The sequence below is a fragment of the Eurosta solidaginis genome, chromosome 3, assembly GCF_040869045.1.
Source record: "Eurosta solidaginis isolate ZX-2024a chromosome 3, ASM4086904v1, whole genome shotgun sequence".
NCBI classification, from domain to species: Eukaryota; Metazoa; Arthropoda; class Insecta; order Diptera; family Tephritidae; genus Eurosta; species Eurosta solidaginis.
In genome coordinates this window covers 135,173,367-135,245,455 of record NC_090321.1, presented here as the reverse complement: position 1 = coordinate 135,245,455, position 72,089 = coordinate 135,173,367, and the positions used below count along the sequence as shown (strand labels likewise).

General features: G+C 37.4%; 1 long non-coding RNA gene and 1 pseudogene across 1 annotated transcript; one reads left to right on the top strand and one right to left on the bottom strand.

Annotated features, from left to right (window-relative positions):
• Positions 1–29,000: 29,000 nt before the first annotated feature.
• Positions 29,001–37,430, bottom strand: LOC137246000 (integrator complex subunit 7-like; annotated as a pseudogene).
• Positions 37,431–53,756: 16,326 nt separating this feature from the next.
• LOC137246651 (uncharacterized) lies at positions 53,757–54,648 on the top strand. Its single transcript, XR_010951626.1, has 3 exons — positions 53,757–53,982; positions 54,040–54,352; positions 54,406–54,648. It is a non-coding gene; the product is annotated as an uncharacterized lncRNA (long non-coding RNA).
• The last annotated feature ends 17,441 nt before the right edge of the window (positions 54,649–72,089 follow it).

Genomic DNA, 72,089 nt, shown 5'->3' with positions numbered 1-72,089 from the left:
AAATCATTTCATGGTCAGAGATACCCTCCATAGGAATTTGGTCAACATGGTTTACAAACTTAATATTGTTAACGCATATAAGATCTAGCATGCTAGGTTTACTATTTGGCGCAAAGCGTGTCGCGAACTGGTTAACAATGTTCAAGTCATAAGCCTGAAAATTACCAAGAATGCTTCTACTAAGGGAATCGTTAATAAGAAGATCAACATTAAGATCTCCGCAGATGACAACATGTTGGTATTTAACTGTAAATTCAGAAATTTTCTTAAATAAATCTTCCAAATCGTTAGTCTTACTCGGGTTATAAACACACGCTACGAAGCAGTTTGTTCGTGAGTCACCTATTTCAATGAAAATATATTCAACCACGCTTGCGTCATCTGAACAATAAACTATCTTTGGGTTTAAAACCTCTCTGCAATAAATTGCAACTCCACCACCACGAATATTGCCTTTTCTGTCATTTCGCAGTAATACATATTCATTAATCGCGAATGACCGATCATCAACACTGCATCTAAACCAAGTCTCAGTGATGCAAATTAAATCAATATTTTTCTCAGCAAATACATAAGAAAGATAATGTAATTTTTCAACCGTAAGACTACGAGTATTTAGGTGACATAAATTAAATGCATGTTCTTTTGAAATTTATCCATAATCAAAATAAACAAGCTGTTAAAATCATCCAGCTTGTTTATTTTGATGCTGCAAAAATCAATTAGAAATATTGAGAACATAAAGAGTAAAAATAGGGAAATAAACACTATAAAAAAGAAGTAATAAAAATTGAGAATAAACAAAAAATCAATAATGAGTAAGTCATGTTTATCATATGTTTATAGTTGAGTACTTTTCTTCATGTGCTGACTGCTGCAATTTTATCAGCGCTCTCTCTGTCATTAATTTTCTGCGCTTCGCTTTGTTGAATAGCGCGGATTGAGAAAACAGCAGTGATTCGCTTCTGTTTTTTCAGTTTCAGTGCATACTGTAATATCTCGCGGTTATTCTTCGTTAGGCACTCATGGACAAATATTTTGCCATTTCCACTATACTCAATATCACTGAGTGTCAATGGCCTTTTGTTTGTTTTACAAAAATTCGCAATTGCTCATAAAAGCAAAGAGCGTTCGGTAGGCGAATTGAGCTTTATTATTATGGGTGAGTTGCCATTTTTGCTCTTTTGAATTCGAAAAACATCACGTATTGTTGGCGCGCTTATTTGAACCGTGCGACATATCCTCTGAAATACTCCAGACAAATCCTCATTTGGCGTTTGGGGGACCCCACTTAAAAATAAATCAGACAGCACCGCATTATTTTGGCATTCACTGAGCTGGCTTTTTAAAGAAATTACATCTGACCTAAGCTGTCTACATTCACTTTCAGCCAACTCAACCCTTTTTTCCATTTTGCTATAATTGATTTTTAAATTTGCTATCTCCGCTACCAACTCACCAACTCTCTGCAAAACTCGCTCCTCTGACTCTGACGATGCTCTCTTTTCACAGAATCATTTTTGCCTCTAGGCGCGAAATCTCACTCGAAATTGGCGGTGGACTCTCAATTGTTGAAGATTTAGCAAACGTTGGAGTGAGAAGTGGGGAAGATGCTGCCGCTGTTTGCCGAGTAGTTTTAGTCTTTGGTCTTTGAGCCATATTGTGAATTTATATTAAATTTATTTACGTATTTCAAAAGCAAGCAAAATATGACAAAAACGGATTCCACAAACTGGTTGCAAATGGTTTAACTAAGAACTTCCGCGTAATTTAAATAATTAAAATGACGTATATTTGTTTCTAAATGCATTTTATTGCAGCGAAGTAAGAACACGTCTACTCTCTTAGCATTTCACGATCAATTAATCTGCTCTCCGCCAGTCATGCTGCCAGTCTAAATCGTAGTGCAAAGTTGTATGCCGCCAGTCGGTTTGAAATGTTATTCTACTTCTTCTATGCGCATCCAGCTGCGTCCAAGTAATATGTTTTTAAAAAATATTTGTTAATGCCCCTCATCCAAATAAAATATTCGCCTGTGCTATTCATCCAATATTCGACAGTGCTCCTCAGTAGTGCGTTAAAAATATTTTGCTAGGACTTTTTTCAAACGTTAGTCCTCTTTGGCACTAAAGTATGGCCATTAACTTTTGACTAAAAACTTGGCAGGATCTCTGGTCAGCTAGATCTAGCGAATTTTGCTTTTAGGGAAATGTTCAGCTAATTGAAGATCAGGCTGGCAGGATCGCCATGTAAAACCTTGAAATAATGATGGTGAACGCTGATGAGTAGCGTTAGAATAGTATTGAGTTTATTGAAGCAATGCATTTCTTTTTATACAAAATTTCTTAATTTACACATACGTAATTACACTAATACTTACAAACTAAAGGTATCTACGTTCCCAATACACACATTCTGTGTCAGCATATTACTTTGGCATAATTTTAGATATTTTTCATTATGTACATATAAATATTTTGGCAGACACATTGACAAACTGTTACTGACGTTCAGTCACGTTAATGAGTTGGTCAATGTGCCAGTCAAATATAAACCGATATGGGTCTTGCTGTCGGCATTTGTATGTGATGTTGAAATCCCGCTGTGTTCGGTTGAACATAGTTTATGTGGGTCGATGTTGTAATTTGAATGCAATTTGAATGTGTGCGGTCGATGTTTATATACATGCTGATGCTTTGAAGTCCTTATTAAGTATAAAATCGAATGCCCTGGGGGAGGATGGAATCTCTCTAAGATTTATTAAGATCGTAATGGAGTTTGCGTTAGGTCCGCTTACATACATCATACATTTCTGCTTCACCTCCTCATGTTTTCCCTCGATGTGGAAGAAAGCAATTATACTTCCTATGGCAAAAAGACTAATGCTACGTGTGCCGGTGATTATAGGCCTATCAGCATATTGCCTAAATTTTCGAAAGTATGTGAAAATTTAATGGCAGCACAAATTTCCTGCTTTATCCAGCAAATAAATTACTCAGTCCATTATAATGTGGCTTCAGACCAAAGCACAGCTGCCCTGCAGTAGTGGTTAAAGTATTGGATGTTATAAGAACTAGTTTTGATGCTGGTGACCTAATACTTCTTTATTTACTGGATTTCTCCAAAGCATTTGATTCTGTGAATCATAAGCTGCTATGTACGAAGCTAAAGTATTACTTCAGATTTGAGGAAAACTCAGTCAAGCTTATTGCCAATTATCTTAAGGATAGGACGCAGAAAGTTAAGTCACTAAATTCTTTGTCGCAGTTTAAACCTGTGTATGCTGGCGCACCACAAGGGTCAGTCATTGGTCCACTACTATTTAGTCTCTTTTTTAATGATATGTTTCATGTGTGCCAGTATGTCAATATTCATGCATATGCCGATGACATGCAATTGTATTTGTCAAGTCGTATTGGTCTTGTTGAAGATTTATGTCTCAAAATTAATAACGATCTGTCTGCAATCTCTGGGCTAGTGAAAATTCGTTGAGTTTGAATGCATCTAAGTCTCATGTTTTGCCTATATGTCATAGTGTAGTATATAATATTGACATTCCTGCGTTGTATATTGTTCACAGAGTAAAAAGTCTAGGTTTTATTGTGAACTGTAAACTTATTCGTACTGATCTTATCAACAGGGTGGCTACCAATGTTTATACCATATTACGGAAGTTAAGAGTCTCGGCCCCATTCACAGCCGTTGAAACCAGGCGAAAACTTGTGCTGCAGTCAATTATGCCACTTATAACTTACGCGGAGGCAGTATATGCTAAAATGGACTCAGTGTCATACAAAAAGGTTGCTGTAGCGTTTAACAATGCTACGAGATACGTTTACGGGATTGGTAGATATGATCACATATCTGCTTGGCGAAAGAAAATTCTTGGGTGCAGCCTTGAAATTTATCTAGCTGCCAAGAATTGTATCTTTATATACAAATTATTATTGTGGAAGACACCAAATTATTTGTTCGAAAAGTTGAGACCAGTGAGATCACTGAGACATCAGAGTCTGGTCGTACCATCGCATAATTACTTAACCTCATCTAGACTATTTTTCATTAGTTGGTATTCAATCCCAGATAATGTGAAAGCTGGACTAAATAGATTCAGCTACAAGTCTTGTTACGAAGAATCACAATGTTGTTAGTTTAGTGCTCAAAGTTAATTTATTAATTATAATTCAATTATCAAATACAAAATATGATATTGTAACTCAACATTAAAACCTGCAGATTCAGTCGAAAACAGGTTGACAAAGCGATCGAAACCGTTGTTCACCGTAGATATGTTTAAGGACTTCCGTGTTTTCATAAATATGTACTGGCCACACTTGTAGACATTCTTAACATTCCGCCCACCTCGTCATATTACTGACGAAATCTAACGACCGCCCACCGTGTGGTTCTCATTGTCCTTCAAGTGGAAGTACCACTAGCTTCGATATGGCTCGCTTGAGGGTGGAGGTCGATGTGCGAACCGTAACCACTCGGACAATGCCATCAGCTTCTGGATGCGTTTCTAAAACCCGATTGCTGGAGAGCGCTCATCATATACTAAAACCAATTCACCCGGTGAAAGATTTGAATTTGTTTGACACCATTTACGTCGAGTTTGTAATTCGCATAGATATTCACAGCTCCATTGAGCCCAGAAGTGGTGATACATTTGCTGCATCTGCTTCCATCTTTCAAGTCGGTTTGGATTGATATCTAGTAAGTTTGGTTCTGGAGCCGCTGTCAGCGGACCGCCCACCAAAAAGTGCCCAGGGTTGAGCGCCGCAAAATCTTCTGGATCATCAGTCAATGCAGATATTGGTCTCGAATTAAGTACAGCTTCAACTTGCTTAAGCACGGTATAAAATTCCTCGAATGTGAGTTTCGCCGTCCCCATAACTCGTTTCAAATGATGATTCGTGCTTCTGATGCCCGCCTCCCATATTCCGCTGAAGTTCGGAGAGCCAGGCGGGATGAAATTCCACGACACCCCACGTGTTGCAGCATAGGGCGCTGCTGCGTCAAATTGTTGTTGGAAAGCGGTCAGATCTACTCGCAACTCCGAATTGGCCCCAACAAAATTTGTTGCACAGTCACTGTATATATCTGCACTATAGCCCCTCTGAACGAAGAGTCTTCGAACTGCTGCGAGGAACATAGCGGTGCTCAGATCGCTGACCAATTCCAGATGAATAGCCTGCGTGCTGAAACTTACGAACACGGCGATATATCCCTTGTAGCTTTTGTGGCCTCTACCCTTTGTGGTGCAAATTTGATAAGGTCCGTCATAGTCTATGCCACAGTGACTAAAAGCCCTTGAAACATTACAACGTTGAGAGGGAAGGCACACCATGATTTGATTGGTTGGCAGGCCTTTGAAACGATAACATCTTATGCAACGGTGTATGTAACTCTTAATAACTGATCGTGCATCAATCATCCAATAGCGTCTTCTTAAAAAATTGAGCGAGGCTTGAACGCCACCGTGCAGAGTGTGGTCATGCGCTTGTTTAATTAATAACGTACACAAGGGGCCTTTTTTGGTACCAGGCATGGGTATCGTTCATGGAAGGGCGCATCTGCATCCTTTAACCGCCCGTTTAAACGTAAAATGCCGTTGTTGTCTAACATTGGTTTCAGTTTTAACAGTTTGCTTTTTAAGCTAATTGGTTTGTTATCGCGAAGACAAGAAATCTCATGGGCAAAATGTATATTTTGTACATATCTTATCCAAAATTCCAATGCAGCTGCTCTTTCTGCGGCTGTGCACCAAGGTGTTTTGGCGTGTGGCAGCTTCAGTTGTGCCGCAATGAATCGCTTAGACCAGCTCGTTACTGCCAACAGCGTGTTTATATTTGAGTACCTTTTAAGTAAGGTTTCAGCGAGTGTCGACGTTGGGATAGTGGGAACTGTCACCAGTGATACGAATTTCTCGTTTGGCAGATGGGGCGAAATTTTACTGCGGATTGCTTATCCATGGGGGTCCATTCCACCATAATAACAAATTAGCGATCTCAAAAGGGACAACACCACGGGGAGCAATGTCCGATGGATTAGTTGCAGTATGTACATAATTCCAAGAGTTTATATGCGTGAGTTCTTGGATCTGGGTTACACGATTGCTGACATAAAGTTTATGTTTGCCCGGACTTGACCGAATCCAGCTGAGTGTAGTTTTAGAGTCGGACCAGCAGTATGCCTGAATTGTTGGCATTGTAATTGTTGACAGAACTTTAGCAGATAATTTTTCCGCGAGAAGAGCACCATTCAACTCCAAACACGGGATGGTTATCTTTTTCAATGGTGCGATTTTAGTTTTGGCAGTTAGTATTGATACTTTTATGTTGTTGTCTGAGTCTTCTAGTCGAAGGTATACTACTGCAGCATAGGCGACAGTTGATGCGTCTGAGAATACATGTAGTTGGTAACTACTTATGCTAGGTGAGGCTCCGACCCATCTGGGCACTTTCAACTGCTCGATTTCGGGAACTTCTTCTCTAAAATGACGCCATTCTTGTTGAAGCGGGTCAGGAATTGGGTGGTCCCAGTCACATCCCGTTAACCATAGTTGCTGCCAAATAGTCTTTCCTTTAACTACGACTGGTGCTAAAAGCCCAGGTGGATCGTAGATTTTAGCTACATCTGACAGTTGCTGCCTTTTCGTAATGCTTCCTGATACGGGCGTTAGTTTCGCCTTATAGCTGATACTATCTGTGTCTATTAACCAGTATATCCCTAGGGCTTTAGTTGCGTGATCAAGGTTTAAATTACAGCAATGGTCTGAATCGTCCTCAAGAGAATAGAGTCGTCGCCTAAATTCAGCTGAGTTTGACCACCATTTACGAAGATTGAAACCTCCACGTTGTAGTAACTTCTGTAGCTGTTGTTTTATTTCAATAGCGTCCACCGTATAAGCCCCATGTAGACAGTCATCCATGTAAAACGACTCCTTTAGAACTCTTGATGCTGCCGGAAAGTCTGATTCTTCATCAGCCGCAAGAGTGTGCAATAATTTGATGGTGAGATATGAGGAACAGTTTAACCCATAGGTGACCGTGAGCAACCGAAATATAGTGGGTTTCCCTTGATCGTCACTCCCCAGCAAATACAGTTTCTAACGTTAGAGAAATATTGTAATTTTACATTAGAATTCTAATGTAGTTCTCTAATGCATTTCGATTCGAAACCTAGGTTAGAATTCGACTGTAAAACGATTCGAATAACACTAGAAATGCTGAGCTCAATATTTAAGTTCGGTTTTAATTTATTATAATAGAAAAAGCCTTTGAAATATGTTCCTTCTTAATACACAAGTTTATAAACAAATACAAGTATTTGATATAACGAAGCAATGAAAATTTCGCTGATTTTAAATACTTGAACTTAATTGCGCATCAGTTCAAAATTCTCATTAGAAACCCATTAGAAATTGACGTTAGAATTCGATTAGAATTCTAACCATTTCCTCGATATCGAGAACGAAGTCCCCTTTTTTCGAGAATGCTATAATTCGCGACAGTTTCGCAAATCGTCCTCTAACCTTCTACCTTAGAGAAATACATTAGAATTCGATTCGTCTTCTAATCGTTTTCTAACCTAAATGTTTGTTGGTTCCAGATGATTCTCTGCATAGCAGCGTCAGCTCTGCTCACTAAAATCTGTCGGTAACATTTTTCATTCAGCCACCACAGCGGTTTTTTGTTTGTCTTCATTAATCCTACTTCTATTCTGGTTCGTGCCAATTGATATTCACAACACTGCGACATCTGTTGCAGAATGGCTGTGAAAATTGGACTTGTTTGTTGGCAATGCTGCCATTGTGGTGGCTGAATGGTTATAGCAGCGGAGCCTAAACGTTGCCGATGAAGGAATTTAGCAGTTCCCGAAATGGATCTATACAACGGGCTTTGGCAGTTGTCTAAAATTTTTTCTTTCTTCTATTCTAATTTAAAAATTTTTTCAATTAAGAAAAAATTTATCATAACAATAATAATGATAAAAAATTATTGTTAGGTCTTGAGCTCGATTCGAACCCGCGATCTTAAAATCAGTAGGCCGATATAACAACAAAAATTGTTAATACATCCCAGAGCACGGGGAAAAAAGTGTCAATAAAATATGACACTATGGCAGCATTGCCAACAAACAAGTCCAATTTTCACAGCCATTCTGCAACAGATGTCGCAGTGTTGTGAATATCAATTGGCACGAACCAGAATAGAAGTAGGATTAATGAAGACAAACAAAAAACCGCTGTGGTGGCTGAATGGTTATAGCAGCGGAGCCTAAACGTTGCCGATGAAGGAATTTAGCAGTTCCCGAAATGGATCTATACAACGAGCTTTGGCAGTTGTCTAAAATTTTTTCTTTCTTCTATTCTAATTTAAAAATTTTTTCAATTAAGAAAAAATTTATCATAACAATAATAATGATAAAAAATTATTGTTAGGCCTTCAGCTCGATTCGAACCCGCGATCTTAAAATCAGTAGGCCGATATAACAACAAAAATTGTTAATACATCCCAGAGCACGGGGAAAAAAGTGTCAATAAAATATGACACTATGGCAGCATTGCCAACAAACAAGTCCAATTTTCACAGCCATTCTGCAACAGATGTCGCAGTGTTGTGAATATCAATTGGCACGAACCAGAATAGAAGTAGGATTAATGAAGACAAACAAAAAACCGCTGTGGTGGCTGAATGGTTATAGCAGCGGAGCCTAAACGTTGCCGATGAAGGAATTTAGCAGTTCCCGAAATGGATCTATACAACGAGCTTTGGCAGTTGTCTAAAATGTTTTCTTTCTTCTATTCTAATTTAAAAATTTTTTCAATTAAGAAAAAATTTATCATAACAATAATAAGGATAAAAAATTATTGTTAGGCCTTGAGCTCGATTCGAACCCGCGATCTTAAAATCAGTAGGCCGATATAACAACAAAAATTGGTAACATTTTTCAATATCGGCAATAAACGCGATTCGATGCATTCGCCATTTTAAGATGATAGAGTTCAAATCCGTGTGGAGCTTGGGCCCGACTTGAAGACAATCATTCAAAGAAACGCATGCATTGTATTTCCTTGAAGCGTTGAACACTGTGCGCAACTTAGTGGTGGACCTGGAGTCCTTATATACACCATGATGAGGTAGATAGCACACTCGCTGCATATTGTTACTGGCTGGAACTGGTTCCATACGCCCAAGGTTAAGATACTCTGCCATGAATGCTGAGTACAGTTCATTCATTTTTTGGTCGGTTTTCAGCCAAGCCTACTGGTGGGCAAATAACTTAAGGGCGTCTGATTTAGAATCGGAGAGTAATGTTAAGTCACAAGATTCCTTGAAAGGATATTGAACTTGATACCTCCCAGAGGGTTTCCGACGCACGGTACGCTCAAACAACTTCTCGCAGAAGATCTCGTCTTGCGTCATATTACACCTGTTTTCAACGCCGTCAATGTTATTGAATTTCCACAATTGCTGAACCAAGTGATTTAACTCGATCGAGGTGGTTGCACAAAATGTGGTATTTAGTTGTAAGGTAGAAGCATTAGCCAAGTGTCCGTAGATGACCCACCCTAAATGTGTGCTTTGTGCAGTAGAGAAGCTGTTGGCTGAACGCTTAATCTCGCCATGCAAGAGAAGACCGTAGAGATCCGCCCCGACAATTATATCAAAGGAACCCGGCTCGTAGAACTTTGGATCTGCTAGTGGCAGATCAAGAAAATCAGAGAACGGTGTCGGATCAACGCGTTTCAATGGCAACAGGTGACCCAATCGTGAAAGAACTAAAGCTGAACAATGGAAATTGAAATCAGGCTCAGTTTGTGAATGCACAGTGAACTGGACTACGCCCTTAGATTTACTTACACTACACCCGCCTATACTAGTTATGGGTGCGTGGAGACGAGTTCTGCTAAGATGCAGTTGCTGTGCAGCAAACTCGCTAATAAACGACGATTGTGATCCATTGCCCAGAAGGGCACGCAGTAGGATGTCATGGCCTGAGGTAGAGCGCGCTCGAACGACGGCAGTGGCAAGCAGGCTTGACGTGAGGCCATCTTGGGTTTGAGCCGAACTCCAGATCGCACGTGATGGGCTGTAATAGTGCTTGAGGGTTGCAATATACTATCATGCAAAAGGTTCTGGCAAGTGTAACTTGATGTTCACTCATTTACTGTATGACCAGCTTTGAGACAATTTTTGCAATGTTTTGCATTATATTTATTTATTTAAAATTATAGTCGACTCAAAAACAGAGCGGTCGACTGCTAAAAATTTAAAGTATAATATATATATAGTATAAAAAATAAATAAATGTAAGGCGCGATAACCTCCGAAGAGATCTAAGTCCGAGCTTCTCTTCCAATTTGCGTCGTGCTCCTATTGATTTTCCCTACAAATCGGCCGGACGGGACCTACATGTTTTATGCTGACTCCGAACGGCATCTGCAAGGCAGGTGAGTTTTCACTGAGAGCTTTTCATGGCAGAAATACACCCGGAGCGCTTGCTAAACACTGCCGAGGGGCGACCCCGCTTAGAAAAATTTTCTTCTAATTGAAAAACCTTATTTCTAAAATTTTGATGTTGCTTGGCCCGGGGTGTGAACCCAGGGCATACGGTGTGGTAGGCGGAGCACGCTACCATCACACCACGGTGGCCGGTATATATAAGATTAATATAAGTGTCCCCACTGGCGGATCATAGTGAGGAGCTCAGAAGGGAGCTTACGCGAGGTGTTCAGAAAGCAGCTTGGTGCCCATAAGGGGGCTGACGCGACGTGCTCATAAAGGAGCCCGATGCCCAGTAGGGGAACGCGGCAACCGGTTGAAGTACTGATGTATCCAATCCATCCTTATACGATCGTGCCTGTTTTCTACGGAAAAAATAATAATTCCAGCTTTTTTAAAAAATAAATTAGCTTGTATCTCTTAGTTTAGATAGGTGAGTATTGCATTACGTATAGTGGCAAAAGTACATTCAAGACTGATACAGCTATACAAGTCATTGTAGTGCGAGCACCAGGTAAGCAGAGGATTATTTTTAGCAAAGTTTCGACGACAAAGGGGTAAATAAAAAGGAACGTAGTGTCTGGAAACCCTAGGAGGAACTGCAACAGACAATCGGCTGAGAAGGTCAGCAGAATCAATTTATCCAATAATGAGCTTATGGATAAACAATACCCCCAGTAATATTCTCCGGTTTTCCAGAGTGGGTAGCCTAATAAGAAGAAGTATATTTCTGTATGGTGGAAGGTGGAGACTTGCGTCCCAGTTAATACCACGTAATGCGAATATCAAAAACAGGGGACCAAGCGCATGAGCAATACGCGAGTATTGGACGGACCAGCGATGTGTAAAGAATCTTAGTGAGATACGGATCATCGAACTCTTTAGCCCATCTTTAACGAACCCAAACCAATTACACTATATATACACTCCAAAGGGGTAACATCTATTACAAACGGTTTCAAGACTGGTTTCACTCAGTGAAACGTCATATGCTTACATTTAGAGCAATTTAAAGATAGTAAAATTGTTGTGCACGAACCATGGAACGAGTCTAATTCGGCTTGAAGATAATCCAAGGAACTCAAATCGGTAGGACAGTAAGTGTAGCAAAGTTTTACATCATTCGCATACATTATAATATGGGAATGTAATATTATCTGTCGTTTATGAATAGGGTAAAGAACAAAAGGCCTAGATGACTTCCCTGAGGTACCCCGGAGGAAACTCCAACCATTCCGAGAGATTACACTTGAAAAGAACTTTTTGGGTCCGGTTAGAAAGATAGTTTTTCAGCCACATTAATAGGTGAAACGGAAAGCCCAGTAAATCAAGCTTATGAATAAGTAACTCATGGTTGACGGTATCGAATGCCTTGCTTCTAGTCCTTGACTGCGTTTTCCCAGAAAGGTTGTTAACGCACCATACTCTGGTATTTCGCTAGGAGGCCCAAAACTCATTTCCCAAACCTTTAAAATCACTGGATCAAGTTTTTCAGTTACAAGAAATACTAGCCAATCATCCCATTGTGTTGTTGGACATCCGAACTGTTCTAACGCGCGTACGGTTTCAGTGACCGTGTCCAACAGTTTTCGCATTGTTGTGTCAGATTCGGATGACACGGCTGGCAGCTTGACAATGTTGCGTAAGTACGATTTAACTATTCGGCGTTTATTATCGTATCTCTGTAGGAGCAGATCCCATGCGGTCTTAAAGTTAGAATCCATCACGCTGAGACTACAGAGCATAGCGTCCGGCTCACCCTGCAGGCTGCTCTTTAAGTCATGAGCATTACTTGCATTTATTGCATATTGGAGAGCGATATATCGTTAATTATACATGTGATGAACAGATCTTTAAAGCTAAGCCACTTTTGAAATGAGCCATCAAATTTTGGTAGCTCGATTTTAGGAAGGGTTGTTCGCGGCGAACTAGGGATGGTACGAATCAGTGTAGACTGACTTAAGCTATCAGTTGTGGTTTCTGAAAGTTCATCAATGCCATCATTAAGTTCACACATCGCATCGCAATATGCTAGTAGCAAAATGTTCCTCTGACAGTGCGTTAGCCACCGCTCTCCAATTAGACTCAGTTACCTGCATTGTTCCAAGCTCATCGGGTATAGTCTGGTATCATGTCCGGTATTCGGCCAGCAAACTCCGCCTTGCACTGAGATATCTTTAGTTTTTTTAGTTTTCGCCACTTTGTGTGTGTTTGCCCCAAAGTTTTGATTGAACTTTGATAGCGATTCCTCTTTTATAAGCGCCATATTTATTCACGCTTACGTCTTACTAAGGTGACCACGAAGAATGTTACGTACTTGCAATTGAGGTTAAACACGTAGTTGCAATTTGTGTATACACTTTATTGATTTTTCTAATATGCACGGAGGAGGTTCCCCGCAAGGGATGCCAAGAAGAATCCAAATTTGTTAGTTTAGTGCTCAATATTAATTTATTAATTATAATTCAATTATCAAATACAAAATATGATATTGTAACTCAGTATTAAAACCTGCAGATCCAGTCGGTTTGGCGGTTGAGATGAGAGAGAGAAAAAAACGAAAACAGGTTGACAAAGCGAACGAAACAGCTTTTCACCGTAGATATATTTCAGGGCTTCCGTGTTTTCATAAATATGTACTGACCACACTTGCAAAAATTCTTAACAAGGCTTTAATACTCAAGTACTTCAAAGCTGTATAAAAACAATGCAAAAACATTGTAAGGGTGTTTAAGATCCCTGCTTCTCTTTTCTTTCCCCTTTTCTCACTTTGATTTTGACTATCTTTTCTTTAGTTAATTCCTTATTCAAAATATGTTACTTAGATTTAATTCAGGATATACATAATTGTACTGTTTTATGTTTAATAACTGAGTTGAAGTACTTCTAAAAGACTATATGTTGTCTTACTCTCTACTACGTTGTTGGTAAATACATAAATATAAATATGGCTTAGTTGTCGGGATGTTTCAACAATAAATTCCATGCTGGGTGATGTACATTTACAGGCAGGACCAATGGGTCACATCGAACTAACTAAGGAGAGTTTAGAAACGTCACTAACATAAACTAGGTCCAAGCATATACCAAACTTATTCAAAACACTGTTTACTTGAAAAATCCCCATATCTGCAAGGTCGTTTAAAAACTCGTTGAAAATGTCTCCAGATGAACAGGGAACCAACAAACTGTCAACTGTTTATATAAGAAAATTTGAAATCGCCAACACTATGACTAAGTCAGATGCATTAGCTGGAAAAACAATTTGCAAAATTTAATGCTATTTTCGGAAAAATGTTGCACATTTAAATAAAATATGAACATGTCATTTGGTATTTGCATTTAAACTTCAGGGTTTACTACAAAAAAACAAGTGAAACGTCCGAACAGGTTCAATTCGATTTTTGAGCAGGAAAAAGCATCGCTGCTAGTGACGTAACTATACTATCTGGGGCCCGTGGCAAATTCTTTTGATGGGACCCCATCAATAAAAATCGTTACGATGTACTCAGTTTAATTTAATAAACTTCGAGATTTTCAGCGTACTCACGTTGTATATCTCCCACTAATGGCCAAAGGCCTTCTCTCTTAGGCAAGAGAGAATGGTTTGTAGCAGGCATGCTTAACGAACGAAACGATATCATTTCGTTACGATAATCAACGCTAATAAACGAAACGAAGTCACTTCGTTTCGTTTATTAACGTTAAGAACGTCAAATTAAACGTTGATTATCGTAACGAAATGATATCGTTTCGTTCGTTAAGCATGCCTGGTTTGTAGCCCCTAGCCCAATGCGTAGTCCTGAATGCATTTACAATGAAATAAAAATAATAATTTAATTTCAATTAGATATTTATTATGAAAAATGATATTTTCGAGATTTCTGTTCCGCAAAAATATCTATAAAATCATCAAAGTTTCAAGATCGGGCTATTGAATTTTCAATAGACAGAATAGCCAAGTTTCATAACCTGTTCTACCTCATAGAGTTTCTTAAGAAGGTTTTTATCAATTTTAGTTTTGAAAATGATCGTTCAGCTGTAGCCACAGGAATTGTAAAAAAATAACAGTAATGCAGTGCATACTTCAGGAAAGCTGCAAGACATAAAATTATTTTTTATTAGCCGTGTTTTTTTTAACACGTAAACGTCTATACGCTTATACTTTATATGGACTGCTAAGCGTCAAACTTTAAATACACCTCTGAAGTTGCTGCGCATAAAATGTGTACTACTAAATTTCAATACGCATTATACTAAGATGTAACTGAAATATGTGTTTTTGTTTCACCCTCTACACTAATTCTATGTATTCTATGTGTGTCCACAATTGATCGCAATTGATTTAGCTAAACGTTATACACAGGCATACAACAGAGGGTTGCGTCTCCGCTTCTCGGTACACCCTGTTGCTGTAGCTAGTTGTTTAACCACTGCCGCTAGATGGGTCTCCTAAGCATTATCTAAGCGAGGATAGGCGTTTTTTTTCACGCGCAAACGTAAACGTATACGCGTATATAAAAAAACACGGTTATTATTAATAAATCAGCAAGGTCTCTCTGTCTTTTTTCATACATCTCAACAAATTTTTTTAATAGATCAGTGTAATTTAAAACTTTTAAAGTGGAAGGCTGCAAAATACTGGAATTTTAAACAATTTCATTCATTGAAATGAAACGCGATTTCAGTTGGTTTATAATGATGTCCAATACTCGATAAAATACGTTCACTTTGAACAAACTTTCCGGATCATCTTCGCAAAGCTCATCAAAATGGCGTTTTACCATTCTCTGGCAAGTTTTAAAAAATTCAAGTGTGATGGACCATTTTTTTGCTACACTATTCGCTTTCATTTTTAAACGGTTTTATTTAGTTTGACTTGACAGGCTGGCTGTCACGAATTTTGTTATTGAAATTTAAGTAACTTCCCGATAAGCTACAAGCTTGATATTTGGAACACATAATACATACATGAAAGAAAGTGACCTATGAAAAAATTGCCGCTAGGTGGCACAAGGATCGAGATATTCAAAAAAATCGTTTTTGTGTTCCGATTTGGCTCATATTTGGAACACATAATACATACAAAAATAGAAAGGGAACTATGAAAAAATCGCCGCTAGGTGGCGCAAGGATCGAGATATTCAAAAAAAATCGTATTTGTGGTCCGATTTGGCTCATATTGGGAACACGTAATACATACATGAATAGAAAGCGACCTATAAAAAAAATTGCCGCTAGATGGCGCTAGGATCGAGATATTCAAAAAAATAGTATTTGTGTTCCGATTTGGCTCATATTTGGAACACATAATACATACAAAAATAGAAAGGGAACTATGAAAAAATCGCCGCTAGGTGGCGCAAGGATCGAGATATTCAAAAAAAATCGTATTTGTGGTCCGATTTGGCTCATATTGGGAACACGTAATACATACATGAATAGAAAGCGACCTATAAAAAAAAATTGCCGCTAGATGGCGCTAGGATCGAGATATTCAAAAAAATAGTATTTGTGGTCCGATTTGGTCCATATTTGGAACACATAATACATACATGAATAGAAGGTGACCTATGATGTCCGATTTTTATTTGGAACAAATATTACATATAGTCCGGTAGAAGGGATATCAAAATATTTTGGAGTTCGAGGAGGGACAAGCATACGTGGCGCAGAGTCGAGTAAAGTCTTTGCAAGGATTATGTATTGAGGCCTTAGATTGTAACAAATTGTCAAGAAAGAGTCCGTGCAATAATGAGTAACTAAATGAACTAAATAGAATGAGAAATAAGAGGAAATAAAATAAAGGCTAAAAACTTGAAAATAAAATAATTACAAAAAAAAAAACAAATTTTAGTTAAACGGTTTTATTGAAAACAATACTTACATGAAGTAATAATAATACTAAAAGCTAGAAAATAATTAGGTAGGTCCTTGTACTAGTAATCATACTCCTCATCAATCTAGGGCGTTGATCATACAATTAAAAAAAAGCGTTGGACGCCTAAAATTTCTATTGATAGTAATATATAAGGCCAAGTGAACCTTAATAGGGTTAATACGTCCCACATTTTTAGAAATTTCACGTGCCCAACGTTTTAATTTAATTGTCTTATCAGCGCCCTAGATTGATGAGCAGTATGATGACTAGTACCTAGGACCTACCTAATTATTTTCTAGCTTTTAGTATTATTATTACTTCATGTAAGTATTGTTTTCAATAAACCCGTTTAACTTCACAATTTTTTTTTATTATTTTATTTTTACATCTATATACGTTTTCGCTTAAACTTTATATGGACTCCTAAGCGTTAAACTTTATCTACTCTTCTGATATTGCTGCGAAGAAAATAGTACTCCTAAATTTCAATACGCATTATATTCAGATGCAACTGAAATATGTGTCTATCATCCCTATTATGAATTTTCTTACGATAGACAATAGACGCTTGCTAGCGTATCGTAAAAAATCAGCTTTCATATTGCGATTTCCACACGCCCGATAGATGTACTATTGTGAATGACAGCAGATTTCTTTATAAATTTTTGTGAATCTATATGAAACAGATAGTAAAACAAAACAAAAATACTAAATTGAATTGTCTTTTGCGTAAAAGTGGCTAAAGTTTTTAAAAGCTGTAATAAAAAATGTTTGCTGCAACCTCTGTTGCCTTTTATATAAATGAAGAAATTGACGAAACTCGGATAGAGGCCATAGAAATAATATAATTATATGCTTCCAATCCTCTTGAAATGAACTCTACGCTGTAAGTACTTGACATACTAAAAGTAAAAAAAAGTTAAATAAACACACAGATTTCATAGTAATTTCCGTCTTTCAAAAGAAGCTTTCATGTATGTCCTAACAGAAGTAGAAGGCAGTTTGCGCGCCCGTAAAAATAGGCATCGATCCCAAATATTTTGAAGGTTTGTGCCACGTTAAGATTTCTTGCTGAGGGATCATATCAACAGAGTGTTGGAAATGAGGCTTTTGTTGGATGAACTCAACCAACAGTTTCGATAGTGTTGACGGAAACACTAAATGCCTTACAAAGAACACTATGCAGTAAATGGATCAGATCGAAGTATACAGAGGAAGAAAATAGGAGAGCTAAAAGGAATTTTTTTAGTACAATCTGCATTCCAGGCGTAATCGGATGCATTGATGATACGCACGTAAAAATTGTGGCACAGGAGAAAGGTTTGCAACATCTTTATTACTGTCGGAAGCGATACTTCAGCATAAATGCAATGATAGTGAGAATGAAAAAGAAAAATTGTATATAAAAATTGTTAAAACTAATTTTGCATACATTTCAGATGTGCGATGATTTAATGAATATTAAGTATGTCAATGCCAAGCACCCAGGGGCCAAACATGACTCCATGGTTTTCAAATGTCTGCGCTAAAGCCACAGTTGAAAGCAATGTATGATCATGGTGAAGCTAACACTTGGTTGTTAGGTATTTATATATTTCAAAAATAGGTAGGTTTAGATATGTTACTTTAACCACAAATTTTATTAAGGTGATGCCGGTTACGCCTTGACTCCTTTTTTGTTGACGCCTTACAGAGATCCTGACGAAGGCACCCTGGGGTTTTAAGAGCAGATTTGGATGTTTGCTAAGTGCTAGAGCTCTTCCCTACACTCCACCAAAAGCCACTTTAATTATAAATGTGGAAGCTGAAATATATGAAAATGAAGATTCGGAAATTCTAGAAGATGGTGTGAACAATGATGCTACCACCTCACGTCAAGCAGCGGAACAAATAAAAAGAAGGGTGGTATTGTGCTTACGTTAAAATTCATTTTTTTATTTTAGCTTAAAGAAATACATCATTTTCATTTAAAAGGTACATGTTTTCATTTGTTTTTCATTAATAAGGTACATGCTTTAATGTATAAGGTACAAAATTAGTATCACATTCATTGCGAAAAATTGGAAAACTTAAATGCTAGGTTAAAAAACAAAAAAAAATACATTCCAAATTAAATTTAATCCTAATCATTACATAATATTTACTAGTATTTCTTTCGGTGTTTATCGCACAAACATATTTTCCAGTTGCCTCTTATATAAGTATAACTCTTCTTTCTTCAGGGCCAACTTTACTTTTTTAAATGGTAACATTTTGTCTTGATATTCTCGATATTGGCTAAACGGTTGGCAATTTCCATAAAAGTATTTAAATACTCCCTTTGGAAGTCAGCTTGCTGAACTGTTTGTCGTTCCAGTAGTGCAATCTGTTCGTCTTTTCTAACTCTCCGAATTATATGAGACACCTCGCCATGTAGCTTTTGATTTTTATGAAGTACCTCCTCTTCATCATCTAGGATCTCCACGCTGCAAAATCGCTCATTTTCGTTGACATTTGCAAAAAATTCTTCTCCTGGGGGATCGTTATAAATTGTGTAGCTCATTAGCCTGTTTACCGTTTCCTCCAGGTTTGAAAGACTGACGGTGTTGTTTTTTCCCTTTCCTGTGGGAATACATTCTGCATGATTATGGGCGCTCTTTTTTTGTTTTGTATTTTAGATCATTCCATACCTATATTTTAAAAACATAATAATATATTCGGTTGAAAGATCACAACTTCTAATATTCTTACCCGTTGCCATGATTAAGAATATCTTAATGGTAGTCCTAATGAATTAAGTTCATCTGCTACTCTCTCCCATCGTGATTTGCAAAGATTCTTTGGGCATAAACCACTTACAAGGTCCGTGTTTTCCTCCATTACCGAAACAAGGCGCTCTAGCTGTCGCTTTGTGCTTACAACTCTCGGCCTGAAAAATCACAATATGATTACACTGCTTTTCAAAACTCGGGTTGTTAACTTTAATACTTACATATTTTTAATTTTTTTCTTATTAATTTTGTAAGAATTTTGTATTTACTTTCTGGCGGCCACCGTGGTGTGATGGTAGCGTGCTCCGCCTGCCACACCGTATGCCCTGGGTTCGCACCCCGGGCAAAGCAACATCAAAATTTTAGAAATAAGATTTTTCAATTAGAAGAAAATTTTTCTAAGCGGGGTCGCCCCTCGGCAGTGTTTGGCGCTCCGGGTGTATTTCTGCCATGAAAAGCTCTCAGTGAAAACTCATCTGCCTTGCAGATGCCGTTCGGAGTCGGCATAAAACATGTAGGTCCCGTCCGGCCAATTTGTAGGGAAAATCAAGAGGAGCACGACGCAAATTGGAAGAGAAGCTCGGCCTTAGATCTCTGCGGATGTTATCGCGCCTTATATTTATTTTTTATTAAAATAACTCGCAACGTGTCGTGTAAAAATGTATCAACGATAGCTAGCGTAGAAAATGGAGCAGCTGATGCGATAGTTAGCGTATGGCAATACCACGATAAACGCTAACGATCGGGTTTCACACGCTAGAATTTATTTCATAATACGACATAACAGATTGCACGCGTTTATCGTGTATCGTATGAGTTCATAATAGGGGCGTATGTTTCACCTCTACACTAATTCTATGTATTACCTCTACAAATGGTGTGTGTCCGCTATTCACCGCAACCGATTCAGCTATAGGTTATATACAGACATATAACAGAGGTTTGTGTATCCGCTTTTCGGTAAAATATGTTCTGTAGCTAATTGCCGCTGGATAGGTCTCGTAAGCATTATCTATATAACTTAAGTTTTGGCCGGCCGCGATAAGTTTAAAAAAAAAACTTATAAAGCCCTTGGCTTCAAATAATATTGAGAACTCTTTGGATTGCGTTACCGCACAGAACTGAACTAACTCAATTTCTTTATTTCATCATTTTATATACAAAAATTGTCTTCAGGCTAGTTACTATATCCAAGCTTACATTCTTGGAATTCAAGGTTAGCTTACTTTACTCATAGTTCTTAATTCTATGGAAAGCGGATGTTTTTGTTTATATTATGGATTGGTGGCGTTGGAACATTTGCTTGATATCGTTTTGATACTGTTTTTGTTTATATTATGGATTGGTGGCGTAGGCACATTTGCTTGATATCATTTTTATACCGTTTTTGTTTATATTATGCCTAAGTGCCCTATGTGAGTGGTGGCGTTAACTCCCCACATCTAAATCGAAGCGTCCCGTCTTCGAATATAAAGCTGTTAAGTGGTTGATTTGATTTGACAATTTCAATAATATTTTTTCTTTCTCTTTTTTTAATTGAATCTGAAAATTAATATAAATAATAAATTTTTAAACAATATATGCTGTTATTGTTATTAATGTCAAAGCTATAAATGAGCACCAAATAGGATTTCTTTTTATTTCCTGTTTCATTGGAGTAAGTATATTAAAATGGTCCAATTTCAAATCAATATTTTTTGTTTCAATGTATTCTTTTACAAAAAATGGTTTAAATTTTCCTTCTTTTAAATGGTTTAAGATTTTTCCTGTCGGATTTTCATATTTTTTTTATTATCAGTTGTTACATGATCTTGAAAGGTTATCAAATAAACTCCATATATTGTGTGATTATTGGCCGTATGTGTGCCTGATGCAGTTTAATTTTTTTCATTTATTTTTGTACAATTAGCATGTCTATTATTCAACATATCTGACAAACATGTATTATTTTTTTTTTTTTCATCATATAAAATGCCTTATTTAATTCTTTTTCACAAAATTTTACTGAATAAAATTTATTTTCACACTTTATTATTTCATTTTCAGTCCACAATTTTCCATGCTACGGCCATTGCCTTAAATAATTTACATACGTTTTTTACTTTTGGATACTTAATATAAATAACTATTAAATTGTTTTTTGTGCAATTTTAAAGTTTGAAACATCCATAAGATCTGATATTGTTACATTAATCTTTCTTCGCTAATTATCCAAAATTAATGGATTCAATATTCCTACTTTTGACAATGTAATTGTTTCCACTGTGCTTTCAAGTTCATTAATTATTAATTTATTTTTTTGTCTTAAAACAGTTTTTTCATTAGAGCTACCTTGTAATTGTTTTAATATCTGTGTCAATTCCGTAATTGTTTTAAATATTTGTGAATTTGTGTAACCTGCTTATTATTATTTTCTATTAAATCATTTATTTTATTTGTTGTTTGCATAAAATCATCATGGTCAGGTGTACCGGTGATCCATTTCCAAGCCGTCCCAAGTTCATTAATTGCCCTTTTTGATCTATTATTAATTTCTAATTTTCTTAGCAATGTTTCTATCATTTGTATTTCAAAATCCATACTTGAGTTATCAAGTAATATTATTTCCTCGTTGATTTTATAGTTTACTATAATACTTTCAAACAATGACAAATTTGTTAAATGGTATAATTGCTGCATCTTCCTCTTCTACAAGTATATAGCTTTCTCTTGTATAATCAAAAATGTCTGATGTGATTATAGTGATATATAACATTATTATAACATTATGAAATTTTTATAAGTTTTCTCATCGTTCCTATAACACAAAAAAATTTAACTTTAAATTTGTCCTTATGAATTATTCTGTTTCTGCTTTGTATTTTAACCTTATTCCCTAAATCTTCTACTACCACTTGTTTCTTATATTTGGGCTTTAACTTAATCCTTTTCCCATATAACTTTTCATATATAATCTCACCTTTATGATAATTTTTTTGAACCCGCTTTTTGTTGTGATGCTGCAACATTTTTTTCTGAGCATTTTTTAATATGTATATCCCTCATATTTCCCTATTAAATAAAATATTACAAGGCTGTTTACCTGTTACCGAATGTATTGTCCTATTATACTGCTGAACCGCCCTCATAATTGACTCATAATCACTTCCCTGCAGGCAAACCAACTACTAGTTGTATACTAGAAGAATACTAGTTTGCCAAAAATCTCAACTAGTATGAGTTCTGTCTTTTTTCCATATTACCAACTAGTATTTTTATCACGGCGATGTCCTACGAAATATCAATTGCCAGCCTCTGCATCAGCATCATACCAATTGACAAACTAGTCATTATATACACCAACATCATACCAGATGACATACTAGTCAGCATACCCATCAGACTCATACCAATTAACATACTAGTCAGCCTTTGCGCCAGCATTATACCAGATGGCATACTAGTTATTATATACACCAATATCATACCAATTGACATACTAGTCAGTGTATTCAACATCAACATACCAGTTGGTATACTACTCAGTCTATGCATCATTGTAATAACAGTTGACATACAAGTCGATATTTGCATCAGCATCCTACTATTTAATATACTAGTCTCAGTTGGGTTGAAAAATTACTTGAAAATTGATAAATTAGCTCAAATTTATGTTATTCATAATATTTCATATATATAAAAGGTATGTATATTTATATATACATATGTATATAACTTTAAAATTTATCACTTCAATATATTATACTTTGGAATAAATTTTAATAAAAATACGTACATACATATATATGAAAACTAAAAAGTAACGGAATAACACACTAATGTGACGCAATCTCAAGACGCAGGGCTAAGTTTATGGGTTCACCATGGCCAGAACTTTCCCACATTAAATTCCTCAAGCCAAGAGAACTGCTAGGGTTCATCATGGAAGTCGGATGGGATGAGGTGCTGACCAAAGGTCGCAGTGCAATCCTCAATAAATTATCTATCTATCTAACGGAGAAGGGACAAACCAGTAGTGATTGACTGTGTAAAAACAGGCCAAGCTGCACTAGCGCCGTCCTGTTATGAGTGTTAATGGAGTTCAGAATGGTGGTAGTGACATGCAATTTACGGAAGTCATGCTTATGGCTGGATAACCGAACAATTTCATTTAATTGAGGGAATCATAACGGCTTTAAACGTTTTCGTTACTGACTAAAGGGATAATATCGGTAGATACTGGCTGGATTTCCAGTCTTTCTCTGTTATTCTGGAAAGGCATAGGCTTTTAACGACAAGTAAAAAAATGTCCTAGGCTACTGATGCCCTCATGGCACAGGTGTTTTGGCATCGGTATAGGACTTCCGTCTGGGACTATTGATATGAATGGTTTGGCCTTTTGAATAACTTCTTTAACCTATGTTGAGGTAACGGTGAGGGTTGAGTTGTCATGCTTGTGTTTATGTGCCCGTTGATTTGGACGATATCATTGTCAACTGAAGTATGCATTGCAAATTGGCTACAGAAAGCACTCGCGCATTTCCTCGAGCCGACAGACGAAATTCTAGTCAAATGAATTATTTAAATACTAACTGGTATTAATAACACCACAAAATTATAGCCAATGAACCATTCTAAAACTGACCAGTATGAATAACACCACAAAATTATAGTCAATGAACTATTCAAAAGCTGACTAGTATGAATAAACCCACAAAATTTTAGTCAATGAACTAGAATGTTTGCTGACTACTTTGGCTTTTGACTGCAGGGTTATTAAACTATGTTCCTACTTTAAACATCGAAATATTTCTATTAGTGTGGAATGAACCCTCTCTATTTGTCCGTTGCTAGTACTGTGACGTGGTGCACAGTAGTAATTCTGTATGTTGAACCTTTCCATTAAGGACTTAAACTGTATCGTACTAAAACCTGGTTCGTTGTCTATAACTATACTTTTAACATCTGGAAATGTTTGTAAAAGTTCTAAAATTTTATCTTCTAAATTTAGTTTATCCTCAATATATTTGATAACTAGATACTTCGAATAAGAATCCAAACATGTTATAAATTTTAATTTCTGAGCGAAAAAGATGTCTATATGGAGTTGTTCTCCTTCTTTTTCTGGTATAGGTGTTTCACCTATAGGAATCAATTTCGGATGCCTTTCGTATTTATTATTATTGTATACGTTGCAATTTTTGCATATTGCTTAAATTGTCTAACCATTAATGGTCAATAATATTCCTGTCTGATCTGAGCTAAGTTCTCCCTATAATTTCGGTGTGCTCTATTATGTGTTTGTTCAATAATTGCTCCCTGATCTTCCCTATTAGTGACATCATTAGCGAATAATTTAGTATATAAAAATTTCACTGTTGGAAATGCTCCTCTTAACACATCCTTTATCTCATAAATCACTTCTTGTGTGCAGTATATTCCAGTAACTACTTTTGGATTCATATATTCCTTCAAAACACTAACTATATTTTGTGGTATGACATACTCAATCAAAAATCGTTTGCTATTAAAATTAGAAATCGTCTCCAAGACGGTTATTCTTGCTCCACTATTTATCAATATTTGCTGTTTAAAGTGGTTTAGTGGCTTTTTTGTTTCATGAATCTAATATTCACCACTGTTGAGTATTTGTTACCGAATCACTTGAATGATCCGATTCTTCAGAACTTGTTATATTGTTCAGTATCCGTCTTAATAACACGACACTACAAAAAAAAATTTTTTCTTTGTCCTAAAGTTTATTTCTTGGTTTTCTGTTTTATTATAAACAAAAACGAAAAGAAACTACCTTTTTTCGGTATATAGTTTGCTTTCGTAATAGTTATAGCAACAATCCTCATGATGCAATCATCAGGTGTTGTACAAATCTAAAATAACCTAATACTATGTACAAAAACACATCAAATTGGCAATTTATACCATTTGGGCAATTTATTACGCAATTTATCATATAATAAATTGTAATAATAAATTGCCAATTTAAAAAAATTGCATAATAAATTGTTTAGAACTGCAAATGCAACATTGTAAAGTGTGTTTATTGAATAGATTTAAACGTCAGTTACGCATGGCTCAACTATATGGTTGGCTTATCTCATCAGCTGGTTTTTTTTTTTTTTCATTTCACTGGAGTAGGAATTGTGAAAAGAAGATGGCAATTTCAAAATGAAACCAAAACATTGAACACATTTTCTTACAACACACAAAAATTTCAAAGTTTTATATTTTCATTTCATTCCATGTGAACAAATGCGTGGTGGCAACGGCGCGCACCCACGTATTTGTTAAAAAATAGTTTAAGGCGAAAAGAAAGGAAGAAAATAAAAACACCAAAAAGATTTCGTATTAATAAAAAAAGGAAATTCACAGTGTTTTTTATTCAATATGTATAAATACAACAAGTGTTAAGGAAAATTATTAACAGATGTTGTGAAAATGAAAATGTTAAATATATTTTCGGAAATTATATAAAATATACTTAATGAAATTGACAACTTACGTGAACGGGCGATTGCGTGTTCCTTTGCTGGCTGCTGGAATCAAAGAGGACGAGACTCTTTTCCACATGAGCCGATGAACCCACGATACAGCCACTTCGTTGGGTTTCCCGGCAACAAAGTTGCTGTACCACGGGCTCACAGCGGTAAACGTCTAAGACACATACGTACTACCACTCACACATGCCTGTGTGTATATCACAAGAATATGCGGGTGTTAGTAACGAAGAAAATAAAACAAAGAAAGTTATGTTACGAGGGGGGGGGGGGGGGGAGATATATTTAGGTCTGTGGCCTAAACATACCGGCCCCCTTGCGGTAAGCAACAAAGAAAAAAATGAAAAGGGAAAAAAGGAATGACACGCGATCGCACGTCCAGTAAGCCGTTATGTCGATGTGCAGATGCGGACTGCAAGCACTGCACGTCGCACGATGGACTTCGTGTCTCGTTGTCCTGAAGAAAAGATGTTATTAAATACACGTACGTGGTTTTAAATTCCGTGCTGTAATTACTTATTTTTATGAAACAACTCCTATTTTTGGCAGGCTCCTGAGACTACCAGCCCGAATACGGTTGGTTGGGTCAGGAGACCGCCAACTGTTGTTGCTGGCGTTCCGCTCACCATCAGTTCGGCGTATAGGTCAGCGCCGAGTGTAAGACGAACTGGCGATGAGCGGTAGAACTGCGGATCTGCAAGCCGCATAAATTCGAACGGAACGGCAACCTTTGGATCCACATTGGATGGCGGACTCAACCGATAGTGGCCGTTGACCACGGCGGCTTGGGTAGTGACATTAGTCGTTGACCCGAACTTGCCGCGCAGAATAAGTGTGCATTGCCCTGGTCCTTGGCGCTCTAACTGCAAATCGCGTACCAGCTCTGCATCGACGATGGTGCTGGCGGCGCAGGGATCAATGATGGCACGAACCAGATGTAGGTGCCCACTTGATTCGACGCGTACGATGGCCGTCGGCGCAATGGGCACGAAAGACCGCATGATGGGCGCTGGAGTGGCTGGGAGTAGCCGGCCGGTTCGGAAGCCTTCCGGTGTACCACGCGATAGTGCCTTTTTATCTAGGGCGTCAGAAGTGTATGGCGTTGATTTCTTTCGCCGCTGCTGTCTTCCGCGTTTGGATGACTCGGTCGGGCCTCCTTGGAGTCCGATGTCGCGGTGCCGCCAGTTGTCTCGGTCATTTCGACGTTTATTTGCTTTCGCCGCGGTTCTCTCATGCTGTAACAGCGGCCGGAAACTGCGCATGCCATGGTTGACCGTTGACGGTCTTGTTGTCTCTGTTTTGCCTTTTTCTTCCACCGCCATTGCTCTCTCCTCCTCCATTTCTTCTTCTTCCACCTGCTGAGCCCAGGACTTTGTCGGCCCCCTTAGGTGGATTGACAACGTGTCATCGGACGGGCTGTCGTCGCCAATGGTTGTTGCATCATCGCGCTCAGAAAGACGCTCATCTAGATGGAGCGTGGTGTGGTGCTTCTGCTGGCACCGTTTGCAGCGATATTTGCTATTGCACTTGTCCACGCGATGAAAGGGCGACAGACAATTCGGACAGTATTTGTGCAGCAGCACGGCCCGCAAACTCTCCTCCGGGGATTTTTTCCTGTATTCGGCACAGAGTCGGAGACTACGGTCCCTGCCGCAGAGCTGGCACGCGACGTCGAAACGCTTTGCGCCTCCCTCTGCCTTGGCCAATAAGGTTTGGTAACGGGTCATGATCTGAAAGAATATTGGTATCATTGATCAGGCCCAAATTGAGGTTGGCGGAATGTTGTTTGGGTGGCGTAAGCCAAAAAAATATTATCTCTCATATATTTTCGCAATAGAAAAAAAAACATTTTATTGAAATAAAAATTAAGGGCCATAAGTAAATACGAAGAAAAAACGGATTTAGCACGCATCCATACGATGTGGCTGGTGCTTTAGCGCCTCTAGTACATCCCTCCAAAAACGCTCTCGTCACTCCACGTCATTTGACTAGTCATTTTACCAGGTCATAGGTTATATTCCTAGTCACACTTGCATGGGCGTGATTAGGTTTTGTGACCAAATTTTCGTAGGGATTTTATAATTTATTTTATGTCGGTAGATGTCGCCGAAGTAGTCCTCAAGATTTATTTTTTGGTTTGTGGTGAACTTTGTTTTCACAACAAGTGGCCTGCCACCACACGGAACGGTTAGAAACCTGACTGAAAAGGTATTACAGAGTTGCGCTTCCACCATTCAACATTATTTTCGACGTGTATGGTCGATAATGTTGAGATTCGTGGAATTAAGTTTTAAAATCTCGACCAAATGAATGATTGATCGAGATATGTAATACGCGACATGTGTTGCGTGTAGCAACGCGTAAGGCATAATGTCGGTAAAACAGTGCATTGACAGTCAGAAATGGAGTGTAGAGATTTTGACTAGCAGATGTCGCTCTTCCATTTCCTGAATGAAAAAAAATCATTGAGATAAAACACGCGGTGGTGAGAAAACGTCTAAAATGCGTAATCTGGTTTTTATCAATTAATTTTTCTTATTATTTTTCAGAAATCGCTATATGGTACCTTTTGTCGGATTTGCGCAATCATTGATGTTGCCATATAAAAATGGCTATTGTACTGCGTATTAAATTGCGTGCCACCGGAGATAAGAGCACCAATATTCTATTGCAACTAAATAAACCGTTTACAATTTCACTGGCTTGCAATGTATACGCTATAATTTCGTGAAAGAATGACAAATATTGCAAAGAATTGGCACAAACCCATTCTTATAAGGAATATTTCCATTCCTTGGCATTGCGGTTGCATCTCCATTGTAGTCTATGATTTACAGAAGCATAGCGTTGCCTCTGGTAATAATTGACTTAAAATCCTGCGATGCATAATACCGGATTGAGATGTCTCATCACGGCGAAATCCCTGTTTGATGTATGTCAATTTCAGGCAGTATATTGCTGCCCGTGTGCGTGAGCATAAACAAAACACGCCTGTAAAATAAACTTTCGGCATTTCCGGATTGTCTTCCATAATTTGGCATAGTGATATAGCAACGCGCTCCAACGACCTAGGATCGTGCGTTAGACAAACTTGTATAATAAGTGGTAAGTAAGCAAATTCAGATAGTGTGCGTAATAATTTTGGGCCAGGAGGAAGCACGGCAGCGCCGTTTTGTGTGCGACACGGAAAGAAAAACTCGTACATCTTATAAGTGTATCTGATAATTCAGAGGCAAGTTCAGTTTCATTATAGATGGGTGTACCCTTTGCTATGAGACACCATTTTAATTGTGGAATTAGTTGAAGCGAACGCCAACCATCAATACCGATAACCCAACAACGTGTTTTTGGTGTTATAGACGTTTTATTCGTGGGTTGAGTGTAGTAGCTGCAGCAACGGTAGTGGTTGATCTGGTTTAGGACCAACATCCATAATAGCATTCAATTGTTGTAGTATAAAGAGTAGGCACATTAGTACTGGATTATCCATTTGTGAATTGGCTATTCAGCTCCTTCCTCCTCAATTCGCGTTTCTGTTGCACACCCAACTCTAAAAGTACCACTCAGAGCTGTTTGTGCTGATGTTGACGGTTGCAGAGTCGACATCCATTACTGCAATGTCTGTTAGTGCTTCTGTAAGGGCTATTGCAAATTTACGCAATTGAAAATGTGAACCAAGTGCACTCAAAGCATCGCACATCATTTCGACATTACACGGTGGATATTCTATATCCTCAGTTATCAACAAATTGAGGAATGACACTAGCAATTTTAACGCCGCAACATAAATTTTGTAGATCGCGCTCACTTTCGTTATCACCAACCATGCAAATATTGAACCTTCCATGTGGAAATTTACGATTTCCATTATGACAGCCGTAGTCTCTTTGTCACCCTCAGCGTAGGCCATAAGCGCTGCTATAGTTGGCATAGCTTGACTTGCAGTTGCATAGTCATCCAAACAAACGCATGTAAGACATAAATCCTGCACTGATTCCTGTTGCTCATGTAGCAGAACATGACAAGTCAAAGGACGATCGCATAATTTAAGTGAAATATTTAGATATAAATACTGTTCGCGCGTACCTTTGCGTTCGTTCATCGCTTTTTTTCTTTTTTTGTTTGCCAAGCATGTACGCATTGCGGATCTGCTAATTGGGTGGGGGATCTCAATACTTGTGCACGCACAACTTTACGTTTATCTGGCAAAACGTCAAGCAACAAATTAACTTGATCTGGTACACCAGTGAGTGTACGTGCCGAGAGCCAGGTGAATCCAATAGCTACAACAAAACTTTCTGCTGGATATTTGGGAAATGTGACGCCACCAGCTGATTTCGTTTCGTTTGTTTCAAATTACGCGATGCCACTGGAGTCGCTACGGGTGGTGGCGTCAATGATGATGACAACGTATGCCGATTTAAATTTGCTTGATGTTTCTTTGACTGCCATATTTTGGTGTACCGCGTGCGCTAAGATTATACCCACTAACGCTAACGCTACTCGCGCTTCTACTAGTGCTACTGACATTCCCCGTACCACTTTGACTGCCGTCACTACTCATTGTACATTGATGCTGACCAGTTTTGTTACCGTCAAGTCCATTACTCAGCGCTAGTGCCAGTGATGGTGTATTGGGTGGTGAGGGGGTAATGTAATTGTTGCTACTGTTGTGCGTCATTGTGTTTCCTTCTAATAACAGAAGATGTTGCTGGTTTTGTTGCTGATTGCAATAGCTTGCTTGATTATATTGTGAGTGCCCATTGAGCGAATTAAAAGGGTCACTCTCAATATTTGCGACGCCATGGCTGCGCGCAGCTTCATTATCAGTTTCATCGTCACCATCGGAATCGGTATAGCGAGCAACTGTTTTGCCACGAGCATGTGTACTATGTCTTTTGGCGCTTGCCCCACCCTCAACCGATGCCTCCCAGGCATTATTTTGCTCATCGTTGGTATCATTGGTGTGCTCGTCTTCTTCATCGTCGTCTCTTTTTCTTTTTTGTTTTGTTCAGTCCGATTGCGTTTATCTCTACTTGTGTTACGAGCTTGTTGACGTTCATTGAACCTACTGATGTACCAAAATCCTCAATATTCGTTGCTGCAACCGCAGCGGCTCCTGCTGCTACAGCTTCATCTTCAGATAACGTACGGATTAAGTCGACTTTTTCAACTTATACCAACGATTCATTGTTAGTAGATGACATCTGAGCTATCTATATATGGTGTGTTTTTAGTATGTATTAGTATGCGCTGGCGGCGTTAAGAACAACAAAGGTGGCCATTACAAAATCTTAACACCTCGGACTATTTACTTCTTGTGTGCCAATCTCCAAACGTCAAGCTAACGACTAAGCTGCTGCGCAGGGACCTTGCCACCAGCTGCCTTCGTATACTGGAGTCTTCCTTTTGTGTTGCAGAAGCTGGCGCATTCGCCAGGCATATGTAGCTCGAGTTAAGTGTTAATCACTTGCCTAGTTTCGTTCCTTCCTTTTTGCAAATACTTATTTACGATTTTCAATTCAAAACACGTATCCCCATTTTCCGAGAATATCGTCTAGTCAAATTAAATTAAGACATAGATAGAGTAGCTGGATTTGAATCGTGATGCATGTGCTTCAACACAGGCATGAGTTTTAATTTCATTGGCACTAGTATTTGTCAAGATTCAATCATATCTGATATTTTGGCGCATATGCTAATGGTGAATGAGCGTGATCAAGCGGCAAACTGTCCACTTGCATATATGGCCGCTTCAACCTCTACAGAGTCATGGCTATCGAGAGCGCGTCGAATTGCATGATGTACTTGTTGTTTTTTTGGGTATTGTACGTGATACGGCACCCAATGTGCGCTATGTTAGAGGCAAAACGTTTGTATTTTGTCGATGTGTACGCAGCGTTTTTTTTTTTTTTTTTTTTTTTTTTTCCACATAGGGTGCCTTTTGGTATCAAATTGATGATTAAATGATGACATTTCATTGGATTTCTTTTCTGCACAGAAAATCCTATAGTCACAAAAAATCAACTCAAGTCTGTTTTATCAAAGTAGTAAGTAGTAGGATTTCCTTTTTCGTCTGTAGACTTTGATAGGTGTTGAGAATATTGTTTTTAAGTGTTATTAAGACTTTTTAGTTCATATATAAAAACTATTACATGCTCAACGTATAGATTTGTGTTTCTTAAACATTTATTTTACACTTTTACATCTTTACAACCTGTATAACAACTTTATAATGAACTTTAATTGACGAAAAGCTAAAAATTATGTAGATCCTTTCATGAATTTCATTTATTTTACAGAAGATTATATTCATCTTGCTAGAAAGTAATTCATTGATTAGTAGTTTAGCAATAGAACACATAGGGTACATTTTCCTCCCGACGACCATTAGTTTTTAATTTAAAAATATGTACTGATAAATTTGGATGTTTAGTTCATATGATATGTGGGGGATGTGATGGCTAATTTAATTGCATATTATGTGGCAGATAAAGAATCTGAGTTAGGGTTCTGTTGGCCTCGTTCGGGGGAACGGGAGCTGGGATATCGGTGTGTTGGCCTCGTTCTGGGTGAACGAGAGCTGGGTTATTTGGGAATAAGGAATATGGACTATTAAAGTTCATTTTCGTTGTCGTTGGGCGGAAGTAGTACCAGTTTCGCGATAGGTCGGGTAATTTGTCCCTTCATTGTATGAACGTCAACAACACGTACACGGCTATCGGAACCTGGGTGTGTGTTGACGACTCTCCCCATTTTCCACTCGTTCGGTTGTAGATTATCCTCCTTGATGACGACTAGGTCCCCGGGTTTTAAGTTGGATTGTGGATGTTTCCATTTATACCGTTTCTGGATCTCGGTGAGATATTCCGATTTCCATCTTTTGCAAAACGTATGATGAAGGGCTTTCATCTTTTGCCATCGGTTTACAATGGAGGCAGGGTTTTCACTACAGTCGAGTTCAGGTGGAGCTAAAAGATGCCCACCTACGAGAAAATGGCCTGGAGTAAGCGGCTCCAGGTCGGAAGGGTCGTTGGATGAGGGACTTAGAGGTCTCGAGTTGAGGCAGGCCTCAATTCGACATAACAGGGTTGTAAACTCTTCGAGAGTATATTTATGATCGGACGCGATCTTTTTAAAGTGGGTCTTAAAACTTTTTACCCCCGCTTCCCACAAACCTCCCATGTGAGGAGCGCTTGGCGGTATAAAATGCCATTCTATAATGTGATGGCTATATTTAGTCAACGTTCCGTCCCTTGCTTCACGCAGAAATGCTTTAAACTCGGATCGTAAAGATCGAGAAGCTCCGACAAAGTTAGTACCATTGTCGGAGTAAACGTTTTTTGGACAACCTCGTCTGGATACGAATCTGGCGAAGGCAGCTAGGAAGGACCCGGTACTAAGGTCGTTTGTCGCTTATAGATGGATGGCTTTCGTCGAAAAGCAGACAAACAGGCAGACGTATCCTTTCGAAATTCGACATCCCCTCCCTCTGTAGGATTTTATATCGAATGGTCCCGCGAAATCTACCCCGGTGTTGGTGAAGGCCCTAGAAAAGGTGGTGCGCTCCTTCGGAAGGATCCCCATAAGTTGCGTTTGTGTCCGCTCCTGTAAATAGTGCAGACTTTGCAGTTGTGGATAACCGACCTTATCATTATTTTAATACGTGGGATCCAGTACTGAGTGCGGATATGACGTAGCATCAGCTGGTTCCCTCCATGCAGGGTGGTCTCATGAGAGGATTGGACTATAAGTCTGGATAACCTGCAAGTGTAAGGAAGAATAATGGGATGACTTCCATTATGGGACATGTCTTTCGATGCCCCTGTCCGCCCCCCAGTTCGAATGATGCCTTCTTCATCTATATATGGGTTCAGGGATAAAATCTCACTCTTCCCATTTATAAGTTTTCCTGACTTCAAATTTGCGTACTCTTCTTGATAATGTTGCCTCTGGCATATTGTTATCAATCTTCGTGTTGTTTTTTCTATTTCGTCAGGAGCTATCGATTGAGAATCCCTTTTAAAGGAGGCTTTAGTTGTTGGGTGCGTATTCTGGAAAAACCGAAGAATATAGGATATAACCCGCAAGGCCCTTGGTAAATCGGAAAACCTATCTAGAATATCAAAGTTATTTTTGACCGAAGTTGTATGAACTTTCACCCTCTTTTCCTCCATATTCGTATTGTAATCTTCTTCTTGTGTTGGCCAATTTTCGTTGTCTTCTTGTAACCAAGAAGGTTCCTGCCACCACAAAGAATTGTCGATTAGATCCGAAGCGTAGAGGCCTCTGCTCGCCAAATCTGCAGGATTTGACGCGGAGTCTACGTGCCGCCATACCTTGCCTCCTACTTTATCGATGATTTTAGTTATTCGATGTGCCACGAACGTTGACCACGAACATGGTGGTTTTCGGATCCACGCCAGTACTATAGTCGAATCTGTCCAAAGGGTTACTTTAATGTTTGAAAGTTGCATATTTTCTATGGCCGACTCTATAATTTCTGCAAGTAGGACTGCGCCGCAGAGTTCCAGTCGTGGCAATGATATGGTTTTGACCGGGGCTATTCTCGTTTTGGCCATCAACAGGTTGGTGAAGACTTGATCCTTTGTTTGTACCCTCAGGAAAACAGTGGCGGCATATGCTTTTTCCGAGGCATCGCTGAATCCATGTATTTCGACGCTGTCCCTTGGGGTAAAGTGAACCCATCGCGGTATGCGGATATCGTTGATTTTTCCTTATTCTTGCATAAATGCGGTCCAACGATCTAGAGTAGTTTGTGATACTTCTTCATCCCAGCCTGTCCCTTCCAACCAAATATTTTGCATTATTATTTTGGCTACAATTACTACTGGTGCCAGCCAGCCAAGAGGGTCGAACAGCTTTGCAATCGCAGAAAGTATAGCCCTTTTTGTGATGGCATAGCTGTTTTCAAAAGGTTTAGCAGTAAAATAGAATAGGTCAGAATGCGCGTTCCACTTAATGCCTAGCGCTTTAACCGTACTAGTATTTTCAAACTCTAGGAAGTCCTGTGTTAATAAATGCTGCTTCGGTATACCCTGCAGAATTTTCTTGCAGTTGGACGTCCATTTTCGCAATGGGAAACCTGCCGATTGCAATGCCGATGATATTTCGTCCCTTGCCTTGATTGCAATTTCGATGCTGTGTCCACCGGCGAGTACGTCATCAACGTACATGCAATTTCGCAGAATATCTGCTGCCATTGGATGCGATGTCTCGACGTCATCTGCTAGTTGGTGCAGCGTCCGAATCGCAAGATACAGAGCACAATTAACACCAAAGGTTACCGTTTTCAATTCGTAAATGTTAATTGGGTTTTTGGGGCATTTGCGAAATATGATTCGCTGATATTTTGTTTGGTCTTCATTGACCCATATTTGGCGGTACATTTTCTCTATGTCGCTGTTAAATACGTATTTGAACAGCCGCCAACGTAGCATAAGGATTGTCAGGTCGGATTGAAGAATCGGACCTGGATATAAGGCATCGTTAAGACTTTTGCCATTAGTGGTAGGACAAGATGCATTAAATACGACTCTGACTTTTGTCGTTGTACTTCCCTCCTTTATAACAGCATGGTGAGGTAGGAAGTAACAGTCATTTGAGTCTGGCGAAATATTGCCTATTTGTTTCATGTGCCCTAAGGTTTCATATTCGGATACAACTCTATTGTATTCCGTTTGAAGGACTGGGTTTTTCGCAAGTCGTGTCTCGTTGCGATAGAATTGAGAACACGCACTTTTTAATGAGGGGCCTAGGCTAAATTCTTTCCTAAAGGGTAAGGAGACTACGTATTTGCCATCGTTGTTCCGAACTGTTGTGGATTTGTATAGCTCCTCGCAGTAAGTATCATCTTCTTTGGAATTTCCTCTATCTCCCAGAAAGCCGCCAGTTGTTTGTCTAAAGAGACCTCGTTAAAATATGAAACTAGGGTCTTATTTGTATCAACCGCATCTGTCCGGCCTGTCAAAATCCAGCCGAACACCGTTTCCTGTGCTATTAATGTGTTTAGCACATCTTTCTTAATGCCACCTAACATAATTTGGGGGTATATGTCTCCGCCCAGAATTAGATCGACTGGCTCATTGACAAAGAATCGTTTGTCAGCCAGTACTAAGTCAGGGAATGCTTGCCTAGTCATTGCGTTTATTTGGCAAGTTGGAAGATTCCCTGTCAATTGTGGTAAAACCAGCATGATCGTATTGATATTGATTAATGGGTCGGTTGGTGACCGCAGTTGTATGTTGCACGCTTCTTTTACTTGTGCAGACATTGTATTATTGATGCCCGAAACTTGGGCATGCAAGTGTTTGGATGGCAGATTAATTCTGCGCTTTAGTTTCTCGGTAATGAATGAACATTCCGATCCCGAGTCTATTAGGGCTCTCGCCGAATAGTCAACACCATTAAAATGAATATTGACCTGAGCTGTCCCTAGTAATACCCCTTTATTTGTATTTGAGAAACATGAGTTCACATTATTAATCGGAGCATTTTCCCTTTCAGCATTGCGTCGTATTTGAGCTTCCCGTGAGGTAGATGCAGATGCTCCGATAGTGTCTGAAGTATTGGTTGGTTTTGGCTGATTCGAAATATGAAGCAGCGTATGATGTCTTAAATGACATGTGGCACAGTTCATTTGACTGGTGCACTTTGTTACCGAATGGCCAGCAGAAAGGCAGTTTATACACCCACGGCTGCCCTTAATTTGTTCAAACCGTTTATTGGGTGTTAAACGTAAGAACTTTTCACACTTTGAAATTCGATGTGCAGGACTTTTGCACATCTTACACGTAGGTGTGGCTACACTTGCACTTGCCTGATAGGACCCTAATTTTTTAGCAGATGTATCTGTTGTCGAACGAGATACTTGTGGCTTTGAGGTTTTGGAAACTGTATCCGCTCTCAGATCAGTCACGGTTTCTAAGGTTTGGAAACGATTGGATAAGAATCTATCCATATCTGCCCATTTTGAAATTTCCGTTTTGTTTTCAATTGTTTGTTCCCAGAGTGCCAGTGTGGTTTCTGGCAATTTTGTGGAACATAGATATGTTATAATTGCATCCCAGTTTGATATGTCTATGTGATGACATTGGAGCGCCGAGATGCAATTATTTATTTCACGTTGCAGTTTCTTTATAGAGCTACCACATTCACTCTCAACTGCTTTCAAACTAAAAAGAATTTTCAATTGGGCGTTTACTAAGATACGTTTGTTTTCGTATCTGTCACAAAGATTTTTCCACGCTGTTTCGAAACCGTCTTTCGTTAAAGGGCATCGCGCAACTATCTCTTTGGCCTCACCTTGAGTCTTTTGGTTTAAATAATATAATTTTTCTACTGCTTCTAGGTTTTTGTTACGTATATATATAGCAGTGAACATGTCTCTAAATGAAGGCCAAGAAAGGTAATCTCCTTTGAAAATGTCCGTATCACACGGTGGCAGGCGCACGCGATATTCCCTGTATCCTGAGCTTTCTTCTTTCTTTTCAGCTTTCTCAAGTTTTTCCGAAAGTTCAGCCATCGCTGCCTGGCACTTGAGAAAGCTGAAGTATGTAATTTTGTGCTTCTTTTTGATGGCCGACAGCTCTTTTGCCTCCAGTTCTGAGGAGCTCAAGAGTTCTTCATATGTCTGCTTCACCTTCTCCCATAGCGATTTCAACTCCTCCTTTTGGACTAAGAGGGTGTGTTTTGTATGGTCTGAAGGGGACGTATCATTGTAGTCATTCTCAAACTCAGTCACTGCCTCTGCTTGGCGTATATAGGTATCCATTATATGAAAATTTATTGAAATATTAATTGATTAATTGCCTTTGCAGAGAGTATTGAGTGAAAATGAATTGAAACGAAGGACTGTGTTTGAGAGAGATCTCTCGGGGAAGTGGCCTCGAAGCTTGCGAGAAAGCTAGGAATTAATTTAAAGAATGTGCAATTTTCGTGGTGGCAACGGCGCGCAGCCACGTAATTATTCAAAGAATGCTCTAATGCAGATGTGCCAATGACTTGTGTAAGCCAATAAGTAATAGCTAGTGAAGAAAGTGGTGTTAGTGAAAAAATAAAGAAATGTATGAACGTTCGTTATGGACTTTTTGGTAATTTAACCAAGGACTGTGATCTTTTGTATCACAAAAAATTAGATCAGTCAAAACTGATTTGTGTATTGCCGCAAAATAAATAATAATTCAATTTTAAAAAATTGAACAAGAAATAAGCCTCTTTGGCCACCCAAACAACAACAACAATATGTGTAGTTTTAAAAATAAGTGCACTTTGCACTGAAACAACAAAATAAATTGCATTAATGCCCGTGTAAATAAGTGCAAGTGATTTTTATGTGGAAGAACATTTTATTTAATGAAATGTGCGCCTAAAATAAATTTACAGGTTTCTGAAAAAGTAACCTTACCAAATCGAATTTTGTGCAGTGGATTAAATGAATTTTTTCAGATAAATCCTGCAAAGGTGAAAATAGAAAAGTGACGCAAATCGGTGTTTGAGGTTATGTTAACCCTTTAGAGCAGTGTTGTGCTACCTTGAGCTGTGTCCGGAAAATCTTACCGCTGGTGGGGGATTGTTCCGGATAGTCAAAAGGCGTGTTGCACAAACTTTAAATAACTGCGTTAAGCGCCTTTTTCTATTTTTGCACAAAGTAAAAACTTCTCACTTCACGAAGAAAAAAAACAAAATCACTTGCACTATTACATATAAAGAGTCACTTTGTAATTTGTAATTTTATTTAGAACTTTTATTAAAAGTGAAAAGGAAAACCCTACCTAGCACGGAATATTTTCAACCACGTACCTTTATTAATTCGTTGATCCGGAGTAATCGAATGTGAATTAAATTTTGTTGTTGGATGTTTCCAAAAGGTACCACCAAAATTTATCAGTTGTTGTATATTGGATATAAAATCGCTGGTATCACCAAGAAAGTTGTGTTATTTGCTGTTGAAATTTTTTGTTTTTCCTGTGTATTCTCACGAGTTTGGTATGCTGATATTTGCTTTAATGCCTAGAGAGTTGAGTGGACTGTAATTATTATTGATTGGCTCTTCTTACCGGCGTGGTAAGGACCATGAACAAATGCGTGGTGGCAACGGCGCGCACCCACGTATTTGTTAAAAAATAGTTTAAGGCGAAAAGAAAGGAAGAAAATAAAAACACCAAAAATATTTCGTATTAATAAAAAAAGGAAATTCACAGTGTTTTTTATTCAATATGTATAAATATAACAAGTGTTAAGGAAAATTATTAACAGATGTGAAAATGAAAATGTTAAATATATTTTCGGAAATTATAAAATATATTTAATGAAATTGACAACTTACGTGAACGGGCGATTGCGTGTTCCTTTGCTGGCTGCTGGAATCAAAGAGGACGAGACTCTTTTCCACATGAGCCGATGAACCCACGATACAGCCACTTCGTTGGGTTTCCCGGCAACAAAGTTGCTGTACCACGGGCTCACAGCGGTAAACGTCTAAGACACATACGAACTACCACTCACACATGCCTGTGTGTACATATATCACAAGAATATGCGGGTGGTAGTAACGAAGAAAATAAAACAAAGAAAGTTATGTTACGAAGGGGGGGGGGGGGGGGAGATATATTTAGGCCTGTGGCCTAAACACCATGCGCACATTTTGACAGTCTGAACAAAGGTATGTTCTTGCTGTAGAGAAAAGCCAACCAGCTATCAAATTACTATTGTGTAAGCTAAATTGATTTGTATGAACACCACTCAATTTAAATCGAAATTATTTTCTGTTTGAACATAGTATAAAATATGAAGCTTATGCTTTTTGTTATATATGTGGGCAATTTATTAAAGCTCGAGATATAAAATATGAATTAAATACATCTCTCCTCCTCTGTGAAGCCTACGAAGCATATTTTTTTTAAATAGTAAATTAAATAAAGTAGACATATTGATTCCTCTTTCTATATTTTAGGTTGGTGTCAAGGTGAGAAAAGATCTATGAAATTTGCAACACCAATAATCTGGCGAAAACCAAAAGACCACGTTAAAGACTTCAACTTTTTCAATCCGAGTAAAAGACGTAGAGGTAAAAATGTAAAACCTATCGAATATCCTGATCTTGAATCTTCTTCTGCTCCAGTCGCACACGATCTGACACGACCAGTACCAGAGCCACCGAAAAAATTATCGCAGAGAAGTGGATCATCTCTTACTTACTTACTTACTTAATTGGCGCTTAACCGTCTAAACGGTTATGGCCGTCCAACAAGGCGCGCCAGTCGCTCCTTCGCTCCGCCAACCAGCGCCAATTGGTCACACCAAGGGAGTTTAAATCGTTTTCCACCTGGTCCTTCCAACGGAGTGGAGGCCGCCCTCTACCTCTGCTTCCATAGGCGGGTTCCAATAGAAACCCTTTCTTGGCCGGAGCATCATCTTTCATTCGCATGACATGGCCTAGCCAGCGCAGCCGCTGCGTTTTAATTCGCTGGACTATGTTGATGTCTGCGTATAGCTCGTACAGCTCATCATTAAATCTTCTTCGGTACTCGCCATCGCCAACGCGTAGAGGTCCATAAATCTTTCGAAGAACTTTTCTCTCGAACACTCCCAAAGCCGCTTCATCTGCTGTTGTCATGGTCCATGCTTCTGCCCCATATAGCAGGACGGGTACGATAATTGACTTGTAGAGTATGATTTTCGTTCGCCGAGAGAGGACTTTACTTTTCAATTGCCTACCTAGTCCAAAGTAGCATTTATTGGCAAGATTGATTCTTCGCTGGATTTCAGTGCTGATGTTGTTGCTAATGTTGATGCTGGTTCCCAAATAAACGAAGTCTTTTACTATTTCGAAATTATGGCTGCCAACAGTAGCGTGGTTGCCAAGGCGCATATGCGCTGACTCTTTGCTCGATGACAGCAGGTAGTTCGTTTTGTCCTCATTCACCATCAAACCCATCTTTACCGCTTCTTTTTCCAGCTTGGAGTAAGCAGAACTAACAGCGCGGGTGTTTAGGCCGATGATATCAATGTCATCAGCATATGCCATCATCTCTTAGTTCTTATAAAAGTAATGGCGATAAGGAGGTTTTACCGACACCAGAACAAACCAAAACATAATTTCATCACTACTGAAGATTTTAGTGATTTGATTAGAGATTTAAATTTACCAAAAAGTAAAGCAGAGCTTTTAGGCTCTTCTTCGACCAACGTTACCGAAGCCAATATAATGAAAACATTAGAGGATACTATATTTTATTTAGGGATAGTACCTACAAGGGATAGTACCTATGAACATAAAAGAAAAAGTAAAAGTGTACACTTTTAAACCATTTTCCACATTTTTGTAAGTTATTTCGATACGAAAACTTAATAAAAATATTTATTTCAATAGTTTCATTTTCAAGTAAAAATAAAAACCACATATTTTGAAAAATTTCGTTCAAGCGGTTTCCTAAATAGGAAAGCAAACTTTTTCATGCCATATAAATTTTTTTTTGGTCAAATTACGACCTAGGGAATTGAAATTTAATGCTTTGAAGTCGAAGTAAAATTTTGTGTTGACCCGTATAATGCGTCAGCAATGACATTTGTTGCCCCTGGTTTATAAATTATTTTTGATGAAAACTCCGCCATAAAATATCTCCGTATTTTAATTTTAATACTCGGGTTTCTTTCAGAAACCGCAGATGAAAAAGATTGATGGTCAGTGTGAATTTCTAAATCACTCACACTTTAAAGATAATTCCTCAGAGTTTTCAATGCCCAGACTATGGCATATAATTCCTTTTCATTGGTTGCATAATTCATCTCCGTGGAATTCAATGTTTTTGAAATAAATATAATGGGTTTTCCTTCCTGTGATAACACAGCACCCAAACCTACATTTGACGCATCTGTAGTCAAACCAAACTTTTATTTATAACCAGGTTGCGTTAATTGCACTTTTTGCAAGCAGCTATTTCCTCCTGATCCAGATTAATCACCTTCTTTTTTGATTAATTTTGAGAAATCTTTCCATTTTCCCCTTTGCAACTTAGTCAATGGTTTCGATACAACAGCAAAGTTTTCTATAAATTTCCTATAATATCCCGTTAATCCCAAAAATCTTCGCAACTGACGTCATGTCCCTGGTATTGGGTAATTCAGTATGGCTTCGACCTTTTTTCGGTCCGTTTTAGTAATATTCTTGACTACCACATATCTTAAAAATTCTACTTCTTCTTGATAAAATTTTGATTTTTCGGATGATATTTTCATATTTGCCCCCCTTAATATTTCAATTACCAAACTCAAATATCTTTTATGTTCCTCCAAACTTTTTGAAAAAATTATGACATCGTCAACATAAACATGACCAAACTTCCCTATATATTCCCTTAACACATTGACCATGGCTCGCTGAAAAATACTCGGCGCATTCTTCGATCCAAACGACATTCGTAAAAACTCGTACTTCCCATTATTCACTGAGAATGCCGTCTTCTCTATATCACTTTCTTTCATTAATATCTGGTAAAATCCAGACTCCAAATCAATTGTAGAAAAGTATTTTGACTTTCCCAAATTTGTAAGTATCTATCCGATATTGTTTTCTCATTGATTTTTTGAAATCAATTACCAATCGTAACTTCGGACTTCCATCGTCATTTATCCCTTTCTTTGGAACTACCCTAATGGAGAGTTGTATGGGCTTTTACTTTCTCTAATTATTCCATTTCGTAACTAATTTTCAATTTCGTCAATAACAAAATTATTTACCGACATTGGATAAGGACATTGTTTAGACCAAATTGATCTTTCCTCAGTTGTTCGTATCTCTGCTTTAACATCCGTACGAAAAGGCAAATAAAAGTTAACATCCCCATGTACTGCTCAAATTTCATTACTTGCTTCATTTTGCCAATATTTTATTATTTCCTTCTCCTCACTAGATCTTGTTCCTTTGACCGTTGAAAACTGACACGAGCCTTCAGTTAATATATTATTTATAACATTTTTCATTTTCAGAAGTATTTTGATTTTCATCATGATGGAATTATAGAAGGTGGCGGATGTAAACAGTTTCTCGCTCTAACGCCGCCATCTTGAACGCCCTTAGAAATAAGAATGCGGTCGCTTTACAAAACTCCTTTTTTATTCAGAAGAAACTTGGGCAAAACTTGTGCTTTCCAGATGCTTCTGATACCAACTCTGGGCTTATCTTTGCTTCATATATCGCACCTAATGGATGGCTATATTGTCAGCATTTTCCTTAAGGAACCATTCGGGCAGTGACATCATTCCCGTCAAAAGGGGCAGTATCCGAGGCTTTTATGGTTGTTTGGTTGCTTGATATACCCCGTTAGTATTTAACTCAAAACCATTTGGTTAGGTCGATATACCTCCTGATGTCCTTTATAGAGCATTTTGATATCGCCCTTAAAGCATAATACTGGCTTATGTTCGGGACCTAATGATCCCTGGGACTAAAGTCTTGCAGGGGATATGGGTGACTGTTTCCTATAAACGGCCCTCACTACAGCTCTTACACTTAGCGTTGAAGGGGACCTACATACTTTCCGTGTGTAGGCTAAACAGCCTGTGCCCTGTGATTGTGGATGTGATCCTGAATATCTCTTTTCTAGATATAATCAGTAGAAACTGTTATTTTTTAATCGTAATCATAATAAATGTGTTTGTCGGTTTTATACGAGTCCGTAGTAACGAATTGCGGGTTTCTTGAGATTGGTAAGTATGTCACTATTGACGAATAAAGCTGATGGACCGTCAGCCTCAGAGATGTTTACCGAAACGCCGGTCTTTGAGAGGTGGGCGCATTATATTACACTTACATACTAACTCGATTAATGTACAAGTGATCAGCCCATGATGGTCATTCCAGGTGAATGGCTATCAGAAGCTTGTGTGGAGAGGATGGTATAACCTAGAAGGCTGCACTTGCTCACATCAATTTGTTTCCGAGCTACTCCTGCTAATACCTTAATGTCACTAACCGGACCTATATCCGGAAAAGGACTATCAACAGAGATAACGTTACCCAAAACCTTTGGGGAGTATCTTTTATCATTAAGAAATAAGCTATGCTATGTAATGTAGATATAATGTTGTTTAAAACAACGCTCTTCTTCTGTACTGTCAGCGAAGGCTTGGATAGATGTGTAGTCTGGTGACCGATGACCCCTTTGGCTCCGAACCCCTGCCTACAGTTGACCTGAGCGTCGAATTGTAATGGTGGGTGACCAACATTGAATCTTCTCACAGCGGAAACTTCTCAGGTTTACGGGATAAAGTTCAGAACTTGAACTTACTATATCCAACGTAATTTATACACCTGTCGTCTAGTTCGTCGTAATATTGTATGTTTTTACATTTTTCCACCACTCCGCTGGAAGGGCCAGGTGGAAAACGATTTAAACTCCCTTGGTGTGACCAATTGGCGCCAGTTGGCAGAGAAAAGAAGCGGCTGGCGCACCTTGTTGGACGGCCATAACCGTTCAAACGGTTAAGCGCCAATTAAGTAAGTTATACTACATGACAGGGGTAGACTGCTAATACCCCTTCAAAACTGCCAGGAGCGTTTTCAAAAGACACGTTTTGGCCTCTTTATTTAAATCCGAACAATAACCCTTAACCGCTCCAAGACCAGGAGTCTTTTGTCGCAGAACCCTTTCCGCATAAAATTTAAATAGTTTTTTTTGGCACACATCTTTTGAAATTAGTAAAGTCTCTAATTTCAGGTTTTGATATGGAGGTTAAAACATGCCTTTTGCAACCTTTTCCATATTTTTGGCAGTGTATCAGCAGTCTACCTCTACCCTAGAGTATTACAAGCAAAATCGATAAGCTGCAAACGTTTCAAAAATCAATAAAGCAAACTTAATTTCATAGTTTTTATCATAAAATTGCATTAAAATCAAGCTACATTTATATTCTATAATTACACTGGTCGACGGCCAAAATTTACCAGAGACGCCGTTATGAAATTCGTATGTAAAACTACCCCGTAATTTCGAAAATCGAGTTCATTTTTGACTCTATGGTACCGTTTTTGAGATATTTGCAATTTAACGTTATTCGAAAAAACCAAAAAGATAGCTCCGTTTAATTACGTATATCTCACGAAAGGGTCAAGCATTGCAAAAGAGTTTACAGAATCGGAAAGACGATAAAATTTGCTATAAATGCATCATACATTATTTTTTGTTCAACCAGATAGTTTTCGAGATATTAGCTTATCATTTCAGATTTTTGTTTTTTTTTTTTATGAAAAAATATGAAAAAAATTACTTTTTGCGAGGGCAGCATTCCAAAACCACAACTTTTTTTCCAGATACTTTTTCTTTATGTAAAGCTCTGTTTAATTAGAAAAAAGATAAGCTATCGTCGAAGAAAATCGATGCAAAACTATGTAAGTTATAAGCGATCAAATAAAAATACCCAGGTTGCGCAATTTCAACGCATACCTCAAAACGTATGTATGGTATAAAGAAGAGTGAAATATCTAGCTATGCTCTGTTTCTATTTAGTTAAAAGTTCAATTTATGAATGAAATTACCCATATTTTTAACTTTTTTTAAATTTATTTATGTTTATACTATATTCTAACAATCTTTATCTTAATTTGATTTTACTATGTAGTCGAACTAATTATGTGTTCTACTTTGACGCTTATTCAGTTTAGAATCGGTTTCTCTAATGAGAAACCAGCAGTAATCACCCATCATTGTGACGTCCCAGAATCCTTGATATCGATTCTCAATTAATTTCATTTGAAAAAAGCTCAAATGTGAGTGCAGAAAGTGAATTTTTAAGGACATATTTACGCCTGGAAAGAAAATATTAGTTAAGTAAACAAGTCAAACCAAACTTTTATTTATAACCAGGTTGCGTTAATTGCACTTTTTGCAAGCAGCTATTTCCTCCTGATCCAGATTAATCATCTTCTTTTTTGATTAATTTTGAGAAATCTTTCCATTTTCCCCTTGCAACTTAGTCAATGGTTTCGATACAACAGCAAAGTTTTCTATAAATTTCCTATAATATCCCGTTAATCCCAAAAATCTTCGCAACTGACGTCATGTCCCTGGTATTGGGTAATTCAGTATGGCTTCGACCTTTTTTCGGTCCGTTTTAGTAATATTCTTGACTACCACATATCTTAAAAATTCTACTTCTTCTTGATAAAATTTTGATTTTTCGGATGATATTTTCATATTTGCCCCCCTTAATATTTCAATTACCAAACTCAAATATCTTTTATGTTCCTCCAAACTTTTTGAAAAAATTATGACATCGTCAACATAAACATGACCAAACTTCCCTATATATTCCCTTAACACATTGACCATGGCTCGCTGAAAAATACTCGGCGCATTCTTCGATCCAAACGACATTCGTAAAAACTCGTACTTCCCATTATTCACTGAGAATGCCGTCTTCTCTATATCACTTTCTTTCATTAATATCTGGTAAAATCCAGACTCCAAATCAATTGTAGAAAAGTATTTTGACTTTCCCAAATTTGTAAGTATCTATCCGATATTGTTTTCTCATTGATTTTTTGAAATCAATTACCAATCGTAACTTCGGACTTCCATCGTCATTTATCCCTTTCTTTGGAAGTACCCTAATGGAGAGTTGTATGGGCTTTTACTTTCTCTAATTATTCCATTTCGTAACTAATTTTCAATTTCGTCAATAACAAAATTATTTACCGACATTGGATAAGGACATTGTTTAGACCAAATTGATCTTTCCTCAGTTGTTCGTATCTCTGCTTTAACATCCGTACGAAAAGGCAAATAAAAGTTAACATCCCCATGTACTGCTCAAATTTCATTACTTGCTTCATTTTGCCAATATTTTATTATTTCCTTCTCCTCACTAGATCTTGTTCCTTTGACCGTTGAAAACTGACACGAGCCTTCAGTTAATATATTATTTATAACATTTTTCATTTTCAGAAGTATTTTGATTTTCATCATGATGGAATTATAGAAGGTGGCGGATGTAAACAGTTTCTCGCTCTAACGCCGCCATCTTGAACGCCCTTAGAAATAAGAATGCGGTCGCTTTACAAAACTCCTTTTTTATTCAGAAGAAACTTGGGCAAAACTTGTGCTTTCCAGATGCTTCTGATACCAACTCTGGGCTTATCTTTGCTTCATATATCGCACCTAATGGATGGCTATATTGTCAGCATTTTCCTTAAGGAACCATTCGGGCAGTGACATCATTCCCGTCAATGATGCGGAAATTTTAAATGCATGACCTCAAATCATAGGTGCTAAAACTTTTTCCGTGGTCAGCACCAAAAGGGGCAGTATCCGAGGCTTTTATGGTTGTTTGGTTGCTTGATATACCCCGTTAGTATTTAACTCAAAACCATTTGGTTAGGTCGATATACCTCCTGATGTCCTTTATAGAGCATTTTGATATCGCCCTTAAAGCATAATACTGGCTTATGTTCGGGACCTAATGATCCCTGGGACTAAAGTCTTGCAGGGGATATGGGTGACTGTTTCCTATAAACGGCCCTCACTACAGCTCTTACACTTAGCGTTGAAGGGGACCTACATACTTTCCGTGTGTAGGCTAAACAGCCTGTGCCCTGTGATTGTGGATGTGATCCTGAATATCTCTTTTCTAGATATAATCAGTAGAAACTGTTATTTTTTAATCGTAATCATAATAAATGTGTTTGTCGGTTTTATACGAGTCCGTAGTAACGAATTGCGGGTTTCTTGAGATTGGTAAGTATGTCACTATTGACGAATAAAGCTGATGGACCGTCAGCCTCAGAGATGTTTACCGAAACGCCGGTCTTTGAGAGGTGGGCGCATTATATTACACTTACATACTAACTCGATTAATGTACAAGTGATCAGCCCATGATGGTCATTCCAGGTGAATGGCTATCAGAAGCTTGTGTGGAGAGGATGGTATAACCTAGAAGGCTGCACTTGCTCACATCAATTTGTTTCCGAGCTACTCCTGCTAATACCTTAATGTCACTAACCGGACCTATATCCGGAAAAGGACTATCAACAGAGATAACGTTACCCAAAACCTTTGGGGAGTATCTTTTATCATTAAGAAATAAGCTATGCTATGTAATGTAGATATAATGTTGTTTAAAACAACGCTCTTCTTCTGTACTGTCAGCGAAGGCTTGGATAGATGTGTAGTCTGGTGACCGATGACCCCTTTGGCTCCGAACCCCTGCCTACAGTTGACCTGAGCGTCGAATTGTAATGGTGGGTGACCAACATTGAATCTTCTCACAGCGGAAACTTCTCAGGTTTACGGGATAAAGTTCAGAACTTGAACTTACTATATCCAACGTAATTTATACACCTGTCGTCTAGTTCGTCGTAATATTGTATGTTTTTACATTTTTCCACCACTCCGCTGGAAGGGCCAGGTGGAAAACGATTTAAACTCCCTTGGTGTGACCAATTGGCGCCAGTTGGCAGAGAAAAGAAGCGGCTGGCGCACCTTGTTGGACGGCCATAACCGTTCAAACGGTTAAGCGCCAATTAAGTAAGTTATACTACATGACAGGGGTAGACTGCTAATACCCCTTCAAAACTGCCAGGAGCGTTTTCAAAAGACACGTTTTGGCCTCTTTATTTAAATCCGAACAATAACCCTTAACCGCTCCAAGACCAGGAGTCTTTTGTCGCAGAACCCTTTCCGCATAAAATTTAAATAGTTTTTTTTGGCACACATCTTTTGAAATTAGTAAAGTCTCTAATTTCAGGTTTTGATATGGAGGTTAAAACATGCCTTTTGCAACCTTTTCCATATTTTTGGCAGTGTATCAGCAGTCTACCTCTACCCTAGAGTATTACAAGCAAAATCGATAAGCTGCAAACGTTTCAAAAATCAATAAAGCAAACTTAATTTCATAGTTTTTATCATAAAATTGCATTAAAATCAAGCTACATTTATATTCTATAATTACACTGGTCGACGGCCAAAATTTACCAGAGACGCCGTTATGAAATTCGTATGTAAAACTACCCCGTAATTTCGAAAATCGAGTTCATTTTTGACTCTATGGTACCGTTTTTGAGATATTTGCAATTTAACGTTATTCGAAAAAACCAAAAAGATAGCTCCGTTTAATTACGTATATCTCACGAAAGGGTCAAGCATTGCAAAAGAGTTTACAGAATCGGAAAGACGATAAAATTTGCTATAAATGCATCATACATTATTTTTTGTTCAACCAGATAGTTTTCGAGATATTAGCTTATCATTTCAGATTTTTGTTTTTTTTTTTTATGAAAAAATATGAAAAAAATTACTTTTTGCGAGGGCAGCATTCCAAAACCACAACTTTTTTTCCAGATACTTTTTCTTTATGTAAAGCTCTGTTTAATTAGAAAAAAGATAAGCTATCGTCGAAGAAAATCGATGCAAAACTATGTAAGTTATAAGCGATCAAATAAAAATACCCAGGTTGCGCAATTTCAACGCATACCTCAAAACGTATGTATGGTATAAAGAAGAGTGAAATATCTAGCTATGCTCTGTTTCTATTTAGTTAAAAGTTCAATTTATGAATGAAATTACCCATATTTTTAACTTTTTTTTAATTTATTTATGTTTATACTATATTCTAACAATCTTTATCTTAATTTGATTTTACTATGTAGTCGAACTAATTATGTGTTCTACTTTGACGCTTATTCAGTTTAGAATCGGTTTCTCTAATGAGAAACCAGCAGTAATCACCCATCATTGTGACGTCCCAGAATCCTTGATATCGATTCTCAATTAATTTCATTTGAAAAAAGCTCAAATGTGAGTGCAGAAAGTGAATTTTTAAGGACATATTTACGCCTGGAAAGAAAATATTAGTTAAGTAAACAAGTTATAGAATTTTGGGAAATTAATTTTAATAAGCCTTTAATATTTACCCATTTTCGCATAATTATTGATTAAGTCGTTCACTATCTGCTCGTAGTTAAGGCTTTTGTGTCTACCGAGAAAAGAAGCAACGACCTTTTCAAAGGATTCCCACGCTGCTGCCTCAACTGATGAGAGTAGTCCTTTGAATTGATTATTGTTAATCAACTTTTTTATTTGTGGTCCAACAAAAATACCTTCCTTTATCTTGGCTTGAGAAATATCTGGAAAAATTGTTTTCAAATAGTCGAATGCTTCGCCTTCTTTGTCCAAAGCCTTAACAAAGTTTTTAATGAGACCGAGCTTGATGTGTAAGGGTGGAAGTATGATTTTCTCTTTCTTGAAAAGAGGGGTGTATTTGATGTTATCCACACCAACGGTAAACTCGACTCTTTCCGGCCAATCCTTTCTGACGTAGTGGTCCTTACGAGCTCGGCTTTCCCACTTGCAGAGGAAGCAGCAGTGCTTGGTGTAGCCACTTTGTAGACCGCATAGCATTGCAACGACTTTGAGATCAGAACATATTTTACAATCATGCTCTTCATATTTGATAAATTTGAGTAGTTTTTGCATTTCCTCGTAAGTTTCCTTTGTATTTACTGCATGTGAGATCGGGATAGAAGTCTTTCTGTTACCAATATGCAATAATACAGCGTTCAAACTCAGTTTATTGCTGTCTATGAACAATCGCCACTCTTTTGAATCATATGTTTGACCAAACTCTTTGAATAAACCAGGAATGTCGTTGCAGTAGCATATACTGTCTTTCTTGGTATAGTGTTTGGAAAATGGTTCGTGACGAGTTCTAGAATATATCACCTTAACATCTGTTGACACAAATTTAAATTGTTGCATACGAGAAGTGTGGATCTCGGCCTTTTCCTTGGATAGTTCCAAATCTCTTAACCAATCATTAAGTTGTGCTTGTGTCAGAACGTTTCTCTCGTTTCCCATGCGAAATTTAGTACAACTTGATTCCCCGCACTCAGATATTACTGTTGACAATGGAACTGGATCCGCAACTGCCGTTGAATGTAGTACTGGTAATGTCACTGTAGGTACGCTGGCATAGGTTACTCTTCTTGATCTTCCAACGCCAAGTACTTTTGTTTGACAAATATAACACTATATTGAATGGCAAGTAGGTTATCTCCATATCATTGGTGTATCAAATCTTATTTGTTGTCCTGATTCCGACTGAATCAATTCTACTCGACACGATGTACACAAAGTGTTCGGTGTCCATGGTTTTTCAACATTTTTAGGCTCAATGCCAAAATACTTGGAGTATAAAGTTTTGATATGATCTGAGAACACTCGTCGTCTCCTTATGATAGTATATTGACCACATATGAAACAGAACATATCTGGATCGTTAATACACTCAAATTCTCGCGTCCTTTTACTCATTTAATTTTTTTTAATAAATCACGGTTTTGAAATTTGACTTATGAACTGAACTATCTCCGGCGAGCCTTGCAGATGTTATGAAGTTTCAAGGCGCATTAAAAAAATATGCTTTAGATGTAGGCTTTAAACATTTTCTGTGTCTTATAATTTTGAAAATCTACCTACATACTTACCCATAAGTGACGGAAATACATGTTTATAACTACATGCCTACAGCAAGTTTCGAACCCAACCACTCTTCCTTTCGATGCAACCACTCTACCTACTATAAAACAATTCGAGTATTAAACGTACTATTTGATTTATTTAAAGAAAAAGTATTGTCATTGTTATGGTGATATCCCGATAATATCCCATTTGCACTTTATACCTTTAATATATGTATGTATACACACATTGAAGTTGCGCAACCTGGGTATTTTTATTTGATCGCTTATACCTTACGTAGTTTTGCATCGATTTTCTTCGGTGATAGCTTATCTTTTTTCTAATTAAACAGAGCTTTACGTAAAGAAAAAATATCTGGAAAAAAAATTGTGGTTTTGGAATGCTGCCCTCGCAAAAAGTAATTTTTTTCATATTTTTTCATAAAAAAAAAAACAAAAATCTGAAATGATAAGCTAATATCTCGAAAACTTTCTGGTTGAGCAAAAAATAATGTATGATGCATTTATAGAAAATTTTATCGTCTTTCCGATTATGTAAACTCGTTTGCAATTGCTTGAGCCTTTCGTGAGATATACGTAATTAAAGGGATCCATCTTTTTGGTTTTTTCGAATAACGGTAAATTGCAAATATCTCAAAAACGGTACCATAGAATCAAAAATAAGCTCAATTTTACATACGAATTTCATAACCGCGTTTCTGGTAAACAGAAAAAGTTGAAATTCGTGGTCCAGTGTTATTTATAAAGTATTAATTTAAGTACTATATGAAAAGGGGCTTTTTTATGCCCACATTGCTTCCCCTGCAAAAATCGTGTGACCAAAAACGACCACAGCCACACGAATTTTTGACAGGGTTGACGATTTGGAATGAAAAATTGTGCAAATGAAATAGCATGCTGACAAATTTTGCTTTCCCACAATGTATCGTGCTCTTTCGCACCTATTACTTTTATAGGGATAGCAAAATACGTCATTTTTGCGTGCAAAAAAATCCGCCATTTCTAATTCAGCAGTGACAGCAAAACATTTCGTGGTGGAACATTTTTTCAATTTTGAGAGTTTTAAATGGAATATCTCCGGAAAGATTTAAAATTAAGAGGGAGTTCTCCAGATCATAAATATATATATTTTAAAGTGTGCAAACTTATAATTTAAAAGTTATTTGGTGTTAAAATTTGCAAATTTCTATACAAATTTTATATGTGTATACGTATATATATGTGGCAGCATATATAATGTCATCAATAAAATATATATATATATATGTGCATGTTGCTACAAAAGCGCGATTGATTTAATAAAAACATTTATAATAAGTAAAAACAATGCAAAAATGAAATGTGAAATATACAAAAATGCAATTTAAGTTTATCGTTGCCAATTTATATAGATATGTATGTGGATTAAGGTTTTGAAAGATGTGTAAATTGTAATTTAAAGTGCTATAGAAATTTGCTAAATTTGAAAACTTTAACAACAAATAACTTTTAAATTATAAGTTTGCGCACTTTAAAATGTATATATTTGTGATCGGGAGAACTCCCTCTTTCAATTGATACCAAGTTTTATCCCGAACTCGGGGGGTGCTATTCTAAAATTTTCCCAAAGTCTTTAATATACAATGATTTTTGCTGTTTATTTCGACAAAAACTTTTGATTTGATTTTTGTGCTCATCGAAAGAATTCACAATTATATAGCACCATGCCGCGAATTATGATAAAAGGTGGTGTGTGGAGAAACACTGAGGTAAGCATTTGACGCGACTGGTTACTCTTGGCCGTTTATTAACTAAATTGATAACTTTCAGGATGAAATCCTCAAAGCAGCTGTAATGAAATATGGCAAAAACCAGTGGTCACGTATTGCATCACTGCTGCACCGCAAATCTGCCAAGCAATGTAAGGCACGCTGGTACGAATAGCTTTATCCTAGCATAAAGAAGACAGAATGGTCACGGGAGGAGGATGAAAAGTTTTTGCATTTTGCCAAATTAATGCCAACACAATGGCGTACAATTGCGCCGATTATTTCAGAGGGTTAACTGGCACCAATTGTTCACACCAAATTGTCAGGTACAGGATTCGCCACGGGTAGGTGAGCTTGGCAATCAAAACCCCTTAAATCATTTTGGTCGGCAGGTATGCCGCAGGTATATTCTTGGCACTTGTTATTGATGGCTTTTATGATGCCACCAACACAACCTGGACAGACGCCAATGCTCAGTCAACCACCCAAGCCGGGTCAACCTCCAATACCCGGACACGTCCGGACGTCCTGGTTATAATGTATGCTAATACAACTAATAATTTACAAATTTGCTGATGATTATTTTCTTTAGCAACCACCTGCACCTGTTACTGGTAAATATCAACAGTCGCAACAGTATGATCAAGGCCAACGCCGTTTAGTTCCCGATCAGATGCCAAATCCGATAAGCGTTATCATTGAAAATCAAAATAGCGCTGGTGGTGCTTTTATTACTAATGAACAGGGTTAATTGCCGCCATTGGTGACCACAAAATATGTGGTAGAAGATCAGGGTAACTCCTCGCCACGTTGTATCGATAATCGAAATTAATGTTTTGCTTGGCAATTACATTGATCTTTCTTCTTAGCAGGTCGTCTTTGTATTGCATACCTGCAACAGCTGATTTATTAAAAACAACAGCTTTGTCCATTACACTTACCGTCTCACCAAAGGCACGCACGGTTGAGGGTGAATATGAGCCACCCATTGTAAATTTTGGTGAATTGGGTGCAATTAGATGTAATCGTTGCAAGGCTCAATAGCAACATGTAGATGCTGGTCGTCGTTTCCAATGTCTAATGTGCAAAGTAACAAGAGATGGTAAAAAAAATCTTTCACTTTTACTTGTGTTCATTGATCCATATTTTTTCTCAACAGTGCCAACTGCATATTTCCAACATTTGGGCCATACCGGACAGCGTGTCGATAAATATGAACGTCCTGAACGTGTATTGGGTACATGAGTATTTGTGTAAAAAATGCTTGGGTACCGATAGCTCTCATAATAAACCTCAACTCATATCCAACATCAATGCCTCGCATTCAATTGTGGCACTGTACGCACTACATTGGGTTCACGTAGTATGGACAAGCATATTGTTGATTCCAGTGGTAAGGCCACAATTTCAAATGATATTGTGAATCCAGCCGTAAAACTCTAGTAGACATCGCCAAATCTCCAAATGCTGAGGTAAGTTTTTTGTTATATTAGAGTGTGTAGAATAAAAATGTTTCTCTTATCAGGTCGGCGATGGCACCACTTCAGTAGTATTTTAAGCATGTGAAATCTTAAAACAAGTTAAGCCAGATGTTGAGGAAGGCGTGCATGCACGTATCATCATTAAAGCTATACGTAAAGCATTACAATTATGCATGCTAAAATATGACATGGCTGTACATGTCGAAGCGCTAATCAAAGGAGCAACAAAGTGCTTTATTGGAAAAATGATCTGCCACAGCAATGTCCTCTAATGTCCAAGAGTATCAGAAAATTGTTGATTCTGAATGGCGTATTCTGTAGAATAAACTAGCTAAGTAAAGCGCCAATGTTGTGTTTTCTAAATTGCCAGTTGGTGATGTTGCTACACAGTATTTTGCAGATCGTGATATGTTCTGTGCTGTTCATGTACCAGAAGAAGATTGGAAACGTAGAATGAAAGCTTGTGGTGGTGCTGTTATGAATACAGCTAATGATATTAATTCAAGTGTTTTCATTGTCCCAAAACACTTTGAAGAACGTCAGGTTGATGGTGAACGTTTCAACATTTTCCAAGGTTTGACATTAATTTCATTTTTATAGTTTATAATTATTTAAAGGTTGCGTTAATGCTAGAACAAATACATTGATTTTACGTGGCAGTGTTGAACAATTTTTGGAAGAAACTGAGCTTCGTTACATGATGCTATAATGCTTGTGCGGCGTACAATTAAACATGATTCTGTTGTTGCTGGTAAGTCAAAATACAAATTGAAAAAAATGTCTTATCTTAGGGCCTCATTCTCTATTACGAAGCGAACTTTCGATGCGGATCAGAGACGAATCGCTAGTGTATTTGCACTATGTTAAACAATGGCAACTTATCACTTGACAATTACTTTTGCCTTCCTGTTAGTTAGAAAGGTAAAGACCGAACGAAAATGATAGAGAATACTATTGCTAGACGAAATCGTTTGGAGGCGAATCATTCGTCTGAGCTATCGTTCGCAATACAGAATTAAGCCTTTAAATTGTTAAGTAATATAATGAGAAGATTTTGTCCAAATACCCCCCAGCCGGTTAGGGGGTCAGAATTTACCCGCGGTAGGTATGCCTGTCGTAAGAGGCGACTAAAATACCAGATTCAAGGGGCTGTGTAGCGCAACCCTTCAGGTTGCCAGCGCAATATGGATCAGAGACGAATCGCTAGTGTATTTGCACTATGTTAAACAATGGCAACTTATCACTTGACCATTACTTTTGCCTTCCTGTTAGTTAGAAAGGTAAAGACCGAACGAAAATGATAGAGAATACCATTGCTAGACGAAATCGTTTGGAGGCAAATCATTCGTCTGAGCTATCGTTCGCAATACAGAATGAAGCCTTTAAATTGTTAAGTAATATAATGAGAAGATTGTGTCCAAATACCCCCCAGCCGGTTAGGGGGTCAGAATTTACCCGCGGTAGGTATGCCTGTCGTAAGAGGCGACTAAAATACCAGATTCAAGGGGCTGTGTAGCGCAACCCTTCAGGTTGCCAGCGCAATATATAGCTTCTCCAAACCCAATTGTCAACCTATCCGCGGCGAATCCTGTTTCACTAACAGACGAGGATCTGGCGACCCCAAGCTCCTCATGGAACTTGAGGGTGGGGAGAGTGGGATGGCCTGAAGGTTTAATGCGGCCATATAAATCGTTCCCGAGATGGTCGGGCTAGCACCTTAATGGTGCTGTGTTACCGGAGCGTACCGGATCTGTATCCGGCAAAGGACCATCACATCGATAACACTCCCCAAAGCCTTCGGGGAGCAACCTTATCGCTACAAAAACAACAACAACATTGTGTCCAAATCCCGAAAAAAAACTATAAAATTTGTGTCAGTGAAATGATAATTATTGCTTTTGGTTGTTAGTTTTGAGGCATCGTCATCGAGTTCCTTCTGATCGTATATGACGGTTCTTTTACATGCATAAAGTGCCGTTGAAGCCTTCCTCACCCTCTCCTCCACGTTGAGCTTCCATGACAGCTTACTGTCTAGGATCATTCCTAGATATTTTGTGCAAGGTTTCTCCCGTAGGGTCGCCCCTCCTAACTTAGGCCTGGTCCAATTAGGGACCTTGTACCTCTTTGTAAACAAGACCATATGCAACGTCATCTGCGTAAACCGTAAGTTTTTCTGGTCCCTCGTAGAATCCCCTAAGCAGTTGGTTAATGACCGGCTTCCACAGCAGAGGTGATAGCACCCCTCCCTGCGGAGTGTCTACTGACTTGCCTTTGGGGTACGCCTGTTATGTTGTGGAGAGCAGCTTTTCATCCACTTTGGACTTTATGTACACATCTATCAGCCTCTCAAAGGTTTTGAGCAGAAATGATGTTAAGCTATTGGGTCTATAATCTTTGGGATACACGTGACCGATCTTCCCCGCCTTTGGTAGGAAAGATACACGAGCAGTTCTCCAAGAGTGCGGTACATGATTCAGTTTATGCACCCATCGAATATTATTTTAAGCCATCCCTCGACCGCCCTACTTGAAACTTGTAGCATGGCTGGACATGTACCATCTGAGCCCGGCGATTTCACCACCACTACGAGGTCCTCAGTAGTGTAATTAGGCAGCATATATGAATGCGGCTGTTTCCTTACCATTACTACAGCTCGCACCCGTCCTTCCGTTTGCGCATAGTAAACGCCAAATCCGCGCGCGCTAAGTCCAGAAACCTTTCCTTCCGATGGAAGCCACGGCTCCTGGATCAGCGCGTTAGGAGGAGGAGTTCGATCGACGCCACTTTACTGTGTTGGAGGTTTATCTGTAGGACTCGCAGCACCAATGGGCTGCTTGTCCCCCTCCAGCACCTTCATCGTGACGTCGTCGTCCTCCCCTAGCCCTTTTGGTTTAGAATGTTCGAAGCCTCCTTCAGCCTCTTGAACCTGTTGTGCCGGGTGTTCCTCTGTGCGACTCACAGCACCATCTGGCTGTTGGTCCCCTTTTAACATATTCGGGGTGACGTGGGCTACCTCCACCTGTCTTTTTTCCCTTAGGCTTTGAGGTCCTTTTCGACTTCGCCCACGTCCAGCGTGTTAGGACTTTAATACCCGCGACTTCTTTTCCTGAGTCGCATATAAATTTTGCCTGTACCTAAGGACATTTTTCCAAGCTGCGCGTACAATATATCCTCCGCCTGCTTGTTTATTTGGAAGATGTATAACTGACCTTCCTCCGTAGGCCGAGATACAGTAAGTACCTTCCAATCCTGTGTCGGTATGTTCGGATTCTGATTCTGCAAAAGTCGCAGTGTATCCTCCGACTTCATCACGCATGGTATCCATACCTTAACTTTTGGTACCTTGGGGATTTGCGCTTTATCCACCATCTCAAAACGCGCGTTCGTGCCCTGCCTTTGGAGGTTTGGAACCACTTCCTCCAGCCACCGCAAGCTCGCGATGTTGTCGCACGCTATCATCTTCATACCATTATACCATCCCCCGAATAAAAGGTTGGAAGGAGCTTACTTGGTTAGTCTCGCATCATCTTAAGCATTAAGCTAATAAGCTCCTTTTCTACAGATCTCCACCTTTCACTAGTCATCTGTTCGAAAGGACTGCTACGATCAACCAGCGCCACAGTCAGTGACTGCTTTGCCACATCACTCATCTTCTCGGGAAAAGCCGGCGTCTTAGTGTTATTTCCCTTTGGCACCTCCGAGAAAGCCGAGTGTTAGCTCCCTTTAGCACCTCCGAGAAAGTCGGAGTCTTGGCGTTATCTCCCTTTGGCTTATCTCCTACTTCCATAGTTGGAACTTCCCTCTGACTAGCAGCCTTCGAGGTAGTTGCTACCTTGCTATTGGGGCCCATCTGTCTTACAGCTTTGGGCCTACTTGTCTTGTCTATGGGATTGCCCTGCGTCGCGGCTCTGGGACTGGGCCCTTTCTGCCTCTTGAAAGCAGGCTTGTCGCCTTCCGCAGAACGTTGCCTTTTCATTCTGCCATTCGACGCTTCTTCCTCCTCATACCGGTTGCAGAACCGAGGGTTTCTAGCAGCAAACCTTTTTAACTGCCTTCGACCTACTTCTACCGCCTCATGAGCCCATGCCAAGCGCTCGATCTCCTCTTCTGTTGGGTCCACCACTGCTCCCAAGCGTTGTACAATTCTTAGTACTGCACGGTACTTCGAGAGAGCTCTTTGCTCCGTACCCTTCTCCACTCTTCTACTCCTTTTTCATTTGTGTGCTTCTCCAACACGGAGTTCATTGAATCAGCACTACTCTCGCTCCCCGAGTCCGACGCATCGCTTAATGCGTATTTGTCGTCCTTGGCTTGCGGCTCAGTCCTCTTCTTATCATCGTCCTTATGAAAATTAGGTAATGAGTCATTCATTTTTGTCGTACGACCACCAGCCCGACAAGGCGGGCTCAGCGGTCCAGTATTATATACGGGGAAAGAACCGTCAGCCACAGCAGCTCCCCTTACTGTGGTAAGCCCATTAATACTTCCCGAGTTGGTCCGGTATCGGGAAGGCTCCGTTCGAATACAGCCGAATTTATCCCCTGGCTACAAATCGTCCAATAGGCACGGTCCGCATAACACCCTGGATTAGGGGGTTGGCAGTTCTTGGTCACCGACATCCCGCCGCCCTCCTATGAGGCGAAACGGCGTAGATGCCAGTCCTAAACAGCTCCTCCTCATAGTCGGGCGCTATGGAGATCGGCTAAGCCCTCACACCAACGACAATTTTCGTTACAATTGCTAGTGCATGCTCTCCAAGATGTAGATCCTGATCGAAAGTCACACCCAAAATTTTTGGGTGTAAGACAGTCGGTAGGGTAATGCCATATGGTCGACATTTTGCGCGGTCATGTTTTAAATAAGGTCACCGATGATTTGGTTTGTGACAATATCAGGTTTCGCGGGGCGACAAAACTGGAGAGATTGGGGAGATAGCTGTTTATTTTATTACAAAGCTCATCGATGTAGGAAACAATAGCATAGGCGTATAAGCAATAGTGACTCCTGGTGGTAAAGGTAGCTATTGATATGTAGAAGTTAAGCAGAAGTTTGAATATGAGTTTTTTTAAGTTATAGCAAAAAAAGCGTTGAGGATTTTTAATATCTTACCAGGTACCTTCGTACATGTTTCTAAGAATGAAGAATAAAACCTATTCAAACTCAATTTTCACCAGGACAATGCCGCTGAGACTTCGCTATACTTTAACATACAATACGTTACCCCATTTTAGCACAACTATGATTTTTTGATTTTATTAAATTTTATAAAATGTTTCTTCCTCTACAGTGCTATTTCGGTATTGGATGGTAAATATGGCTTTCGCATTTTCTCCATCAATAACTGTGAAAAGGTGGAAGATATCTATGCGTGTAAATCTCACATATTATCTTGGTCGAGCGTTTCTTCAATAGCTCTCTAGTGGTGATGGTGACAGCAGAGAAACCCAACTGTTTACAAATGTTACACTTCAAAAAGAATCAAAATATCTGCCATTGTGTCTACGGCTCAAATACCCACAGTATATGAATGAATCGATTGCCCCTAATTGTCTGCCTAACGGATAGTATACATATTCATCAAATCGAAAATATTGCACCAAACGAACTGGGTCTGAATACTGAAACAGTACACATATTCAAAATCGATGAGGAGGCTGTGATGATGGTATAGGGTGAGTTGTTGAATAACATACGAAAACCACTTTAACCCATCTATATATTTGCATTACAGCTAAAGCTTTACAAACAGCAAAAATTCCTGGCGCCAAGCAATTGGAAAAGGCAGTGAAGCATTCATCACACTGTACGGATGGTGTAAAGTTAGAAACTGCTGTTGTAACAGCTGCCACCGACACAGCGGTCATCTCTACTTCGCCGAGTAGCGGCTCGTCCGACTATCTATCAAAGACAGTATAATCATATCTTTTGCCAACACAGGTTAGCGATGTGCTTGCACAGGAAAAGATTTCAATTGGAAAACAAAAACCAATTAAGAGAGTTTATCTATTATTAAAGTATTTACTTTTCTTTATATCAACAGTATTAATTTAAGTTGCAATATCACGTACATATATAATACGGGATGTGATACGATTGCTGTCGGAATTAGATTTGAAATCAATCAATACTCCTGCTAAGTGTTGCAGAATTATTGCTTGAATGATTAGATTTAGAACAATAATAAGTCTGACTCAATTACAATTCGTACATTTTTAAGTTCATCAATTACGACAGCAATCGGATTCCTTTCAATCGACACCTTTGAATATTCTTGATCTGAAAAAAGAGTAAACCTAATATGAATTTCTAATAAGCTTTAAGTTGTAGATTATTTAAGTAATTGGAGTTTTTTCTGAAGCTTAAAATTATTTTCTGTTCGCTTGGAAAAGATTTCAATTATAAATAATAAAAAAATAAAAACCAATAAGGCGAGTTTATTTATTATTAAAATTCTTACTTTTCTTTTTTATCAACTGTATTAATTTAAGTTACAATTTCATGTACATATATAATAAGGTATGTCGTGATACGATTGCTGTTGGAATTAGATTTGAAACCAATCAATACTCCTGCTAGGGTTTCAGAATTATTGCTTGAATGATTAGATTTAGAACAATAATAAGTCTGACTCAATTACTAGTCCTACATTTTTTAATTCATATTTTACTTTATTACTTTCAAATTCAATTACGACAGCAATCCGATTCCACGATACCTTTGAATATTATTCTTGATTTGAAAACAAGAGTAAATCTAATCTAAATTTCTACTTAGCTTTCAGTAGTAGACTTAAATTGATTCAAATAATCAAATTTTGTATTCGAAACCATGTAAACTCAAATTATACATGAATATAACCACACTTCTGAATTGTCCAAATGTAAAGTTAGTTGCAGCAGCAATATAGCTCAAAGCAATTAATATATTTTTATGTTATTATTAAAGTACTTACTTCCTTTTTATATTAAATGTATTAATTTAAGTTGCAATTTCATGAATATATGAGGATCCAAGATGCAAAACCAGATGAATTCATGATATGTAAAACTTAGAAAAGCACAAAAAGGCTGAAATTTTGTAAATTGTTATGAATTTTCAATACGGGGTTTTAGAATGTTGCTAGGCGATGCAATATTGTCGCAATTTAAATATTATTTTAAAATTTTTAGATATCTGTTTTTGCACCTAGGCGCCTCATATATTCTTTATTTGGCAAAAAATGACTAAATCTAATGATATGTTTTAAATAAATGTTTATATTATATGTTATGTTTGGTTATTATAATTAAAAATAAATATTGAAAATTAAATTTTTTTGGTTCATATTTTATTATCGTGGCTGCTAAAGGTAAAGTAAATCGGCAGGTAAAATTCAAGTTATATGGCGGTAAAACCGCAGTAAAATTGATTGTCAAATGACTCGAAAATGTAGAGGAAAAAACCGAAAATTTGACCGCCTTTTGACGCGCATTGTGACGTGTGTGAGCAGAGCAGTACTATGCTCACATCCTATAAGTAGGAGCGGAATGCACAATCACATAAATAGGTACAAAATGGGAAAAAAGTGTAAAAAAGTTACCGACGCCTGAACAAACGTGACCAAAATTTAATATGGGGCGTGACCGCACAATGACGGTCAAATGACTAGTCAAATGACGTGGAGCGTTTTTGCAGGGTATATGCCCATGTGCTTCCAAAATACAACCTGGAGCTCACTGGAGCTAAGGGCGTTCGATATGACAGCTATCAAATCGTCCTCCACCTTCTATCATTACGTTATGATTTTCATTCTGCTCTAATTCCGCTGGCAGTTCGCGATGAATTAGTTGTTTTAAAAATTTTTTTATGACTTCGTGGCGTTTTGGGTTAGTGTTTTTAAACGGTTTTATTTAGCTTGACTTGACAGGCTAGGCTGGCTGGTTGGCTGGCTGGCTGGCACGAATTTTGTAATTGGAATTTAAGTAAATTCCCGATAAGCTACAAACTTGAAACTTGGAATATAGTTCAGAACCCGATGACAATGCAATAATAAGAAAAAAACTCCGATAGGTGACGCATGGATCGAAATATTTCAGAAAAACGTATTTGTGGTCCGATTTGGCTCTATTTGGAACACATAATACATACATGTATAGAAAGCGACCTATGAAAAAATCGCCGCTAGGTGGCGCAAGGATCGAGATATTCAAAAAAATCATATTTGTGGCGCATGGATCGAAATAATTCGAAAAATCGTATTTGTGGTCCGATTTGGCTCATATTTGGATTACATGATACATTCATGAATAGAAAGCGACCTATGAAAAAAGCACCGCTAGGCGGCGCAAGGATCGAGATATTAAAAAAATCGTATATGTGGTCCGATTTGGCTCATATTTATTTATTTATTTATTTGGATACATAATACATACAAGAATAGAAAGAGACCTATAAAAAAGTCGCCGCTAGGTGACGCAAGGATCGAGATATTCAAAACAATCATATTTGTGGTCCGATTTTGTTCATATTTGGAACATATAATACATACATGAATAGAAAGGGACCTATGAAAATAATCGCAGCTAGGTGGCGCAGGGATCGAGATATAAAAAAATCTTTTTTTGGTCCGATTTGGCTCATATTGGGAACACATAATACATACAAGAATACAAAGAGAACTATGAAAAAATCGCCGCTAGGTGGCGCAAGGATCGAGATATTCAAAAAAATCGTATTTTCCGATTTGGTCCATATTTGGAACACTTAATACATACATGAATGGAAAGCGACCTATGATTTCCGATTTGGCTCATATTTGGAACAAATATTACATACAGTCCAGTAGAAGTGACATCAAAATATTTTGGAGTTCGTGGAGGGACAAGCATACGTGGCCCAGAGTCGAGTAAAGTCTTTGGAAGGATTATGTATTGAGGATTTAGATTCTAACAAATTGTCAGGAAAGAGTCCGTGTAATAATTAGTACTAAATGAACTAAATAGAATGAGAAATAAAGGCAATTAAATAAAGACTAAAAACTTGAAAATAAAATAATTAAACAAAATTTTTTAAGTTAAACGGTTTTATTGAACACAATACTTACATAAGTAATAATAATATAAAAGCTAGAAAATAATTAGGTAGGTCCTAGGTACTAGTCATCACACTCCTCATCAATCTAGGGCCTTGATCAGACAATTAAATAAAAGCGTTGGACGCGTCAAATTTCTATTGATGCTTAGTCATATATAAGACCAACTGAACATTAATACGGTTATGCTACGCCTCACATTTTTAGAAATTTCGCGCGCCCAACGCTTTTATTTGTCTGATCAACGCCCTAGATTGATGAGGAGTGTGATGACTAGTACCTAGGACGTACCTAATTATTTTCTAGCTTTTAGTATTATTATTATTTCATGTAAATATTGTTTTCAATAAAACCGTTTAACTTAACAAATTTTTTTTTTATTATTTTATTTGCTGGTTAAAATGCTTTTTATCGCTTACAATCGGGTGTATCTTCGATTGCGTAATTTTGAAAAATCAAATGCAATTATCCGTAAACTTCGTTAATATATGTATATTGGAGCGATTTTCTATCTTTCCTTGTCAAATTTATTATAGAAAAAACCTACAATTGACGGAAAATGAACAAAACCACACGTATTAGATATTTTATATTTTTTATTACATCTATCTAATAAACAAACAATATTCCGTTAGTAAAAATTAGGTATGCGCTATATACATATAAATATATTGTAACGAATTTACTGCAATTCCGCTTATTTCAAATCTTCTACTAAGGTTCGAATCACTAAACTGTTGAATAAATAACACCACTATTCAGTAATGCAAATTGGTCTTTATTAGACTACTCTCAAAATAACACCTCTATTGCTCGACAGATAGCGTGCTTAATCAAAACTGATTATCGCGCCTCTATTGTTGCTGCTTTTATACTGTGTGATTTCCTCGTTGCATCTTCTAGGCGCTTTCCGAATTTACTTAGTTACTGGTATATAATTATAACTACAGATGCACGTGTGTAGCTCTCATATGCGGGTTTATTTGTGAGCTACACTTCCACAATTACAATCGCATACCTTTGGGAGCATCTCAGATAAGATATCTGCATGTGTTTGTGCGTTGCTTCTCCGCTGCGTGTACGTACATATTTGTAGACATAGTGATTGATTCGTTTATGTAGATACATAATGATTGATTTATGGATGTGCATACAAGTCACTCTTAGCATCGGCTTAGAGATGGTAGTATCTCTTAGTGTTGCTAATATTGGTCACAATATATATGTAAGTAAGATACAAGTTTTCAGAAGTTTATCTCAAGCTTGTAGCTTTTTAAAGTATATTCTATATAATTTTGTACATTTGTTACTTCTACACCATTTTATCACAAAATTATAATACTCACTCTGTGCTACAAATGATATATTTTCAATGGCGCCAAAAGTGTCAAAAGAGAATGGTGTTAGAGGTGAGTAACAAAGCACCGTGCTCTGTTACTGTGCTGTGGCGTTCCTTATGGAACTCCTTCAGAAAAATTGTTTTTGTGCGCACGCTAATGCACGCACGCTCCACTCAAACACCAAGAAAACAATCAAACACGAATTTTATGCTTAGTTTTAGTTTGGTTTAATTAGGTTTAGATATAGTTTTGTTTACTGTAGAATAAGAGTATTTTTAATATTTAAGTAGTAGCACTTAGTTAATTTAATGTAGAATTAGATTTTGTTTTCTTTTTGTAAATTTGTCGTACACGCCAAGTCTCTGCCAAAATTAATAATAATGATGGCCGCCTTTTCATTTCGAGCCGACCTCCCCGTTTTCAACTTGTTTCAACACCTGTTGTCCATTCACAATAGACAACAGGGTTGCACCAAGTGGGAAACAGGGTAAGATCATAAGGCTGCTGTTACACCATCCCCCTTTTCGAAAAAAGTTTGAAGTCGACAAGTTGATCAGGTTTGTCGGCTTCAACCTTTTTGGGTGGTTATTATTCATCCCGATTGGGAAAAAAATTAGGATAATTTTGAGCTTTGCGGCAGATCTACCTAGGCTAACTTGGCTAGTTTAACTAATTACATTTATTTATATTTTAGGCCTACATATTTACATATATGAATATTAATAGTTTATTTATTATTCTCTTTTTTTCTGTAAGTAGCTATTTTATTTAATTAATTACATTTATCTGTGGTTTAAGCCTACATATTTACATATACGAATAGTAGTAGCTTACATATGTTTGGTTTTCGTTTTTTTTTGTTTTTTTTTTTTTTGTGTAAGTTAGCTTAGTTAATTTAATTGCATTTAATGGTATTTACATTTACTACGCTTATTCATTTATCGTAAGTCTACCTATTTACATATATGAATATTAATGACTTGTAAAAAAATTGTTTGTAATTCAAATTCATTTTAATAGGTTTTGTGTATTAACTTATACGTACATTCTCTATTTGTTTATTTTACTTACAATACGTATTGTTTCCTATCGTTTGACATATTTTTATTTAAATGTGCTTTTACTTAAATTAAGTATGGTTTTAGAGTATGAGAAATTTTGATTTAAATTTGCTTTATTAGCGTATTGAAATAGTAAAAGATTTTTTTGACTATCTCAAAATGAAATTGGGTACATCCGATTGTATTTATCTAGGTACTCCTCTTATGCGGTTTTTATGTACCGTTTTGTATTTTTTATTTTCATTATCAAAAATGGTTACGTTTACACCGTCTATACTTGTTACTAGGTATGGGCCCTGATATATGTTTTTATGTTTTTCCCGTGGTTCTTTTTGAACTAAAACCATATCGTTTATGTTTACTACCATTGGTTGTGCATTTTTGTCATATGCATCTTTATTCCTTATTTTGTGTTTTTCTACTAACTCTTTAGCCAAGGCGTGGCATTTTTGCATTCGGTATTTTACTTATTTTGAATAATTTTCGATATTATAAATTGGTTCAATTCTTTCGTTCTTCAGTTCAGATGGCACAATGGCCTTTTTACCAAAAATTAATTCAAAGGGAGTAAGTTTATTATCGAATACCGTATTTGGCGTTGTGTTATGCCAAAACGTAAAATATCTCAAATATGTATCCCAATCATCAAAGGAATCATTTAAGTACGCACGTAGGTACTCGTTGAAAACTCTATGGTTTCTTTCGACAGTTCCTACGGTTTCGTGGTGATATGGTGTAGAAAAGTTGTGATCAATATTTAATAAACTGGTTAAATTTGCAAAAATTTCATTTTTGAATTCAGTACCTAAATCTGATTTAATGGATTTCATAACACCGTATATTAAAATGAAGCCTTCGAATAGTGCTGACGCGATGGTTTTTGCACTTTTATCAGGTATTGATATTGTAACTAAGTATTTTGTCAGATCGCAGATTATGGTAAGCGCGAACTTATTACCATATCTCGATTCTGGTAATGGGCCTATGGTATCAATTACGACAATGTCAAAAGGTTTATTAGGAGTAGGAATTAGAACGAGTTCTTCTTTATTTCCTATTTTCACTTTATTCAGAAGACATTTTTCGCATTTCCTAACATAACTAGCTATGTCTTTTGCCATGTTTTTCCAGTAAAATTTGTTTCGTAATTTGGCGTATAATTTTTTCGTTCCACAGTGACCTCCAGTGATGGGATCATTGTGATAAATTGCTAATAATTTTGATTTTTGTTCCTGATCAGTGATTGTTTCAATTGGATGCATTAAAATAATTTTTAAAAATTGTAAAATTATTAATTAATTATCGTTAAAAAAAAATTATTGTTCTGGCCTTTAAAACAAATCCACCATTATCAGTGATTTGCAACAGATGACGCAACGCTTATTAAATATAGTTGGTAAAAAGGAAGAGAAGTAGCAATTTATCAGTCAAACAAACCACCGCTGTATAACTAAATGGTCAGCGCAGCGTGCCTAAAGCGTACTGATAATAATAAAGGCTTAGCACCCTACGAAATGGATCTATCTGCGCAGCTATGGCAGGTTGTCTCAAACATTTTCTACTTACTATTCCAAAAACAAAATACCATTTTTAATTACAGAAACATTAAGAAAAAAAAAAAAAACAATAATTATCATTAAAAAAATTATTGTTCTGGCCCTGAGTTGGAATTAGAGCTTACGATTTCTCGAACATGTTCGAGAAGAGATTTCTCGCAAGTCTCGCCTTCTCACGAGATTCTCGAATCTCGAATTACTCGTAAGGCTCGCGAGCTTCTTGAAATTCAACTTAATCGATACATTGGCTGTTTTATATAGAGCTTACGATTCCTTCTGGAGCATTAGCCAAAATGCCCGCAAAACCACAAGTAAAAAAGCCCGAAATGTACAGAATATTGCCAATGCAGCGACTGAATTGAAAGTCGAGAAGATCGCGAGTATTACGAGTAATTCGAGATTCGAGAATTTCGCGAGCCTTACGAGTAATTCGACATTCGAGAATCTCGAGAGGAGCTGTGTTCTTGATGTCCGCTAAATAATAAAATATTGTGAACAAAATTATATGTATAATAAATATGTTTTGAGTTAAAAGTCATTGAAGCAATATAATCAACAAAAAAGACACAGGTAAAAAAACCAAGTGTATAAATACTGTCCATACAGCGATTAAGTAAAAATGTCTAGAAGCTCGCGAGATTTACGACCACGACTACTTGTGTTCGAGAAGAAATCGTAAGCTCTAGTTCCAATCGAACCTTGAATGCTTTATCAATAGGCCGATAAAACAAAAACAATTGTTAATAAACCAAGAACACATGGGAATGTCAAACAAAGTTATTGACAATAAACAAATCCAGCATTATCAGTGATGCATTATCAGAGTGCAAGATGGCGCAACGCTGATTAAATATAGTTGGTAAAAAGGAATAGAAGTAATACAATTTTTCAATTATAGAAAAATTAAAAAAAAAATATAATTATCATTAAAAAAAATGATTGTTCTGGCCTTGAGCTCGATTCGAACCTTGAATGATTTATCAATAGGCCGATAAAACAAAAACAATTGTTAAAAAAGGTTCCAGTAAAAAATTTGATTCATAATATAGTGAAGTACGTGGGAAGTTGAAAGCAGATACAGTGCGGCGCAAAGCAAAATCGTTCCGTCAGCTTGGACGAAAATACCAAGTCGATAAGAATACCATTAAACATTACTTGGAAGCTACAATTTAAAAATAGCAAAACGAAACCAGCTACTACAGAAAAGCAGGCACAAACAATTAAATCCAGGTTATGGCTACTTTCAATATATTCAAAAAACTAAATTTCCCGGGAAAGTTTTGTTGTGGCTAACAATCAGTGAGCGTGGGATAAGTGAGCCCGTAGGACGAGGGGAGGTTTAGCAGTTTCTAATCAGAATTATACAGAGAAATGTATTCCATTCCTAAAAAATGTATTAATAAATACCACAAAAGGGGCAAGATAGTGAGTGTTCTGGCTGTATTTGCATCTGCACACTATGCAAAAAGACATTTTCATAAAAATTAAGAAAATTACAAACATATACCACTAAAAATAAGTCTCTTAGTCAAAACGTATCCAAAACAATAAATAAAATCCACAAAAAGTTAATAAAATGGATATGGCGAAAAAGCAAAAACCAATTGGTTGGCTATGGTATGATTATGGCTAGGGCGTTATGGTATGGCACCATTGACCAATTACATTGATTTCCGTAAGGTTGGTTGGATCAGGTGTTTTATATGGATATGGATACGTCAAGTTTAAACGGCCCTTTACATAGCCGCAAAATTGAATTTGTACCTAAAAAGTACAACCCCCCAAAAGTTCCTTAGCTGACACCAATTGAGTCTTTTTGGGAAAATTTGAAAATGCGTGTTTATGGGGAAGGATACTCTACAAAAAACACGCCTTGTTTAGTTAATACAATTAAAAAGGAACTTAAAAAGATCGATACAAAAGGAGTTCACGAATCAATGATGTAAGAAAAACAAGCCGTAAAGAAGCAAATATTTGTTTATAAATTTATCTTGTGTTTCTAGATATAAAATAAGCTAGCTTTAAATAAAACAAATATCATTTCATACTTTGTTTTGACTATAATACGCTTATTCAGATTTCATTCACTATACTTGCTAATTTCAATATTTTTTCATAACAGTCTCTTAGGTGATAACAATTCTGAGGCTGATTTTTTCACATATTTCGGACCCATACTGCACTACAGAATTGTGAGCGCTTCGGGTATAGGGTATACATATTTACGCAAACAAACATACTCATGATTCTCACTGTTTACCAATTCGAAATGAGTCCAAAATAAGTGAGAAATGTAGGAATTAGATAATTTATCATTTATTAAATATTTATATTTGCCAAAGCAAGTTTGGAACAAATATTGATATTTTTTACGACAGTTTTTCATTTAAAAAAATGTATTACATGTTTACATCATTGTTAGCCTTGCTATTTCTTTTTTGTATTGGCGTCGACATTTTTCTGCTCATGGAGGCTTTTCCACAGTCATATACATCTTAAAAAGGCAAGTATTTTGAATATTTCTTAATGTGACCACAAAACTGACGCATTTTGTACTGGCGTGTCTCGCCCTATAAATAGGCCAAATAGGTGTCATATAATAAGAGTTAATTAGAGTTATAAACGACGTCGGAAGGAGTTCCAGTAGAGGCTAAATATGAGCTGCTCAAAAGCCTTTTAAGATTCATATCAGACTCTAATTTAGGCTCATATGACTATATGTCAAAAGGCTTATACAGGACGGCTATTGCAAGAATAGAAATACATTAATTCCGGCCTTTTAAATGAGCTCATAACGACTGTAACCGGAGTGTTTACAGTCGTTATGAGCTCATTTAAAAGGCCGGAATTAATTTATTTCTATTCTTGCAATAGCCGTCCTGTTTATATATATTTTTTTTGCCTCTTTTGACTTAAAATGTTTGCTGGGTAAACTAAAATGTTTGCAACGGCATGCATTATTGGATAATGAGTTTTGAAAACCCCTGAACTACAGATTCAAACTAATTCAAACGATAGCGCAATGGATAACTACCCACCAATATAGGTTGATATAATAAATCGGGTATGTTTGGATGGAATTTGGGTGTTTGTCTCCCATACGTTCAAAAAGATTATTTTTACCCTTCTTTTGGGTAAATATTTGGGTATTAACCCATTTTTACCATATATAACCAATTTACCAGGTACTTACCATTTGGGTATTTATGCCTTTCCCATTTCTATGCATGGACGAAATTTTGTAATGTCGGCATATTTTATGATAATCAATATGTTGGAAAAGAAAACACTATAAGAAACAAAACCAATGTGTACATATTTATATAATTTTATTTAAAAACCATAGCATATTTGCATATATAATGATAAGAATGATCGTTATACATGTATTATTTATGTTTGTATTTTTTAATTTTTACCTAAATACGTATGTTTTTATTCTTTTTTACGATGTTACACTTGTCTCATGTTATATCCATCGTTTAACTTAAATTCTTATTAAAATTTTATATGATAAATTGCAAATATACAATAACCTAAGAAACTTTTTTAAAAACACTTTGGCAATTTTAATAATAAAAACTTTCACATATTAATTTCTTATCTTTAATTCATTTTTAGCTCATAGTTTTATGTTTTAGGTCTTTTGTTTAACTTTGTGTTGAATGTAATCTTGAATTTTTCCACTTGTATATAATAGGATAGAAGGATTAAAAGTTTTATATACACACATACGTACGTATGTAAATACATGGTTACAAACACATGTATGTATAGTTATACTATTGTATACATTCGCATATTTATTGTTTAAAAAGTATGCATTTAAAAGTACATAAATGCATCAACAAAATCTCAAACGTTCTATACATAGTTAGACTTCGATAAAACAAAACATCTTATAATTTATGTAATTTAAAACTATCTTTTTTATTAAATAACGCAACAAAGCTACTCTTCTATGATATACTTTAAGCATATCAGTAATTTGAAGGGTTCGAAAAACTACTGGGATGCTATTTTTTTTTTTTTTTGCTAGATTACACTTTAGGTAAATATGTACATACGTAAGATTGTTGCTGGACCAGATCTACTTGGGGTCCTTTGGAACAAACTCTTAAATTCGACACAATTTCATACACTGGAAGAAATGGTGCTAGTAAAATCAACAAATCGGTTTTGTTGTTCTTGGCTTAACGGAGATTCGGTGAAATTGATCGAATCATGGTTAATTCGACGGAGTTCTTTGTCAAGCGAACAAATTAGTTTATTCATTTCAACAGAAGAGAAATTGTCGCTCTTAAGTTACCAAAATTTTGTAAAATTGACAGATTACTAATCAATCTAACTGATTTTTCTGTTAACACAACTGATCTTACAAGTCATTTCAACGGCGATCAACTGTCAATACATGAGCAAATTTAAAGAGAATTTTACGCTCACTGCTGTATCTACTTTGTACTTATGACGATGGTGCCACTTGTTAAAAAAAAACACTAAAATAAGAAAACCGTCAAATCGAAAAAATCACACAAAATGGGAAAACAATAAAAATTAGATTTTGAGTTATCAATACAAAACGAAAAACCCCTTTTTTGAATTTACTGTGCAAAAAATTATGAAATATCGGGAACAATTTTGCAACTTCTCGTCCAAGCGAAATGCATTATTGCGCCCTCTTGTTGCAAAAGTTTTGCTTGA